The sequence below is a fragment of the Mangifera indica genome, chromosome 19, assembly GCF_011075055.1.
Source record: "Mangifera indica cultivar Alphonso chromosome 19, CATAS_Mindica_2.1, whole genome shotgun sequence".
NCBI classification, from domain to species: Eukaryota; Viridiplantae; Streptophyta; class Magnoliopsida; order Sapindales; family Anacardiaceae; genus Mangifera; species Mangifera indica.
Window position 1 is genome coordinate 9,694,637 of NC_058155.1, and position 68,823 is coordinate 9,763,459.

The 68,823-nt window shown below is 33.0% G+C and overlaps 11 protein-coding genes across 31 annotated transcripts in view; 5 read left to right on the forward strand and 6 right to left on the reverse strand.

Annotated features, from left to right (window-relative positions):
* The window catches only part of LOC123203277 (ubiquitin carboxyl-terminal hydrolase 17-like), a 7,312-nt gene extending 4,576 nt beyond the window's left edge, over positions 1 to 2,736 (forward strand). For both annotated transcript variants that reach the window (XM_044619587.1, XM_044619588.1), the window contains exons 8-11: positions 1,022 to 1,106; positions 1,188 to 1,400; positions 1,633 to 1,694; positions 1,786 to 2,736. In XM_044619587.1, coding sequence (XP_044475522.1) covers positions 1,022 to 1,106; positions 1,188 to 1,400; positions 1,633 to 1,694; positions 1,786 to 2,410 — 985 coding nt within the window. In that variant the 3' untranslated portion in view covers positions 2,411 to 2,736. The remainder of the gene's footprint in view (positions 1 to 1,021; positions 1,107 to 1,187; positions 1,401 to 1,632; positions 1,695 to 1,785) is intronic.
* A 5,360-nt stretch (positions 2,737 to 8,096) lies between these two features.
* On the reverse strand, positions 8,097 to 9,330 carry LOC123202695 (AT-hook motif nuclear-localized protein 17). Its single transcript, XM_044618727.1, has one exon. It carries the CDS (start codon positions 9,106 to 9,108, stop codon positions 8,212 to 8,214), a length of 897 nt encoding a protein of 298 aa, XP_044474662.1. The 5' UTR covers positions 9,109 to 9,330; the 3' UTR covers positions 8,097 to 8,211.
* Positions 9,331 to 16,506: 7,176 nt separating this feature from the next.
* On the reverse strand, positions 16,507 to 24,341 carry LOC123203162 (AP-4 complex subunit mu). Its single transcript, XM_044619362.1, has 13 exons — positions 24,186 to 24,341; positions 23,954 to 24,048; positions 23,656 to 23,859; positions 23,454 to 23,570; positions 23,231 to 23,359; positions 22,269 to 22,395; positions 22,052 to 22,155; positions 21,839 to 21,943; positions 21,563 to 21,657; positions 17,837 to 17,924; positions 17,634 to 17,694; positions 17,415 to 17,488; positions 16,507 to 16,782 (listed from the first exon to the last, which is right to left on the reverse strand). The coding sequence occupies exons 1-13, from the start codon at positions 24,241 to 24,243 to the stop codon at positions 16,684 to 16,686; spliced, it is 1,356 nt and encodes a 451-aa protein (XP_044475297.1). The 5' UTR covers positions 24,244 to 24,341; the 3' UTR covers positions 16,507 to 16,683.
* A 299-nt stretch (positions 24,342 to 24,640) lies between these two features.
* On the reverse strand, positions 24,641 to 28,198 carry LOC123203163 (beta carbonic anhydrase 6, mitochondrial-like). 10 transcript variants are annotated; one of them, XM_044619364.1, is made up of 12 exons: positions 28,111 to 28,198; positions 27,577 to 27,652; positions 27,358 to 27,500; positions 27,213 to 27,271; positions 26,890 to 27,081; positions 26,611 to 26,720; positions 26,385 to 26,428; positions 26,165 to 26,278; positions 26,004 to 26,057; positions 25,674 to 25,753; positions 25,500 to 25,605; positions 24,641 to 25,060 (listed from the first exon to the last, which is right to left on the reverse strand). In XM_044619364.1, exons 2-12 carry the CDS (start codon positions 27,593 to 27,595, stop codon positions 24,857 to 24,859), a joined length of 1,125 nt encoding a protein of 374 aa, XP_044475299.1. In that variant the 5' UTR covers positions 27,596 to 27,652; positions 28,111 to 28,198; the 3' UTR covers positions 24,641 to 24,856. The 10 variants fall into 10 exon arrangements, with proteins under 10 accessions (XP_044475299.1, XP_044475302.1, XP_044475298.1 ...); XM_044619367.1 differs by lacking the exon at positions 28,111 to 28,198 and having other exon boundaries at positions 27,593 to 28,084; XM_044619363.1 differs by lacking the exon at positions 28,111 to 28,198 and having other exon boundaries at positions 27,577 to 28,083.
* A 53-nt stretch (positions 28,199 to 28,251) lies between these two features.
* Positions 28,252 to 29,396, reverse strand: LOC123203164 (transcription factor bHLH106-like). Its single transcript, XM_044619373.1, has 2 exons — positions 28,938 to 29,396; positions 28,252 to 28,850 (listed from the first exon to the last, which is right to left on the reverse strand). Exons 1-2 carry the CDS (start codon positions 29,109 to 29,111, stop codon positions 28,344 to 28,346), a joined length of 681 nt encoding a protein of 226 aa, XP_044475308.1. The 5' UTR covers positions 29,112 to 29,396; the 3' UTR covers positions 28,252 to 28,343.
* A 2,423-nt stretch (positions 29,397 to 31,819) lies between these two features.
* LOC123202813 (histone H3-lysine(4) N-trimethyltransferase ATX1-like) lies at positions 31,820 to 34,913 on the reverse strand. 3 transcript variants are annotated; one of them, XM_044618960.1, is made up of 9 exons: positions 34,727 to 34,913; positions 34,515 to 34,641; positions 33,847 to 34,018; positions 33,647 to 33,738; positions 33,516 to 33,558; positions 33,347 to 33,403; positions 33,167 to 33,221; positions 32,264 to 32,370; positions 31,820 to 32,171 (listed from the first exon to the last, which is right to left on the reverse strand). In XM_044618960.1, the coding sequence occupies exons 3-9, from the start codon at positions 33,991 to 33,993 to the stop codon at positions 32,043 to 32,045; spliced, it is 630 nt and encodes a 209-aa protein (XP_044474895.1). In that variant the 5' UTR covers positions 33,994 to 34,018; positions 34,515 to 34,641; positions 34,727 to 34,913; the 3' UTR covers positions 31,820 to 32,042. The 3 variants fall into 3 exon arrangements, with proteins under 3 accessions (XP_044474895.1, XP_044474894.1, XP_044474896.1); XM_044618959.1 differs by lacking the exon at positions 34,515 to 34,641 and having other exon boundaries at positions 34,727 to 34,911; XM_044618961.1 differs by lacking the exons at positions 34,515 to 34,641; positions 34,727 to 34,913 and adding an exon at positions 34,340 to 34,446.
* A 2,127-nt stretch (positions 34,914 to 37,040) lies between these two features.
* Positions 37,041 to 37,522, forward strand: LOC123202786 (uncharacterized protein At5g64816-like). Its single transcript, XM_044618911.1, has one exon. The coding sequence runs from the start codon at positions 37,043 to 37,045 to the stop codon at positions 37,424 to 37,426; it is 384 nt and encodes a 127-aa protein (XP_044474846.1). The 5' UTR covers positions 37,041 to 37,042; the 3' UTR covers positions 37,427 to 37,522.
* A 3,458-nt stretch (positions 37,523 to 40,980) lies between these two features.
* On the forward strand, positions 40,981 to 42,003 carry LOC123203331 (uncharacterized protein At5g64816-like). Of its 2 annotated transcripts, none has more exons than XM_044619665.1 (2): positions 40,981 to 41,132; positions 41,521 to 42,003. In XM_044619665.1, exon 2 carries the CDS (start codon positions 41,523 to 41,525, stop codon positions 41,904 to 41,906), a length of 384 nt encoding a protein of 127 aa, XP_044475600.1. In that variant the 5' UTR covers positions 40,981 to 41,132; positions 41,521 to 41,522; the 3' UTR covers positions 41,907 to 42,003. The 2 variants fall into 2 exon arrangements, with proteins under 2 accessions (XP_044475600.1, XP_044475601.1); XM_044619666.1 differs by having other exon boundaries at positions 41,044 to 41,132; positions 41,479 to 42,003.
* A 3,069-nt stretch (positions 42,004 to 45,072) lies between these two features.
* Positions 45,073 to 46,386, reverse strand: LOC123203329 (dnaJ homolog subfamily C member 14). Its single transcript, XM_044619664.1, has one exon. It carries the CDS (start codon positions 46,325 to 46,327, stop codon positions 45,365 to 45,367), a length of 963 nt encoding a protein of 320 aa, XP_044475599.1. The 5' UTR covers positions 46,328 to 46,386; the 3' UTR covers positions 45,073 to 45,364.
* Positions 46,387 to 55,326: 8,940 nt separating this feature from the next.
* LOC123203017 (MADS-box protein SVP-like) lies at positions 55,327 to 61,532 on the forward strand. The gene is made up of 9 exons (XM_044619174.1): positions 55,327 to 55,523; positions 55,692 to 55,884; positions 59,545 to 59,623; positions 59,842 to 59,903; positions 60,010 to 60,109; positions 60,218 to 60,259; positions 60,768 to 60,809; positions 60,901 to 61,058; positions 61,232 to 61,532. Exons 2-9 carry the CDS (start codon positions 55,700 to 55,702, stop codon positions 61,248 to 61,250), a joined length of 687 nt encoding a protein of 228 aa, XP_044475109.1. The 5' UTR covers positions 55,327 to 55,523; positions 55,692 to 55,699; the 3' UTR covers positions 61,251 to 61,532.
* A 2,631-nt stretch (positions 61,533 to 64,163) lies between these two features.
* LOC123203123 (probable ubiquitin-like-specific protease 2B) overlaps positions 64,164 to 68,823 on the forward strand; it is an 8,495-nt gene continuing 3,835 nt past the window's right edge. For 2 of the 8 annotated variants that reach the window (XM_044619306.1, XR_006499200.1), the window contains exons 1-8: positions 64,164 to 64,456; positions 65,555 to 65,868; positions 65,959 to 66,049; positions 66,132 to 66,199; positions 66,730 to 66,921; positions 67,006 to 67,081; positions 67,512 to 67,620; positions 68,286 to 68,342. In XM_044619306.1, coding sequence (XP_044475241.1) covers positions 64,318 to 64,456; positions 65,555 to 65,868; positions 65,959 to 66,049; positions 66,132 to 66,199; positions 66,730 to 66,921; positions 67,006 to 67,081; positions 67,512 to 67,620; positions 68,286 to 68,342 — 1,046 coding nt within the window. In that variant the 5' untranslated portion in view covers positions 64,164 to 64,317. The remainder of the gene's footprint in view (positions 64,457 to 65,554; positions 65,869 to 65,958; positions 66,050 to 66,131; positions 66,200 to 66,729; positions 66,922 to 67,005; positions 67,082 to 67,511; positions 67,621 to 68,285; positions 68,343 to 68,823) is intronic. The other 6 variants (XM_044619309.1, XM_044619308.1, XM_044619307.1 and 3 more) reach the window with 6 other exon arrangements.

The window sequence follows — 68,823 nt, forward strand, 5'->3', positions numbered from 1 at the left end:
ATTTTGTGGAGAATATGATGGTTTACTTTTTAACTTGAAGGTTATAGGTTATAGTTGAGTTAGATTTTAATGAGTAAGCTTTTTGAGTGATGCCATGGAGAATGATAATTCTTTCAACAGTTCTGCAATTTGGTTGGACTTTAAAACCCTCCTATAAGAAAAAGTAGATTTCATATTTTTTCCTTCAGTGTCTGAATTTGCAAGAAAAATGGGTGTGTTGGAACTTTTGTCACTTGTAGTCATAAACTACCGAGCACAGATAATTTGGTTTTGACTTGCTGATTAAATTTGACTAATGCGAGCATTAATCTGCAAAGAGTTTATAATTTAGTTAAAGCCTACTAGATTGTCTTGCTCTGTCATGGTTTTTCAAAGTACTAGATTTTAAGATTTCTTTCAGATTAGTGGACTCGGATTTTTTATTTGATGCAGCTGTTATTCATGATGGTTGGAAATGAATATATTCTTTGGAACCAAAGGCTAGATATCCTATGAGTCTCGTTGTGATTTGCTTTCTTCTGTTGCTATATTATTTTTATAGGGTTTTGAGTATTTCCTTGTAATTCAGAATAAAAATTAAGTATTATCAAGTTGAAGATTGGTTAGGCACTTCTCCCTACAGTCTCCCATTTCTTATCCAGCTACCATCCTTTTTATTTGCTTCCCTTCCTTATTCTTTTTGTTAGATCTTGTTCTTAGCAAATTGGTTTTCTTTCATATACTTCACTCTGATATGAGAACTTTGCAATGAGATTTTAATTTTTTTCAAATTTAATTCTAACTGTTAAATCTTTGTAATTATGCCAATGCATTTCTTTTCCAGTAAGCCACTTTCTGTGTGCAGTTTTTGCGTTTGTTGTGCTTTAGGAGATGATTGCATGGGTGGTTTTGTTCTTTCACAAAATTCAGCGTGGTCTTTGGTTGCCATTTTCTTGCCAAGGAAACACTTTTCAACATTCTTGTATGTGATTGCTTTCAGATGTTTCATTTTGCTCAGTTTATTACTGATTTTTTTTATCAGATGCAAATCTTATCAAAAGGCCAAGAAGAAGTTGACTATACTAGAGGCTCCTAATATTCTTACAATTGCATTAAAGCGATTTCAGGTAATTTTTTAGTGAATGATGATACTTTACCCCGCTGTTTACCGATTCTCATTGATTTCTTGATCCTGCATCATCTTACAGTCTGGCAAATTTGGAAAGCTCAATAAATCTATTCAGTTCCCAGAAATACTGGACCTGGCACCATATATGAGTGGAACAAGCGATAAGTCACCTATATATAGGCTTTATGGAGTTGTGGTCCACTTGGATATTATGAATGCTGCGTTTTCTGGACACTATGTGTGCTACGTAAAAAGTATCAAAAACAAGTGGTTCAAAATTGACGATAACACGGTAAGTTAACTATTATTTATCATCTTATCCTTAGGCTACACTAGTAGTTGCATATGTCCTGACTTTTTGTGTTCTCCGCAAAGCCTGGCTTTGCTGGATCATCCTTCTTTAAAACATTGCTCTTTGCAAATCCTTTTCCCTCCCTTCTTTAATTGTTTGCTGTTGTGTACTACTAAAAGCATTGGATTTAATCCTTCCACAGAATTTAACTTTTGTATGCCTAATTGGATAGGTAACACCTGTGGAACGTGAAAAGGTGCTAACAGAGGGGGCATATATGCTCCTTTATGCAAGGTAACTGTTCTCAGAAATAATTTTGTTTGGACTAAGATTGAGATCGGAATTTCTGCAACTTTGTATGTTTATCTGACTAATTGTCAAACAGGTGCTCTCCCAGGGCTTCTAGATTGATAAGGAACAGAATAATTTCGTCTGATCTGAAAAGTAAAGTGATTCCTTCCTGGGTAACTGGAAAGAGTACTACGTCAAAGTTAAGATCCCCTTCCATGCATTCTAGTGCCGATCAGTCTTATCCCAGCTCAATTCCTCCTGATGGTTTTGCTAGCATTGAATCTTTTTATTCAAGATTCCACCAACTGCAAAAGATCTTACAAGAGGATTCAAGTGACAGTTCATCTCTTATTAGCAGCAACTCCGATGAAGGTTCCTGCAGCACTGATAACACTCGAGATTCTTCCAGCACAGATGACATTTCTGATTACATATTTGGTGATTCAGGATCTGGTTGGAACAGCCGTTGGAGGAATTGTTCTGATTCTGACAGCTCATCACTCTCCTCTTGGCATTCAGCCTTTTCCAACTCAGAACAAGCTGATAACACGGGATCAGGCATGGAAGGTGCTGCTGGTCATAGTACGAGTAACAGGCAGGTGGATTTGGTAGGTAGGGGAAATGCATCAATTTTGCATTATGACACGACTAATAAACAATGTAGAAAATTAGCTAGTAGCAGTTGTAGAGACCGACTCAGAGAGCTTAGGATGGATTAGCCCTTTAAATGATGTAAAATCTGTGGTAAATTTTAGAAAAACAACTAAGGGAAGTATAGATTAAGCCATTTTTATTTAAAGGGGAGTAAATAAGAAATGGGGAGAGGCTGTATGTAATGTACTATTGTAGCTGGCTTTGTTTAAAGAATCAGCTGTCACCATTTTGTCCATGCCTTTCCCTCTAATAATGTGATAGAGAAATCTTTACATAAAGAGTGTACAGTTGGAGAGGGAGCTCCCATGATGGAGACCCTAAAGGAGTGTAAATCTAGTAACTCTTGCTTATATTCACTAAGGAATGAATAAGACTGACTGTTGCTATTTTAGGTCTGGCCTGGCGTTTTCATCTCTGTACAAATAGGTTGGGTTTTTTTTTTTTTTAAACGGGAAAACTTATCTAAGCTAGATTGTTTGTTTGGGAGAATTAACTACACTAAAATATGTAAAATTCTGGATTTTATTCCGAGTTTAATTATTGGACTCAAATACCATTGTGGGTTGGTTTGTATGGTAAGCAGGCATTCCTGACCTGAACTTGGACAAGTCAAAGTTGAATTGATGGCCCCTTGTCTCTATTTTTACAAACCCCAGTGCCATCTTGTCTCTTAAATGAAGTTGGCCTTGCCAATTATGGTAACAAAATCAATGTCAAAACATAAGGCGTAGAATTTGAAGAAAGGCTGGTCCAACTGCCATCCGACCAAAGCAACACACAGGACAGCCGTCCCATACTTGTTTGGCTCCCACCTCAATTGCCTTTATTATGGTCTCCAACTGCATGCATAAATGTTGTTTGACTTTGCAGCTGCACCAGAACCCCTTAAAATGGCATTTGACAGGCCTCTCCACTCTAAACCAGTAGATTAATCGTTTCCGTACACGTGTACTTTTTAATCATTCCAACTTTTGACAAACACCTTCTCCCACGAATAATATTGCACCATCGCTTCTAAATTGCCTTTCTCAGCCACAGTTTGCGACTTTGACAGAAAGCATATCCAGGCTACCGTGTCTGAAGGAAACAAGATGAAGTAAAACAAAGGCAAGGACTCTATAACAGTAGTAGTTGGATTTTAAAAATATTATCGGATTTGTCTTATAAAATAATTTAACTTAAGACTGATTTTTTCGTAAAAACAAAGACTATGGCTGCGTTGTGAAGGTTGATGAGGGCACGTTGGGCTTCTTAGAGTCAAATTTGTTTGCGGTGCATGAATAATGAGAAGATGACAATGTGAATGATGGGGTGTAAACGTCAGGTAATTGGAAAAAAAAAAAAAAGCCCCCACCACAAAAACTCTTAATTTCTAAATGCACTTTAATCACATCACCACTTTGTTCCAATCAACTGATTATGTAGGCAATACAGATGTCTTGGATATGTGGGGGCAAAATGCAGGATTGAATTTGTTTTGTATATTGAACATTCTCCTCCATATTTGTTGTTGCATGAATTTAATTAATTAGTGAGTGATTTTTCAGGATATATAATTTGGTTCAAATACAGATTACAATTGATGTTTGTGAGGCAGAAAGAGAAGCATGGAAGGCAATAGCAGCAGCAGCAGGAGGGAACAAAACACTGTTTGTTTTGTCCTCCCTCTCACTCTGTAAATCCTTTGTCCTTGAACAATTTTAAAACTATTTTATGGTTTAACCAGATTTAAAAACCAATCAAATCACAATTAAAATTATAATTTTTTTTTAAATTTTTTTAATCCCAGACTAATCTGGTTTCAAATCTAAACTGCACAAAATCATAAATTTTAAATGATTTAGCTTGATTTTATAATTTGAACTGTTTTTCACTTATCTCTACTATCACTTAAAATTAAGAGCACTTTTTTACTTTTTGAATGCATAAATCACATTTTTTACACAAAATTTAACTTCATTAGAATAAGTAATTCTATAAGAGTAATTAGTAATTTTCACTATGTAAAAATTTTGAAAAATAAAAAAAAGAATAACTTATTTGTTGATCTCGCATTAACATTTTAAACATGATAGTTTGATATTTTAATAAGTTTGAAAACTTACAATTTAATTTCTTCACTTTAAGTTTAGAAACCCTAATCGTTATTTTTTTTAATAAAATCTCACCATTGCCACCGTATATTGCAACTATGTCAACAACCCACAACCCCCACGCTCTTTTCCAATTACCAAAATAAATTCCAACCATCAATAATCTAAAACAAATCTTGCTACTAGAATAAGTCCCATCACCAAAAATGTTGGCTCCAACGGAGATGATAACAAAAAGATCAAAACCATGAGCAAAAGAGACGACAACAATGACCAACGAGGGTTGTGGAGATCATTAGTTGGTATAGTGAAAGGGTGGATTAGGTGAAGCTGCATGTGAGACATAGTGAGCGTGAGAGAGATAGCGGTTTGTGGGGTTGAAAGTGTGGGATGATATGTTGAGACAAGGGATTGTCACTTAATAGCGACAAAAAATATAGTGGAGGCTGATTAAGTCACTCATGAATAATAAGGTGAAAGCAAAAGAGAAAAAAAAGAGTATTGACACAAATTTGATATTTTAAATAATATTTTAAAATTTTGTTAATTTTAGGTGATATGATAATTTTGAAAGGTGAAATAGTTAAAAATAACTCTGGAAATTTGAAATTTTAACATGATATAAAGATTCTTTTCAGGATTTTACTTAATCAGTATGATATATTGATTTGGTCAAAAAGTGTTTTAAAGCTAATAATTATTGGGAAAATGTTAATCACTCCACTTTTATTAACCAAAGTATGTCTGCCAAAGATATTTTCTTTAACACTAATCACTCTCATCCATTCTAAACCACATTAAACGAATGTGGTTATTGACAGTATCACTTTAAAAGGGCTTCTATCCTATTGGAAAATTTGGTATACGTATGTGTGTGAGTCAATTTCAGAAATCACACAGGATATTCTTCTGGTTACATGCAATATGTAGGAAACAGCTTTTTCTCTTATCAAAGTTGGAAAAAAGAAGAAAGAAAATCAATGAAAGCTTGTATAGAGGAAACAAATTTGATTTAGCTAGGAACGCAAGTCAAAAAAAGGGAAGACGGTGGGATTCTGCAAGAAATAAGCTATCATAAGATTGCTTTGTTGAAGAGATCATTTTATTTTTACAGATGCTCAATATTAAGGCATCGCCGACAGGATGAAGGCAAGAAGTCAACCGTTAACGGCGAAAAGTTGGGATATTCGATGAAGAAATATACATAAATGAATGGAGGACAAAGCTGTTGGTGAGTTATGATGATTGATGATGCATGTCGTGTGAGGCAAATGGTCAAGAAAAGGGGCGGCATGCCTTTGAAGAATATATATATATGCATGCATGCTTGCGCATGATACAATGGCAACTTGGCATGCAGAGATTTTCCATGCCTGAAGCTTGAATCCAAATTAACTTTGATTCAAGTGTCACAAGGAGAGTCATATTGAAGACTTGAAGTGCATAATTGCCGTCTTTAATGAAGGGTGGGGAGAGGAAGCAATGAGAAATGTACTCACCAGCAGCCCACCAACCATTTTTGACTTGAGAAATTGCACCGCGAACAACTCTGTTAAAAGGCTCCTCCGTGCATGCACTTCACCCTTAATTCCTCTTGCAATCATTTGATCTTTTGTCGCACTCACCAGAAATGCCAATCAATGATTGGCCCTTATTTGCCTGATCTTTGGAAATCAGATTTGCACTTAATTCATAGACAGGAAAATAAAAAGTGTTAAAATGGGAAAGTTGATGGAAAACATAGGCTTGATTGCCCCCCGAAGAGCAGTCTAAATAGTATTCATGAAAATTCCAAATATTAGGGAATAACAATTCAAATCCCACCAAAAGATATTTTAAAATTTAACCATTGTGGTAGAATAAGAAACGTCAAATATAAGAAAATAAAAATTTAAATTTAGTCAGACTTATCTAATTATAAGGCTTTTTAAGTGATTTTCTAAAGTGATATAAGAATTAGAACTCAAACTGTAAATAGATATAATTTTGCTTTTTAATTTAGGAATGATATTTGATATATATATTCACTTAATGTTTTTCTACTTAACGAAAACTATTATGAATAATGTTTTATACATAAACAATAACATGTCATCATATAACATCTACAAGTGTTGCGTTGATGGGAAAATATACGATTGATTTACAACAGTCTGAATTAACTTTAGTTTCTACACACACTTATGCATATATACACAACCAAACATGTTGGAATGCCTCGCCCTAAGCATGGTTTTGCTTGGCTTGTGTCACCTAACACACAAGCGCATATTACAATCATAAACTGTCGATAATATATCATCATGTAATTAGATATTTTATTTTTAATTCAAAATCACTAAATTATATAAAAATATATTATTATATATGCACAAATTTATGTTTCGTATTTATAAACATAATTTTATTGATGGATATTTATACGTATACAAATATTATATATATCATTATATGATTAAATATTATTTTATTTTAAATTTTAAATTATATAATGATATATATAAATATTTATATATATTTATATATTTAAAATAAATAAATATAATTTTATTATTGTACCATCACTTAATGCTTTTCTGCTTTGCCATAGACTCAAACTTTTTGTAGTTAAATTATTATTATGAAAATGCACGGATGGACGTGGTACATCCCCGATACGTCACCTTGACATTTTTGCTATTCTTGTTATAATATAATATGGTATATATCCTATTTATGTGTAGGCACTTAGGTTAATCATAAGCCGATATAAGATAGATTTTTTTCGTCTTATTTAGTAGAAAACAGATCAGAGAAAAGTTGATGGGCTGGCAGCTACTGCTAGCACACAGATTAACTACTTATTGTGGACCCAATAAGAGGAAGAAGATAGAACTTCAATCAATTTTTACACCAGAGATTTTCTAAGAGATTGGATGGTAAATTTCTGAAGTAACCATTCTCTGCGGTAGCGATTTTTTTTTTTTTAGGTACTTTGCAGGTGAAGAACAGCTCAAGAATCAAAATGATAGAAAGAAATGCAAAGTGCAGAGGAAGATGGACAGGACAGCTAGGAAAGGGGCTATCTTGCTATCAAAGTGTTTTCTTTTTTGCCAATTAAATAAGACGAAAGAGACAAACCAAAGTACAAATTGGATCAGAATCAGAGGCTAGAAATAGATACATAGAAAAATATAATAAAATAAAGTTGGGTTTTTGAGAGAGAGCTTTCCAAAACATATTGGATAAAGCAATTCCTTCTCAGCCTCTCTCTCTTATCTTCTCTGCAGCTCCACTTAAAAGCAACTGCAAGGAATAACCCTAGCCATGTTCTCCACTGCCATACGCTTAATCGCTTTACCCAATTCAAGAACCCAATACACAGAATTAAAGCTATGAACCATGATCGACATTATCTTAGCCCAGTGGTTCAGCTGCGGCCCCATCATTCACAAGTTTCAAACTTCATAGAAAAAGCCTGTTCAAAGCTAGCCACCCTATTAGTCATTACACTGTTCTTCGTAAATCTGAACAAAAATCTACCCAAATATCTATCGGTTAATAATCAAATCAGAGGTATTGATTTCGAGTTAAGACACCTTGTTATCTCTTTTCTTTCTCTAGCATACAAAAGTATATTGCAAGAAGTACACAAAGATGAACATTAACAAGACGAAAATTTAGAAGAACTAGTAATTAATCATCTTCATAAACAAAATACAATCAACTCCTAAATGGAAGTAAATCCGATGTCCGATTTATTCACAGGGTACAGATGGAAAATAAAATAAAACTCAATAAGGCGGTGGTGGTCTAGCAGTGGGTGCCCATATGACATCACCACCGGGTAAATGACAACCATAAATCGACATACCACATGACTCTCCCCCCGCCACTTGTCCACTTTCGGCTCCACCGCCACCGCTCGAACCAACTGGCGATTGCCCTTCACCACCACCACCACCAGAAATCGAAGTCTTCGGCTCATCCTGAAGAGGTAGCCGGTGGTATGATGGATTGTTAAACGTGGCCGCAACCACAAACACGGTACCAGCCGCTAACAGTGGGCCCACCACGGACCCTCCCACGACCTGTCCCTGCGGTCCTGCCAAAGAAATCGCGAATATGTTCGGTACCGGAGGACACCCAGCGTTTTGCGGCAAAAACGTCGCAGAGATTGAGAGAATGTCGAATCTTCCGTGAAACGTTATCGTGGCGCCAGGAGTAGGGGAGGGCTGGCGGAGTGTAACGTTAGCGACGTTTCCAGAACCGGTGAGGACACAGATTCCAACACTTTTGCGATGGCAGAAGTTTGAGATAGCTTCAACGACGTCGTTCCCACCCGGGACTTCGAGAATGTAAGGACTCATGACGGGTTCGGGTTCACGGGTGATAAAAACAGGGGGTTTGGGCTTGTTTTTGGAACCCGGTGGCCTACCTCTAGGGCGGCGACCAACTTCAATAGTAGCCCCATCACTGGGCTCAAGTTGCTTGAGCTTAGGGGTAGGTGTGGTGGTGGTGGCTGCAGAGTTATGGCTGTTGGTTTCTTCCTCAGAGGTTTGAGAATCACGTGAAAGTTGGAAGTGATGAGAGAAAGGAAGTTGATGCTGTTGCTGATGGTGTTGGTGTTGAAGCTTGGAGAACATATTGGGGGAGTTCGAGGTTTTGGGTTCCAAATATTCACCTTTCATGTTTTGGTTTTTGTATAATATTTGTTGTGTAAAAAACTTAAAAGATTTAAAATATGGGTTTTCTTATATTATCTTAGAAAGAACAAGATGAATGGGAAGAGATGGGTTCGATTTGATTTTGAGAGAGATACGGAGAAAGAGGAAGAACATGGAGAGTTGAGAGGAGATTTGTTTTATAATAAATAAGAGAGAGAGAGAGATAGAAGAAGAAGAAGAAGAAGAAGAAGAAGGGGGGTGGGTGAGCCTGGAAAGCAAGTAAAGACTAATGGCTGGCGCCGCTGGTTAGAGGCTTGAAGTGGGGTCCGTTGATGAGGGCAGATATGTCAATGTCAATGTCAATGTCAATGAATTAGGGCTACCTCACACCGCCTTTGCTTTCCTTTTTTGAATTTTCATTTTTAATTTTCAGGCATTTTGAAAGAGAAAGAGAGTGAGGGACAGATAGGAAGAGTGTCTTGGGCCATCTGTGTCTTCTTTCCCGATTGAGAAGATTGATAATGACTGGTTGATGTTTGCATTTTTGGTTCATGGGGGATGCTTTTTTGTATGTACTTCAAATTCTCTTCTCCTTGTAACCCCGTTCCTCAGCAAAACCGTTCCGTTGTAATATTAAAATTTAAAAAACAAAAATTAAGTTAAAGTTTTTATCACAAATTATAAAATCTTTACTTCATAATTCATTTAATACAATAATTATAGATTTAATTATTGTATTTTAGAATTTATCCATTTGTTCAAATCAAGCAAGATTTAGAGGTTTAAGAAAGATCAAAAAAGGAAGTCTCTTTTTCTTTGCTTTAAAGTTGCAAAGAAGCGAAATTCCGAGCAATGACAATAAAATTAATTATTGATCTTAAAATTTTACTTAACTATCGTAATTGGACTTACAAAATGTTCTTTTGTTGAAAAAAATAATAAAATAATATATATATTTATATATATATATAATATGTTGTTTAATTTATAATTTTAAATTAAAAATAAAATAATATTTAATAATATATTAATTAATTACTTTGTTATCATACGTGTGTACAGAGCTTTCAATTAATGCCAATCTATCTATCCATCCAGTACTTGTTTGAAATGATGGGATGGGAGTGAAATGGCCTTTGTATTCTTGTATAAATTCAAATTCTTATCTCATCTTGCTAGCTCACTTACTTTGACCAGCCAGAGCCCTACTTTTCCAGTGTCTTGCTACACACGGAGCATGCAAGTTTGGATTTTTTTTTTTACGGCCAAAAGACTTATTCCCACCCATGCTACAGTGAAAATCTAAAATTTTATTCTACAATTTTTAAAAATTAAAAAAAATCTATTTATAAATTAAAACCGTTTAAGATTAAAAATAAAATTATTATATAATAATAATATTTAAAAAAATAAAAATTTATATCATTTTATTCTCTTAATTTAAAAAATTAATAATTTCTCCTTTAAAATTAAGTTTCGAAAAGTGAAATTTCTCTTTACTTAAGGTTTCAAATTTTTTTGATGAATTTATGGTGAATGACGGTTAATCTCTCCCCCTTCGACGTTTTTCCTCCAACCAATGATGTTTGGATTCGACATAATCTAGATAAAATCTAAATGAAGGGTCTCTAATGACGGTTCAAACAAGGAGGAGGACAACTCCTCATTTAGACCGTTGTTATCGTTTAGATAAAATCGACTTCATCTAGATGACGAATGTCCAAATAAAAAGTTTTGACTCATTTTGTCTAGATTTCTTCTAAATTCGTCAGTCAGAGGAAAAATATTGAAGAGAGATATATCGTCACGAGGGAGAGAGATCAACTGTCCTTCGTCAAAAATTAATTGATGAAATTTGGAACCCTAGATAAAGGAAAAAATATTACTTTTTAAAACCTAATTTTAGAAAAAAAACTTATTAGTCATTCAAATTAAAGAGATTAAATAATATAAACTTTTTTTTTTAAATATTATTATTAAAAAATAGTTTTACTTTCGACCGTAACTGAAAATTTTAATATATTTTAATTTATACGTGAGTATTTCAATTTTTAAAAGTTAAAATGTGAGATTTCAAGATTTCCCCAAACTTTCAGTGGAAACAAATCTTTTGACCTTTTTCACTAGGATGACATCCATTTGAAGGACTATTACTTACATTTAGATTTGGGTTGAATCTAAGAAGTTTTAAGAGAAAGATATTGCCATTACTTTTTCCCAAATTTTAACTAACTTAAATTGTACAAAGTAGAAATCAAAGTGGACCCTCTACCATAAAAGAGACACACTCTAATTTTACTAGCAATAGTGTGTGAAATACCAATTAACTTTATATTTAATTTAAAATTATTTGATTTTATTATAAATAATTAATTTATTCTCTTTATTGAAATTACGAAAATACTTTGAACTAAAAAATGCCCCAAAATGCATAACCTTAAAATAATGAAAAAAAAAAAAAAACATAACTCAAACCTTCACAAGGACCAAAAGGTTGCAAAAAATAAGCTTCTTCCTCAAATAGCTCAGTCCTAAAGTCTAGATTGGGAAACATATTACCATATTTGTCTATTTTTGTATTGTATTGTGTATTATATATCTAATTTTTTTTAATCATGTATTATGTAGTAAGTTATATATAATATAATAGTAAAATATTAACAAATAATAAAGATAAATTAAATTAATTTTCCATTTTATTACTTATCATCTTAAAAAAGATCACTAATATCCTTTAAACTTTTAATTTTAATATTTTTTATCATGTTATTATTTCTTTGAGAATGCGTATCATACATATATATTATATTATATGATATATATATCATATTAATTTAATAACGTTTTATGATATATATGTTTTTTTTACATCGTATAGTAAGATACGTATAATAAATTGTATGATATTAAAAACTATGAATATTATAAATCTAGGTTGGCTTCAAGTTAGTAGGGATGACAATAGAGAGGGGTGGAAAGTGGATCTCAATCTCTATCCCCATTACAAAGATGATAGGGATTTTTCGTCCCTTCCCATGAAAAGAAATCTCCTCTTTACATCTTCTAAACACAACATAAATAGATTAAATAATAAAATTAACTAAAATTAAAATCAACTTACTATTTCAAATTACACAAATATCATATATGAATTATCTTTATATACACAATAAAAATTTAAATAAATTTAAAAAATATAAATAATCTAAAATTATAAGAATATATTAGTGTTTTAAATAAAATTATTAATATAAAGGAGTAAATATGGGGACGAGGGCAAGCAAGGCAAGACAAGGGGACATGTATATTTCTATTTCCGATTGTAAAGATAGTTTTCTTCTCTTTTCTTGTTTCTATTAAAAAATCTCCCCTCCATTAGATTAAAATTCTCATCTTTTCAAGTTGGTCTTATCAGACATCCTTTATTTATTACTTTGAAAAAGAAACGAAAAAACAAATTAAAGCCCAATCAGGAAAAAAAAAAAATACTGTGGGATAAGAAATAGAATCCAAGACATCTTGTTTAGAGGGAGAAAAGAGAAGAGGTGTGGCTAGCTTCTGGGTTATCCATTTTCAATCTTCTCTTCTGAAATCGAGAAGTTTGAAATGAAATTGACTTTGAAGTTTCTTGTGTTGGGTTTCTTGTAGCATTATATGTAATAAAGGGGGGTTCATTTGAGTTTGAAGAGAGATTTGGTTTAGAAGAAGGGAAGTGAAAGAAAGGAAGAAAGCCAAAAAAAAAAAGGGAAGAATGAAAAATTATTTTCATAATTTTAAAAAATAATGACAGTTTAGTAATTATTATTTATAAATAGTTATTTATAGTTAAATAAAAAAGAGGACAAATGATTTTTTCTTATTTACATTGCATCAAAATTTGGGTGGGACATGGTTATTCTTCAGCTTGCTTTGATGTCTCTCTACTTATGAAACTCATTAAGACGTTTGAACATGCAGTGCCGACTGATAATACCGTTTTCTATTCAACGTTGTAGGTGAAATATTGGTGTTCAAAGTTGCCGACTTTCCCTGTTTAGTGATATCAAAATGTCTTTAACAACGACAATAAATGACAACTAATTACTGAAAGCAACACCTTGACGGTAGGTAGCTAACGAAAAACCCATCTGAGTTAAACTGTTTTTTTGAGATAAAATCAATTAAATAAATCAATAATTTGATATAAAAATATCGTTAGAAGATAATTAAACTTATACTTTATAATATATGGAATTTGTCATTCAAGTTGCCGTCAAGGGCTCCACGGCAGTTAGTTGCCGGTGCTTGTATTTTGCAGTAGATGAATGTGTTTTTAAAAGGTCAAATTGTTGATAGAATTGGCCAAAAAGAAAGAAAAGTAGCCGAAACTTTCAAAGCACGCAAACAAAAGGAAGAAGCCATGTCTGTGAATGCTCGTGTGTTTACACTGTGTTTTGAAAGGGTGCTTTGGGACTTGCCAACACACAACCACGACAGTGCAGTTACGTTGATTGGATTTGAAGACAGCAACAGCAAGGATTGATTAGCAAGTTGAATGAAGCTGATTGCAAATATCAACTTCTTGGACCATCTAATTGTTTGCTTATATATATATATTTTTGGTCACTTGGGAATTTTACTGTATATGAAAACCCACCCTTTTATTAGAACAACATATTAGATCGTTCCATTAAAAACAAATAACCCATATGAAGCATGATTATATAGCCTTGTGGGGAAGAAAAGAGGAAGCCCTAAGAAGGAAGTGAGAGAGAAGCCAACCAGAGGCAGCGTTAAAAAAGGGAAAAGAAAGAAAGAAATTCTAAAGAAAAAAATGTAACCTTTCAAGATATAAACCTATAAAAAATTATTAGTTTTTTTAATTAAAGAAAAATTAATAATATTTTATTATTTTTAATATATTATTAAATAAATAATAATTTTATTCTAAAACTAATTAATTCTATTAGTTTTAATACTTAAAAAATACTAATTTGAAGATGCAACAAATGTTGGGTGGGAGTAAGTCTTTTTGGCCTATAAAATATTCATTAATATTGGTCTAAAAATGTATCAATGTAATTATAAATGCAGAAGTTTATGGTGAGACTTGAATGACAAGTAGAGAATAGAATAATCTGAGACAAGTCCAGAGGGCAGGCATGTTGTAGAAGTATACTTGCCACTTTGGGTACTCAAGACACAATTTGACGTTTGCAAACCAAAGCCGAAAGTGAAACCTTCTTCTTTAAATGGAAAATTCGGATCTTGGAAAGCTTTGAAGTTTAGTTGACAAGTCAAAAGATGAACCTTCAAAGCCACGTTAAATAAATTGTGGGGTTTATGACGAATCTTGTCATGGAAAGACAAAAAGAAAACACGGTTTAGCATTTTCCCTTAACAGCGCCATTATTTTATTTTATTCATTTTGGGAAGATGAACATGAACTCAAGCTTAGGTTCAAGTAAAAATGTGGTTTAACTGTTCAGCAAATTACAGAATTGGGCAAATTTCCTTATAAAGGTTAACGTTACATGTGGAGGAATGAAACGGCATCGTCTTAAATCATAATAGAGTGTACTTTAAATACTTCACCCAAAAAGCAAGTAAAACTCGTTCAATTTTAATGTGATTTGGGGGTTAATGTGAATCCTAACCAAGTTGAATAACGATCATGGCAGACAGACTCTTATGTGAAATCATGAACGGTTGAGATTGAAGCTAATTGGATAATGAATGACATAGGTCAAGATACTGTGAACGTGATAGTAACATAAAATTAAGCAATGGGGAGTTACTACTTGTAAGCTAATCTTCTCATCTAATTCCGTGGCCACTTCAATTGCTACAGGGAAAAGCGAGGGAATGAATTAACCTTGACTTTTGGAATCAATTTGGAACCTAATACGTCATTATACATACCTAAAACGGGTCATTGCCGTCCCTTCATCAGTGGAATGGATAGATGATAGTTCATGAGACCCACAGATTTTGGGATGAATAGTTTGTAGGAGTTTCACTCGTATACTTCAATTGATACTTGGACATGAATAATGGAGCTTTTCGGCTAGTTATATCCTATTGTCCTTATAACAACTGTCCGTATCCATTGGGCTGTTATGGTTTGGGTACCTAACCCATTTTGTACTAGTTATGTGTGTTTTCCTTAACATTTGAGATGTACAAATAAATGAAATGAACCTTATAGAAATTTGACCATGGTTTTTTCTTTTATAAACATTATAATATTTTATCAATTTTCTTCCTCGAGCACTCTCGTGGGAAGATACAAATACTACAAATGATTAACATGAGGACATAAAAAGATGGCTTCCAAATTTCAACAACAGAAGCTAAACGTGCCAAACGGAAAGAAAGAAAGAGCCCAATGATTTCTGGGAATTGTCATGTCAAGATCACTTAACCCATTTTGTACTACTTATGTATGTTTTCCTTATCATTTGAGATGAACAAATAAATTAAATAAACTTGATAAAGTTACAAACTCAAGTCCTCTTACTGGTTTTAATACTTTAATTGTTATTAATTTTAATATTTCGCTAATTTTATTAACTTTTAAAAATTGATTAGGTATTTTCTACAGTTTAGAGCGGTCTTGTGGAAAGATACAGGTACCACAAATGTTAACATAAGGATATAAAAATATGGCTTCAAAATTTCAACAACAGAAGCAAAACGTGCCAAAAGGAAAGAAAGACACAGTGCATGTTTCTAGTAAGTGTCATGTCAAGATCACTTAATTGGTTTCTCAGCGGAATCTTTGGCTACGTGTTTTACAGGAGACATCATAAACCCACCGATACCTTTTTCGGTCAAATAGTCGTTTAACTACTTAATGGTTATCTTCGCCACAACACTTCCTTGCAGCAGCAGCTACCTATTGACCCGACACTTGGACACCATTATGAAAGTCTTCTCTTTTTTTTTTTTTTTTTCATTATTTTTTTAGTTATTTACCCCAACAAATAAGATAAATATTTTTAACTTAAAAATAATGTCATCCTTAGAGAGCATTTGATTTAGAAAATATTATATTATTAAAATTAAAAGATTATTAGATATAAAATATTATTATGTTTGATAAAAATAAATAATTATTGTATTTAATTATTTTAAAATATTTTTTATATTATTTATTATATTAATTGAAGATAAGATTATTTTTATCTTAAAAAATTAATAAATAAGAATATAGTTATAATAAAATCAAGATTATCTTAATAATCTTTTAATACATAAGGTAAAAGTAATAATCAAATTATTTCTTATATTATCTATCACATCACTATTAATAATAAAAGATTATCAATCAAACAAAATAATGTAAGTAATAAAAAATAGATTATCAGAGTAATTTTTTTGCCCTGTGAACCAAATGCCCCTAGGTGGTTATTTGAAAATAAAAATCTATACTAGTCAACATAACAACCAACACAAGAATTAGTTCCATTTAGCCATGCGTGCATTTTTAAGGTAAATATCTAAACTAGAACCATACCAAGTACTCAACGAGAAGGTTTTTTTTTGGGTAAGTACTAAGAGAAGTTGGCAGCACATAAACAAGATAGAAAATGATTGGAAAGGATGAAAATTATACTGTCATATACGAGCAACATACGAATTGGCCTGAGTCACATATCTCACCCATCGATATGGATTGTATGTACTGGACTTCTTTGCTATCTGCAAGTACTTCACCTGCATCATATGATCATATAAAACTGGTTATCCTTGAAAGAATTAAGAGAAGATTAAGATGGTTTTGACTTCAGCACATAGAAATCTTAGCTATGTTATGCAATGAACTGTCATTCAGTCAATGACATATAATAGCATAAAGCCCTCTTCCCTCAAAAAGAGAAGAAGCTTCCTGTGGACTTGCTACAAGCCATATTTATAGATACTTGTATACAGGGGTGATAAAAAACATGATAGTTACTAAAGCCAGTAAAAATTGGCTGTTTCTGGTCTAAATGCTGCCATGAAATAAAAAACTTAGAACTAATGACCTCTACTATCTACTGTTTGAACACTATAAGCATCAAGGTTCAAACCTTAGCTGAGTGGGGCAATTTCTGCCAAGAAGCCAGTAAATCCATCATGACTCAGAAATGAATTGCTCAGAAAACAAAAACTACAGTAGAAAATCATAATTCTAAAGGATCCAAAAGAAATTGCTGTTTCCTATTATTATCTGAAGTAACTTGAGGTGAATGTCAAACATTAAGGTGATGCTCTAGTCTGATGAACTTCATCCATATTACAAATTTGAATTTGTTACCAAAGAGCAGAGTTGCAGAGACAACTAGACAGTTAACATGATGCCTTACCTGAAGCTTTGAAGCATTATACATTGGGATTGTGAACGTCATGCTGACTGGTCCACATTCTCTTGTGATATTTCCTGTGTCAAACAAAAAAAATAAAGAAAAGAAAAGTAAGTCCTCAAGGGTAAACTGAATAACACCTAAAACATGCTAGTGTGCAACTCATCACAGAAAAAACAAAATCACAATTCCAGTAAGTTGCTGAAAATCAATAGGTAGTACCATGTGATTCCTGTGAAAATGTCAGCTTTGCACGTAGCATGTGTTCAGATCCACCAACAATCTGTTTAAGCACCATGCCCATAATTAACTTGTGTATTTGAATAATGCATAATAGTTGCAATGAAAAGGTGCGACCCCTCAACATGGACTGATTAAAATTATCAAAAAACAAACTAATGCAAGAATTCATAAGAAATTATTGCCTTCTTTAAACCCCATTCAAGCCGCTTGTTAGCTTCCTTGAAATCTGTTCTCTGCCCAACTGCTCCAGGTTCTAATCCAAAACTCACTCTGCCGAAATATTGATTCAAAACAGTCAACACATAAGCTATTAAACATAAACAAACACAAAACCTAATTAATGCAGAAGTGGTGTAATCTATCTGTGTAAACTCATCAAATTGTAGACTATTCTGAGCCACTTATGATTTACAGAAAGATAAGTAACTTTCTATAAACCTCTTTTAATATAATAACACATTTTAGCTTTCTAGTATTTCATCCATCTAAGCAGAACCAATCTTTCTATCTATTAAACTGCAGCAGCAGATTACAGAACTCAATGAGACTTTAAGTCTTGCCAAATATTCTTACTGTGGAAAATAAATTATGCCAGAAGTAGGTCGGTACTTGTGTCGGACATGAACAGTGCCAGTCCGGCGTGAACAGTGCCAGTCTGGCATGAGGCAGCTGACGGTTCATTTTTCCAGGAATAATTTTTGCAATTATTGATGTAATGCAATGAAAAACAGAAACAATTTATCTCTTTCTCATATGGTATTGGATATAAACTTTAGAAAAACCATATCTCAAAAGCTAACTATTAAGATAAGAGAGTCTAAGATCATATAAACCTCACATTAGTTGCTTATACTTTTCTATATAGGATTTAAGTCTCATACCTTGTACTTGGGATCCTAACATACCACTACGCTTTGTAGTCCTAGCGCCTACACAAGCTGACTGTGCGCTAACTCTCTACTAGCCCGAAACGAATATTGTAACGCCAACGTCACAACCCACGTCATACAATTATAATTGCGAGACGTAATGATGACTCTGATACCAAATGATATAAACCTTAGAAGAACCACGTCTCAAAAGTTAGTTATTTAGATAAGAGAGCCCAAGGTCATATAAACGTCACACTAATTGTTCATACTTTCTAATATGAGATTCAAGTCTTATACATTGCACTTGAGATCCTAACAGTATTAGAGCTTAAGGAATTAGTCTAATGTGCCTTCATTGCCACTGTGTTTGTTTGCCCATTTTCCCCAACATACTTTCAAAAGGAAGGGATAATTCATGAGTCATCTTGTGTAAATACCCCATAACAAAATGGGGCTATTGAGAAGACCAAAAAGGGGACTTACATGATGCAACCGGAGTTATATTCCAAAACAATGTACCTAAATCTTATTGTGAAGAAGTTGTTCTAATAACCACACATCTCATAAAATGCTTACCTTCTAAAGTCTTAGGTTTCAAAAGTCCTATAAACATCCTTTCAAATTTTTATCCTAACCCTTGCACCACAGATCACATTATTCCTATAATATTTGGATGTGTCCTTTGTTCATGTTCATAGTCACAACAAGGGAAAACTCAATCCAAGAGTCACAAAGTGTATATTTGTGAGATATTCCTCAATACAAAAGAGATAGAAGGGCTTTCATCCTCCATCCAAAGAATTTTGTCTCGACAGATGTCACCTTCAATAAGAATGAATTTTATTTCACCACTCCTCTTCAGGGGAGAATCTAATGATTGAAGATAAGCATTATGTCTTAGATTAAGTCTTAGATCTCCCTTCTTCATTCAAACAAACTATGTTTCTTGTACTGAGTCACCTGTGTCCATGTCACTCAAGTCAAATGGTTGTGAATGCTCATGGTGGCAAGATTGTTGATAAGGTATACTCAAGGAGGAAAGCTTCAAATACTAAACCTATGCAAACCCAAGAATTTGATCCAACTCCTAAGAGAGAGGTAACAATTTCTAACTCTCCTTCAAAAATTGAGCTAGAACTTGATATTCTTATTGTCATTAGAAAAGAGACCAAAGAATGCACAAATCACTATGATTGGGACTTGTAGCAATTTTTTGTAAAAAATGTCTTTCTACATGGAGATCTTGAGAAAGAAATCTACATGGAGATTCCACTTGGATTTGAAAATAACCTAGTCACCAAACTAGTGTGTAAGCTCAAGAAAGTCTTATATGGGCTTAAGCAGTCTCCAAGGGCATGGTTTAGGAAGTTTACAAAGTTGATGATAAGTATGGGATACAAATAGTTAGAAAGATCATACATTATTTGTCAAGCACTCAAATTCAAGGGAAATTACATCCTTTTGGTATATGTAGATAACATCATTGTGATAGGAGATGATGACAACGAGAAACAATATCTGAAGCAATGCTTGACCAAGGAATTTGATATTAAAGAGTTTGGGAACTTGGAGTACCTTTGAGGAACTGAAGTTGCAAGCTCCAAAAACGGAATTTGCATCTCTCAACAGAAGTATGTAATGAATCTTCTTTAAAAAAGGGACGTTGGCATGTAAACCAAAAAGCACACCAATAGATCCCAATCACAAGCTGGGAGAGGCACAAGAGGTTACTAATGTAGATAGAGAGATATACCAACATCTATTATTTGTCTTATATCAGACCAAATATAACCTATGCTATTGGAGTGATTAGTCAATTCATGCACAGACTAAAGGAAATTCATCTACAAGATGTTAATCTAGTGTTGTAGTACCTTAAGGGAAAGCTTGGGAAAGGAATCTTATTCAAAAGAAATGCAAGAATAATGCTTGAAGCATATACAAACACAGACTATGCTAGATCAGTGACTGAAAGAAGGTTAACTTCTAGATATTACACCTTTCTTGACGGGAACCTTGTGAAATGGAGGAGTTAAAAATAGGATTTTAGTACCAAGATCTAGTGCTAAGGTAGGGCTTCAAGAGATGACTCAAGGTTCTTGTGAATTTTTGTGGTTGAAGATCATTTTAGAAGACTTGAAGATTAAATGGGATGGGACTCTATTATGACAACAAATCTGCAATTAGCATTGCACATAACCCAATATAGCAAAATCGAACAAAGCACATAGAATTGGATAGACATTTCATTAAGGAAAAGCTGGAAAGTTGTATGTATCTATAGAATGTCAACTTGCAAATATACTTACCAAAGGACTAAATACCAAAACATTTCAATCAATTGTATCCAAGTTAAAAATGGGTAATATCTATTCATCAGCTTGAGGTGTGAAAAATAAATGATGGCAGAAGTTGGTCGGCTACTTGTGTCAGGTAGTGGGAATCCAGTGTGAGGCAGTTGATGGTTCATTTTCCAGGAAGAATTTTGCACATATATGGACTTGTAACTATTGATGTAATGCAATGAAAAACTTAAAGAATTTATCTCTTTCTCATATAAGTTCTACAACAGACTGTAGCATAACTTATTGACACTTTACAATCTTACTAAATATTCTTACAAATAAGTTTCCACATGAAAGCAACAACCAAAGGAATCAAGGGTAAAGAAACAACACTCCAATGCCCCTTTTGGATGAAATTCAAGGCAGCTTTCTACTAATAATTGATCTAAACTAAGTGATCCTCACAAAGTATCTTGGGACAATTTTTACTATCAACGTCCAATAACTTGCATTAGAGAAAGGGACATAAAAAAAAAAATGGGATATATATTTAAGACCCGAAAGGGTTAAGTTGGCAACACAAAGTGGTGAACCAAGAACAATGAGAATGCTTAGGAAACATATTAGAGTTCATAGGAAATAAATTAAATACTTAATACAATTATATATCTAATCAATAATTCTAGGATATGCAACAAAATCTCATCGGTTAACTTCCTCAAAGAAGATGCAATGCATGGAATAACAATACCTGGTAGTGTATTTAGGAAGTGGCATTTCTACGACAATTGTGTTTGCTGTAATGCTGGACGGGAATTCTGCGCTTATTTTAATAATCACTTCAGCCTATACGATTACAAGGATACAGAATAAAGGAACAGGTTAGAAGCTAAATAATAGGAGTGCTAATCAGAACTATAACTTAATTTGTCCTGTAATTTCCAATGATAAGGCTCATTTAAATTGGTATCGTCATCACTTTTTTTTTTTTTTTCTGAAAATGCTGAGAATGATAGACAATAGTCACCTTAAGAGCTCCTGCTTCTTCAATCAACGTGTTAATACGAAAAGGTGGCTTGAACTCCTGGGTCATACGATAGTTCATGACCGGAAATTCACCATCTGGCGGAACCTGACAAAGACAAGCAGGATGAAGCACTAATATGAACAAAAGGATATAAACAAAGTATCTTCAAATTGCAAACAATTATCAAGATCACGAAATCTTAGTTTCACTCACCAGAGACAGTGTTCTGTCCAGATCAAAACTATCAAGGCGTACAGATTCATGAAAATTACAGTCATCAAGTATCACAGCTCCTGACCCAGATGAACTCCTATAATCTGTCAAGCAAGCACTACCTGGTGAGTTTAGGAAAGGCTTGAAGAGAGAGAAAACAAAATTAAATTACTGAGAGAAACTTGAAACATATGTATTAAAAAAGCTACAAAGGCACCATATATCGATCTCCCATCTTTTCCTATGCTCAGGTCATCATTGAGAGCTAATCGTATTTCTGGATTTCCAGAAAGATAGCTCTTCATTTGGATGGTGCCATCGATCTCAGAAGTCAGTATATATCCCTGTACAAACATCATTGAATTGATTAAGGGAAGTATTAGTCACAAAAAACAAAGTTAAAATGTAATCATATAAAGCAATTTGATATATATTTAAGCTAATCAAACATATGAACAAAAAATGTTTTGTTGTAAAAATGATAAACATTGTAAGAAATTAAACACAATGTGGATACACATTTAGGGTAGGCATCAAGCACGAGATGATATTACATCTTTTGCAAAATCCATTCAGATATTATGGATATCATAGGGTGTGGAAAGAAAATAGAATGTGATGACAAATGTCACATGTTAAAAAGAAAAAAAAACCGTTGTGGTATCATGGGTGAAATCCCAGAAATATCCTATGAAGCTCATTACCTATCATTAACAGATGAACCAACAGTGAGATTATAGCCTAATAAGCTAGTCAACAATACAAGGAAACCAAACAGAACTGAACAACAACCTCAAATAAAGCATATTAGCAAAGACATCAAATGACATCTTCTCCATAGTAATATCTCTGCATGTGAGCAAGGATAACTGAAAACAAAAGACCTTCTGTTCTTTTCCACTTTAGAGTGATGATCAGTACAGAGAGCATAGCAGGGAGGCATAAAGGTTTCCAAAGTGAAAAATCAATACAACAACAATAAGCTTTAGGATGAAGACTAACAGATTATTATGTTTCTGTTTTGCTCCTATAGTCTTTAGGAATGCTGATAAATATTCTTGATTAAATTTTTGTAAACAATTTAGCTGATTTGTCTAACTTACAAAAAATAATTATATGCTCATTTGGAGAAATAACACTAACATAAAAAATCATTACAAAATTGAGCACAGCACTCACACTTGAACTAAATGTCACGCTGATTTTTTCAATTATATCCACAAAAATTTCTTCTCTCTTCCTACCACCCGGCTCATTTGCCACAACAGATTTAGTGACAGCTGTTCCTGGCATTCTTTTGGTACTTTGCTGCATCAAAATCCAAATTCTCACAATTAAACAAACAGGATATGTGCAAGTTAACCAAGTACACAAAAGTGAGATTAATTTAATGATATCAAACCATAAAAATGGCAGCAGGCCCAAGAGGCTGTAGGCGTGCGGCATCCACTACAATTGGTTCATTAAACACATAGGATTTCAACACTTCAGTGGAAGTTGTCTGCACATAACCAAAATCCTGGTAGAAAGGGACCACAGTCAGTCAAGACACTATAAAAACTTATTAATATTCAAACAAGAACTTGGCAATCAAGAAAACTTACAATGACTTCGTCCAGCAATTCATATACAAGCACAAAGTTCTTCCGCAGTGAATCTTCATTGAGAACCCCCAGATAGTCTTTGATTACACGAGCAATCCTCTGCAGAAGCTCCAACACTAGAGATGGTGAAACATTAACTCTTGTTGTAGCGACAAACAACAATCCCACAACTTTCACATGAAAGTAGTTCACACCGTCCACGTTCTATCAATCAAACACAAAAATCAATAAAAAATAATTAACCACATTGATCCCAAATCAACGCACACTGATCATTTTTTACTATAATAATACCTACAAAGACAGGTGGCGCCTCCTCTTGTCCATCCTCTTTCCAAAACTTCACTTTACGAAAAAATATCTCCGCACTTCCTTTCTGCACGTCACCTCGATCTGAATTAAAATTGATAATTAATCAGATATCCAGACCTTGTTAATGTAATTTAGTTCAGATCAACGAGCTACAAGATGTCCTGAAAATTACGACGTAAATTGAAGACTAAGGGGAAAATTAGAGAGATGGAACTCACAGTCACGGAAGACGATGTTATCTCCTCGTTGAGACAGTACGAAGAACTGCGAGATCATTTTTGCTTTGCGAAATTGAACCAAGATCTGATCCCCTTTCCTCGCCTGATGTTTTTTTTCTAGTTGTTTTGCATAAATTTTAGAATTTTCTGAAAGACTATTGCAAGTTTACCTTTTGACCCCTCAAATTAGGTAAAATTTAACAGACACCCCTATCTTTTGAATTGTCAAACTTTGCTAATATGAAAGGTATGAAGCAATGTTTTGATTACCCAATTGATTATCTAGTGTTCCGAATTGAACTGAATTGGAGGGGGAATTTAGTATGAGCCAGAGGAAGATGATCAAATAGTGCATGGTGGCAAAGAGGAAGATGATCAATAGTGTGTGGTGGCGAAAATTGATAATATTATTTTATTTTTAATTTAAATTCAAATACTCAAAACAAAATAAATGTGGTCGTGCAGACAGGTGTTCCAAAGACATTTTCTGCAGCAATGAACAAGAACAAAATAAACAAGAGAATTCCCACAAAAGGCGATTCTGAAATAGGAAACTTCTTGGTTTAATTACTTGTTGAAATATTAATTAAATTAATTTACAGTCAGAATCACAGATGGTTGCACTGTGTCCTTAGTAATTGTTGCAGAACAATTTTTGTGAATGAAAAAGTTCAGCACCAGAATGATCGATCTTTGATGGTGTATTTGCCACCTTCTTCATCAATGCTGCTTTCCCTGTAATCAAGTGTCCATTTCTCAAATGTACAATTGAAAAGATCATAGTATCCTCCGTGAAGAGATAGTGACTCTTTTCTCACTCTGTCTTCTATCCATGGATATGTAAGCAAGTTCAGTAGTGAACGATTTATCGATTCCTGTCACAATTGATACTAGTTTATGTCAGCTTTTAGATTGACATCCTTAGGTAAATCTCACATCTACAAAATATAAAAAATAATATTGAGTTTATATCTATGATAAACTATATGTCTATTGATTGTGTATCTAAAATGAACAATATGAATTATTATAGCAATGATGATACCCCTCTTGAATGATGGCCTTGGAAATCTCTGAGGACTTCAAGTAGGGTGAATATGATACTATTGGGCAAAGTACGAGAAAAATGAAAATTGTAAAGCCGCTTTGGACACAAACAGTATCAAAGCCTCATCCAAGTAAGAAGAAATGTTTAGCCTGAGTTGAATGATGACAGGTTTTCGAAGAATTGAATCGTGTATAGTTCATTTGATTGAAAATTTTTCAAATGATAGTCCAGGAAGATGTAATGTGGGTATTCTAGAGCATGCGTACCTTCTCGCAGTACCTGCATTGTTGTTCGAAGCTAAGATGGGCTACATCAGCTTTTGTTTTCAATTTGGCAGCTTTTGCAGTAGCAACCCACTTCTCAGTTAAGTTACTGAAAACCAGAAATGCAATGAGTAAGTGGAGCAAACCCTAAACCCTAGACAAGGTAAGGTTCATAACCTTGAGTTGCCTTCTTGCATGGTCATGAGAGCTTGAATGCCTCCACAGTCGCTGTGGCCAATGATTAATATGTCCTCAACCTAGCAATTAACCATTTTGTGCAAGCCAAAAAAAAGGAAAAATTATCACTAAACATAATATGCTTCATGTATTCCCAGAATTTATAGAAATCTGGAATATGACTCACTGTACCCAACTCAAGGAAAACATTTAATACATAGTGCTTTGGTTAAAACATGGAAATCATAACATACATAATCCATGGCCTCAAAGAAAACAAAATTTTTGTCTACTGGAAACAGAAGTTCCAATATATCCTGCAAAGCTTACCTCAAGTGTATTTACAGCAAACTCTAGGGCTGCATTAGTTTCTGATGGTCCATTCTGTAAAGATTATGATATAACTTCTGCTATAAATGGTTGGTGGAAGATGCATATTTTTTAGCATTTGATACTTTGACAACGTTTTGAACAGAAGGAAGAAGCCATACGTGAATTGGGGGAACAAGATTAGCAACATTTCTGATCATAAAGGTTTCTCCAGGTTGGAATCCAAGGATGTTAGATGGGCATATCCTGGAGTCTACACAAGCAATCACCATAACCTGTTCTTGAACTAGTCAATTTACACAGTCAAAATTACTGCAAATTCGTGCTACAAAAAGCACCAAAACTGAAAGGAGAAAGCTAAGTTTGTCTATCAATGACAACCTCCGGTGATTGAGCTTGTGCAAGAGCTTGAAAATGCTCCAATTCTTTCCTGTCAAAAGCATAAAGTTATTAATACTGCATAGAAAGATAAGGAACTTGATTTCTCATCAATTTTTGTAAGTCGTGACTGATATGAACCTTTAGAGAATCACAACTGAAAAGTTAAATGAAATGAACCTTAAGAGAAATATCCAATGTTCAGATCATTTGGAATCAAAGTTATTACCATATCTCTCTATTGCAATCGTGTGATACGGGTGGTGATGCCGACATTGCAATGTTCGCCCAAAGACCAACAGAAAGGTAACGTACAACTGGTTCGCTTGAGTATTGGGACTGCAAAACTTGGTGATATGTTAGGATCAAAAGTGCGGAGTGTGAGACTTGGATCTCACATTAAAAAGTATGAGTTTATATATGGGATTTATATGGGTTAAGACTCTCCAATCTCAACTTTTGATATGTGATTCTCCCAAGATTCATATCAATGACATTTTCTACTCACAAATATTTGTGCTTCTTAAAGCTTAGAAACCTCTGTTTCATCTCTTCAAAAAAGTCTCGCCCATGATAAGTTTTGGCCACATTTTTCTCTTCATGACTCGTACATTCTTGAATGCATGCTTGCGCAGAGTTTGAACCCTCCAGTTTCAAAATTGGGTTTCTTCTATAATTGGCAGAGCAATTTTTAGATCCACTAAGCATATAGTCCATATAATCCAAACAAGAGAAAACACTTCATCATCTTTAACTCAATTCTAAGAAATTATGATTCATTACTTTATTAAACTGATTGATCATAATGGAAGAATAAATCTGTGAACTTACTTCAATGAAGATATGAATCCCAGTTGGTTGTAATTATCACAAACGTTTGCAAATCTCGTCTGAGAAATCCAACAAGAAAAGATAAAATGAGACATATTTGTACAAATTTACAACAATACATAATAAAATGACTGAAATCACTCACTGTGTTTAAACCAGAAAATTTTCTGGGAAAACCAGTAAAGGGGTTACTAAGAACAGAGAAGCTTGAGCATTGAAAAGAGTCTCCATATACTATGGAAGTTCTTTGAGCTGCCATAGACGAAATAGCAAAACGAGCTTTCGAACCTGAATCGAAATGAAAATAAAAAATTTGTGACCATTTGCTTTCAACTTAAACTGTCTGATTAGTTATGGAACTTACAGATTGACCACCACACCATTTCTCTTCCCGGCTTTGATCCTGAATCGTCTTCGAATTGACTTGAAATTGTTTCGCACTGTAAGTTAGTTAGTTAGTTGTGTAAGAAAATATAATCAATAACTTGGAGACACGAATGCTTATCCAATCAGCCAACGCCAATGTCTATCCAATGTTTGTGGGACGTCTTGCGAAGGAAAGCAATCTCCTTTTTTCGGGTGGGCTACAGGAAAACCCGATAACCATAACGATATTCTTTTACAAAAAGATTCATTCCAATTCATCACATGACAAATTTAACTTAAAGAACTGCAGTGGCATCGTTTTTGTAATTGAAATCCAACTCAAAACGGGATGTTACATTATTACTAATACTAGTAATCTGAAATATTAGGGGTGGGAAAATACAAAAAGGTTCGAGTTTCAATTTCGGTTTCCATTCGAGCTGAAAGCTCAAGTATTTCCAGGCATTTGACATAGTTATGGATAATGGAATCAAATAAATATTACAAGTTTTGGACAAAAATTAAAATATACCTCAAATCTATAAGATCAGTTTTGGGTAGAAACTGATTTTATAAGTTTCGGATTCGGATTCCTAATTTTAGAAATCGATGAATTTTGATTTTGGTTTCAATCCTAATTCTATAAATTTTTACCGGGCATGCAAACTTACTCCTCTTAAATGTATAACTTTCTATTCCATAAGTAGTAAACATTACGTCGATAAATTTTCATAAGAAATTAGTGACTAATATTATATATAAAATTCAGAGTACTACAAGGTGATCATCATCATTCTCGTTTGGTAAACCACCAACGCGGGGCCGTTTATTTCCCTCAAAGGCCTGGCCCATTCCATAAGTGGAGGAGGCCCGATTCTCCACAGCATCTTTCATAGCCCTTCTCAATAATCCCATCTCCTTATCTCCACCACCACCAAGCCACTTCATCACAACAACGCTCTTGGTCCTCCCACCAACAGTCATCATCTTAGCCCGGATTGGCCGGGCCCCAACTGATCCAATGGCCCGGGTTAGATCCCGGTTGAGACCGGCCCTGTCCTCGCAACATATACTTGCTTTTACGATTCTGCCTTCGTTGTGATAATAACTCAGGCTCAACTCATCTGACTCCCCCGGAAACGGCCAAGCCTCCCTCTCCGATGATCCGCTGCTGCTGCAGTAGTTCCCATCCTGTCTTGCCACGTCAGCTGCTTGCCTTCTCAGCTCCCTCACTTGCTGCACCACCTCGGCTAACAACGAAGCCTTGTCGGTCTGTTAAAAAAGAACCGAGTTTGGCCTTCAATGTATTGCAAAAACGACAGTGATAAACGAATTGAAAGAGAAGGAGAAGATTAATACTTTAATGGTGACGGGAAGGAGAGTACGGAGGGTGGAGAGATGGGCGTTTATACGCTGCCTGCGTCTCCTCTCGGCTTCCTTGTGACTCTTGCATGCTTCGGTTTGTTTCTTCTCTACTTTTAACGCTGAACTTACCAGTGAATCTTCACCAGGATAGCTCTGAAAAGGAAACATCTTCTTGTCGAGAAAATTTTAAACAGAAAAAACAAAAACAATAGAAAGCAGTTTTTTAAGGGAACCGTGGCACCATCGTTTTCAAAGCATCACCGAGTCCCCTTTACAAACTCGCGGGCGGCGTTATTTCAATAGCCATTTTTTCTTCCAAACCGAGCTCAAAAGTGCCACCACCAAGTTCTCATTAACCAGCGGCCTATTTTCTTCTTTGCATTCCTTCTTTAAAAACTATTTAAGTGAGAACCCATTTTCGCATTACATCCGCCACCATTATAATAACGTTCAATTTCGAGATAAGTTAAATTTTGATTTGACAAATGTATAATCTTTTTGGTCAAATGTGTGCTAAGAAATGGGACAGTCCGAGTGAAAAATTCAAAGGGCAGGACAAGGGAATATTGAATTAGCACGTGGAAGTGTTGGGTGGACCCCTACTCAAGGCTACAGTGATATACAGGGGTCTGATTTGAAGCAGAAGGGAAAATGATGGTGATCACTGATCAGCATCTGATGAGCTGACAATATTAGCGAATAAAAAATCCATTGCCGACTAGGGCTGGATTCGAGCCGAGCCGGCTCGGTTCGAGCCCGAAACCAGCCGGGCTCAGCTCGGTTCGATCGAGCTCGAACCGAGCCCGAGCTGGCTCGGGTTGACTCGGTATATTTTTTTAAAAATTTTTTTATACAAAACGACGTCTTTTTGATTTTTATATATATACAAAACGGTGTCGTTTTGATATAAAAAACGAGCCGAGCCGAGCCGTTATCGAGCCGAACTGAATTCGGCTCGAGTCGAGCTCGAGCCGAACTCAAGCCGGCCCTCAAAAAGCTGAGCCGAGCCCGAGTTAACTGCGAGCCGAGCTCGGCTCGGCTCGAATCCAGCCCTATTGCCGACAATGAGCATGAATATGACGATGAAATTTCCATTGAAACAATTGGCATGTGTATGGTGGAGAGAGATGGGAGGAAACTAAGTCTCACTTCTCCCTTCACCTGGGCCCTACTTATTGCTTGTCGTTTTACTCTTACCATTACTGTGTTTTCCTGTCACTGTAAGTAGATGGATATTGCTCAGATACATGACTCGCCATTTCAGGTACTCTTACAGGAGAATTTATCAAACAACCCAGTACTATAGATTTATATTAATGCCACTGTGTTAATCAACATGTATTCCTGGATGAAATTTTGATTGCCTTGAAGAGACAGAAGAGAAGACACTGACTATCTAAGCAGTAATGAAGTGGTCGCCCTAATTTTTTCTTCACCTAAACTTGCACTGTTCACACTTCCAAGTTGAGATTTCGAAGTTGTGGAGAGCCAGGGAGCAAAAGAGAAAGGACAAGTCGACAAAGGTTTCAGAAAGGAACAAAAATGGAGGTCCTTTGTAAGCATTGCTTCCCATCAGTAAAAAGTTGTAAGAAGCTGCTTCCAGTGCACCGTCATTTATGCACATTCAACACCTCTTTTAACACTTTTTCCAAGTGCCTGGTTCACCGTAGCTGGTGTGAATTCAATGTAATTACTAGTGGGAAGAACTGGGGATCCAGCTACAGTTTTAACTACAAAAAGACACAGTCCAATCCAAGTAGCTGTGTCAGTGGTAAACATGGGTAGCTACGATTTTCAGAAAGTTTTAAAAGAACTCTCCGCCGTTATGACCCCGTAAGACTGAGTTGGGTTGGTGAAGTATAATTACTCAATTGTCACCATGAATCTCATCGAATAATTAAACGACAAAATTATTAAAATGCCCTTATGAGCTGTGTGTTACACGTGGGCATTTGCTAGAATTTTATAGTTTTTTTAATAGACAGTTTTACAAATTAATAATTTAATATTGAATCCAAAGACGAAATTGCCCTTATAAACTATATTAATTATGCTTATGTAATGTCGAATTAAATAATTGAATAGTTATAGAGAGATTATTATAGGCGATCAGCAAGGTAATATAGAGTTAAATAGCTATTGGGCATACAATTTAAAATAACAGAATTTTGGTACTTAAGTTATTTTCTGGAGTTCGAAGAACTCTATTCTAACGGCGTATGATAAATAATAATAAAATTGTCGAATACTTCACTTAAAGATTAACGTCATTTATATTATATTAAAAATACCTTATTTTACCCTTTTTATATCTCCACTCAATCCTAACTTATATCACGTGTATATTCTGATATTAATTGGGCATATCATCTTATAGATAAAATGTTTCACCGTTGGTTGTTGCTTCCTACTAAGAGATTTTCTGATCTCTTGGCATAATAATAAACAAATAGTTATTTCTTGTTTAAGTACAAAAGTAGAATACAAAATACTTACAGACAATTTCTAAATTTATCTGGTTTTGATGATTGTTACAAAAATAAGAGTCTCAATTCAAAACCACAAACATCTACTATGATAATAATAGTGTCATTTCGATTGTTCATAATGATATTTTCTATAAATTTACTAAACACATTGAGATCATCATTATTTAGCCAATAGCACCATTGATCTCACTTCGGTTACTTCTATTGATAAAATAATTAACGTCTTTACTAAAATCCATCCTATAAAATGTTTTCATGACTTAAATTACATTCAAGTTAACAAACTTGTTACCCATTTCAGTTTTAATTAAATTATATATACATATTTTTTATACACAATTTACACATCCAAGTGAACAACTATGAAACAAAGTATACTTCCTGATATGGAGAAATCCAAGTGAATAACTATGAGACTATGCTTTACACAGTTTGTTACATCGCATTCTAGCGGAAAAGCTTTCCATCAGCTAAAATTGTATGGATATGAAAGTGCGTATGATTTCATACCTTAATACAGGTTGAAACTGCACAGCATTTTAATAGCCACAAGGGCTTTAAACTAGGTAATGCGACAACACGACAAGAAAACCTCCTGCAATCAAATTTATCACAAGCTCACAGATATTTGTCCATTTTTACCGAAAGGAGACCCGGAAGGTGCAATCAGACCGAGACTTTGCATCACTCTCAGTCTCCGTGCACTTAATTCATGAGATTTCCTCAATACATCTGTCCCCTGAATGCAATTATTATAACAGCTTAAATTTAGAGGGGAAGAAAGAAGCATACTTCTTGAAGATACTGGAAAAGAATAATCAGAATACTCACAGAGTTGGGGCTTTCAAGCTTTTGTTTCTTTAGCACCTCATCTTTCTGAGGGCTCCTGCCTTTTGTATCATACCCAGCACTAGAGCTATTTGGTTTCACTACATTTCCTGATCATTGGCAATATATGTATTAGTTGTTATAATTTCTCTGTCATTATATCTATTGGTGATGCAAACATTTGGGTCTCACTATAGTTTCCTGATGAAATGAACTATGGCTATAGCTATACAATTTATATATAGGGACACTGAGTCAACAAGATATGGAACTAATATACACAACACTAGATGGCATTTTTTAAAAGATTTTAATATTTGGATATAAATAGTAAAAAATTCCGGCAGAATTATATAGAGATAAAAATAGGATAATCAGGTGGTGTAAATGTGAAACACAACACTACTATCCCAGGTGCCCCCAAAATATATAAAGATTGACCTGAATTTCGCCAAAAAATAACAACTGAGAACCTTCTCCCACCCCAAGAAGAGAAAAGTAAGGGATATAGTAAACAAAGCATATATTCCACAAGATGATGTTGTCTAAATTTGGTTCTTCACCATGAAATCGGTGCCACACCAATCCTTAGAAAATGAACAACTATTTCACATCCCAAGTTCTCATACATGTTCAAAGCACTAGAAGAATGGAAAGTTGATACATTTCTTGCCCGCCTCAACGCTTCCTAACTGTTTTACAATGGGGGCTAAAGCCTAAGTCATGAGCCTTGTGATCCCAACAGATTTGAGACTTAAACTTAGGCAAAACAGAAGGGCCTATAATGATAAATTAGTTAGGAATTGGAATTTATGTCCAATTGATTCAGATCATTCCACATACAAAACAAGGAGGAAAAGAAAGAAAATAACAAGAAATCATGACTACACATGGAAAATTGGTAACCTGTAGATTTGGATTGTTTCTCTTTTGATCTGCCAGATTTCTTGCGAGAACATTCCTGAGCCAAATCCAGATGATAGAAGGAAGGGTAAATTTCAGTGTTGAGATTTTTTGCTACAAAAGTATTGCAACTTTGCAATATAATAACAATCTCCTTGAGGATATGTACAAAAAGATAGTCACCTGCTCCAAAGCTTTCTCAAATATTTCAAGATAAGAACCATTATTCTGTTCAAGCACCTGAGGGTTCAAAGCACAGTACCATAGGATAAGTGTGTTAAACATGAACATGTCCAGCCAAATGTAGAACAAAGGACTACCCCAAAATGATGGTCCGAATAATCAAACTTACCATCTTAAACTCCAAGTGGCTTTTAATAATATCTACATACAAACTGCAAGCAATATACAAGGCACATTATTTTTTACAAGCTAACTGGTCGAGAAAACACAAAACAGTTGATCAGATAAAAAAGTACTGACTATTCATAGGTTCCGTAAAGTCTGACAAGAGCAGCTCCCACTGCTTTATTATAAGGTTTATTGCTTTCACTAACAGTTTTCTCATCAACAACCTAGCAAAAAATTGAGCAGATAAAGAATTACAGGTAATTAGAATCATATACAATTTGCTGTTCTAAAACGATACCAGACAAAAACCAGCAGACAGAGTATTTATATACCTGTGCAGGCCACCATGATTTACCCTGGAGCTTCACCCAAATAATATCCCCTAGCTTGACCTCCCTTTCCAATTTCATGGCCGCAGCTTTCTTTCCACCTCCACCGTCATCATGACTTGGATCACCAACAACTTGTTTACCACTCATAACTTGTCTTTGTCTCCTAGATTATCTAGTTCCAAAAAGCAATAAGTTAAAGCATACTTCACCCATGACTATCTGCCCGCATCAAAATTAATCATTGAAAATCCAACCCCCAAAAGATTGTTTCATACTTCAAAACAACATTGACAATATTTCTGAGGAATTGAGCTCTCATTTCAGTGAATTACGCTACTTTATGTAGAAACCAAATCTACCACAAGATTATCACATAAATTTTGTACCTTTCATTTGATATAATTCTCTAGAAAAAAAAATGATAATCTGCCCTATCTCTTAAATCTATTGTTCTTCTATAGCAAAAAAATTACAGTTCAGATATGGTCATTACATGCTATAGACAAGAGATGAGACACGCTAAAAGCTCAATCGCCAACACTTGATGGGAACCTAACTGATACCTCCTCTCTTAATAGCCACAACTGGATTTGCATGTGCAAATGACATACATATAATCCTACTTTTAGTCACCAGAAACAGGAAGAACGAAGAAATTATAGTTCTACCGATCATGTCAGCAAAACAGCATAGTTTCTGAGCTTAGAGCTGGTTTTCGAAGATAAAAAATCGAGTTTCTTCTTTGCTTCCATAACATTTTCTCAACAACCAAGCAGTACAAACATTTCGAAAACCCTAAAATTGAATGAAGAAAAACCAAAATAAAAAATAAAAAAATAAATAAATAAATAAAAGAATGATCAGTATAGTGGGTTCTTACTATTTTGCAACGAAAGAGAGAGAGCAGAATGTGTGTCAAAGCAGAGAAGAAAATTGTTATGACCCCATAACCCAAATGCATTTAAAGAGCTTACAACAAAAGAGAGTGGGAGAAATTATTTTGGTGCCTCGAACCGAGAAATCCACCTGTCCAAGCTGCTGCTGCTGCTGCAGCATTTTGTTTTATTTTTATTTTTTAATTATTGTTGGGTTGCCGTGTCAGATGTTTTTTTTCTTTTCTTTATTTTAATGGTAGATTTTCTGTCTTTGTAAGGCTTTTCTAATTTTGTTTGTCGGTTCATTATAGTTACCGCTCATGCTATGCAAGTAATGGATGGCCAAAGGACTATTTCCCACCCAAGGATGGGTGTTTTTTCCAGTATCATTTTTTTAACTTAAAAAATTCTAAATACTTATTCATAAATAATTAAATTTAATAGAATTCTAACTATTTAAAATTTTATCTCTTTTTTCTCTAAAATTTAAAAATTAAAAGTTTTCTCACAATCTAAGTTTTAAAAAATGATAATTTCTCCCTAAAGTTTGGTTTTCAAATCTCTGACGTTAAATTCGACACCGTTGTTGGTCGTTTATCCCCCTTGAAGCTTTCCCTCCCTCCGATGATCTCTCTCCACCCATTTGGACATTCGATCGACGTCAAATAAAGCTCGAAGGACGATAGAAAACGAAAAACTTTATCTTCCCCAATGAAGCTCTTCGTCTTTCAAAAGAAGATCGATGTCAAATAGATGTCCAAATGGGTGAAGAGAAACCATTGGAGGGAGAGGAAACTTCAGGAGGGATAGACGGTGGGCAATGTTGCCGAATTTAGTGTCAGAGATCTGGAAACCAAACCTTAGAGAAAAACTGTCATTTTTTAAAACTTCAATTGGATGAAAACTTTTAATTTTCAAAGTTTAGGGGAGAAAAATGATATTATATTTTAGTTTATTTTTAATAGTATAGATAAAAACCGTTAAATTTAATAGCTCATAGGTGAGTATTTAGAATTTTCAAAATTAAAGGGGATACTTAGGAAAACAACAATCCTTAGGGGGGGGGGGGGGGGGGGGGGGGGGGGGGAAGGGAATGGAATGTAGTTCTTCTCGTCAAATTGTATTCGTATTTTATCAGTTTAAAGAAGATTTTAATCTTAACCTAATTTAAATTAAAATTATATCAAATTTTTTTAATTTTAACTTAATTTTTAAATATTTAAATTAATTTAATTTAATCAAAAATTATTTATAACCTTTACTTTTTAAAATATTTTTACTGTTTTAATATTAATAAAATATATTATATAACATTTTATCCTATTTATAAAAAGTATAAAAGTTATATATTAAGATATTTAAACCACATCAATAATTTAACTAATTGAATTATATTATTATTACTTAATAATAAAGTATAATAAAAATAATAAAAATAATTATATATAAATATATGGGTATATACAATTTATAAAGATTTTAACTATTGTTAATGTTATCTTTCAATACTTATATAATTTATTCATAACAAATTCTATTAAAGTAATATTTCTCTAAAATATTTAAGTTTATTTGAATCGTATCTGATTACTTTTGTGTGAACCGTAATATTAATAGTTTAATTTTGAATCATGTCAGGTTGACTCAAAATAAAATTTGTGTCCGAAAAACTTAATTCTAACATGATTTTTTCTTATAGAGTTAATAGGTTGTGTTCAAAATTATCATTTCTAATCAAGTGTAGGGTCAAAATAGTCAAACCATTAAATCTATAGCTAACGTGCGCCGCAGCACGCATTATCATACTCTACCTTGAGTTGAGCGGTAGACTGTAAAGTTACTCCGTCAAATAAATATAATTTTATTCCTCCGAAAACCCTTCTAACCCCCTACGTGTAAACCCTCGCCCTGTCTCAACATCGAGATTTGCAGGTTAGGGATTTTTGTCGCCTTTTCGTTTGTTTCTTCTTTGGTTATGGATTCTTGAAAAGAAAATAAATTTGATTCTTGTTATTAGAATCGCTATGATATTGGTAAATTATTGTGAATTCGTATTGATTTTGATGTGTAATGAACAAAGTTTATATACGCAGTTAATGGAAGTATCTTCACAGATTATTTTGGAAAATTAAATCATTTTTTTGTTTAGTATAAATTGGAAGGTTTAAGCGTCTCAGATTTCTGCAGAAACGAAATTGCAGTTCTTCAATTTCATTGATTATTATTTCTACTTGGAAGTCGAATTAGAAAGCTCACTAGCACATCACAGTCTTTCAGTGCTTTTATGTGGGCAATCCTCTAAGCTTGTGCTTTCTACAGGCATGGTGGATCCATGGTGGTCTCTGTTGGGTGCAGCAATACCAGCTGTAATTATTGGGCAGGCTATGAGGATGAAGAAAAGGAGAGCTGAAGAGCAGAGGCTGAACAGGGCAAGAGGGCGAGAGAAGAGCTCTGATGATATTTTTGTTTGTGAGAGAGTGTGCACTTCAAAGAGGCTGCTAAAGAAGGTTGGTGCACTGTCAAAAGACCCAACAATTGATACTTGTGTAACTGTTTGTGGTATTTCTGAGCTTGATGCTTGTGCTGATGCGTGTGCAAGAACTGTATGTGTTAATCAACACCAAGTCCCCAATTGGAATGACATCTGTCTTAAGAAGTGCCAAAGTGAGTGCCTTAGGTTATCAAATTCCTCTGTTATTTCATAATAAGTTGCTTATTATTATCTGACTTGGATTCGTAAACGGTTCTTGTAATATGCAATGTTCTAGTGAATTGATGATTGACCAATTTTTACTAGTTCATATTATTCTCTCTATTTAAATTGCTTCCATTCTGATTCATAACATCTTTTTCTTCATATTCAAAGTCTTTTTATGATGATCAAAGTAATTATTTTTATCTCCTTATTGGTTTCCTCTTTTGTGTCCTGGTGCTAATTAATTGTTGGAATATAATTGATGCCTTTTATTTAATGTCAGATGTAGGAATCAACATCTTACCACTAACCCACTAGCATAAAAAGCTTCAAATTGCAGGAAGTTTGAATGTGGGGATTGTTCTACTATATCCCACTCTATTTTCACTTCCAATCAAGAGGATGTTCTTAGGATTGGTTTCTTTTTCAGTGAACTGAACCAGACAGATGTTGCTTGGTATTGGATGAGAATTTAGTAGTTCTTGAACGTCTTACATATGCTATAACAATAATTACTCATCTTGGGCACACACTTATTTGAAGTTTATTTGCAGTGTTACATATGTACCATAATAATAACTCATCGTAGGCACACACTTATTTAAGATTATTTGCAGTCTCTCTATGTTTTAGTCATGAACATACATTGGTGAGTGGTTGATGTGGATGAAGCCGCTCTTCAGATAAACTGGAGCTTGTGGATGAGTTGGATCCGAATGGATGAAACAGGATGATGAGTAGATCTGAATTTTGATAGCTTTGGTATGTGCTTGAGAGTGGTGGATGACCTGGAAGGTTAGAAAATGGCCAGACCAAAGGGGTGCTGAAGTAGGATGTAGGCACATGCGAGTGTAATTTTGATGTAGTTTCTGGTGCAAACTGCAAAGATATTTTCCGTTACAATTGAATTTGTTGGTTAATTCGATTCGCTGCAGGGCCAATGAGTGCCATATCATTGTAATTTGTAATCAGCTTAATCAATCTTTGCATGAGGGCATGTACATCCATGTTGAAGTATTTAGCAGGACTTTGTCAAGAGCAGATTTTATTTTGAAGCATGATTCTTAGGGCACCAGCCTGATTACTGCACATCATGGCTACGGATTTGTCCTATAGATCAGCCAATTTAAGTCCTCCAAAGCTCATCTAGACTTGAGGAGTTGGGCCAATCCTTCGTCTTGATGCTGTTGGTTTGTGTTACAAAGAAGATCCACGGAGCACTGAAATTGAAGTCCTTGATGCTTCAGGGTACTCTCTATTTGAACTACTCTAGTTTCTAGATTTAATAGTTTCCTGAAAGGAGGGCGGGGCTTAAAAACAATAAGCAATTACAACTCTTATAATCTCTTTGTAAATAATGATAAGAGTTTTTCCGTTTGGGGCTCTGGGGCCGGAAGCAAATTGAGATATGATTGCAGTATTGATCTTGCAGTGAATTTTCATAGCATGGCTAATGGCCAAGCAAAACCAAACGCCAGCATTGAAACAATGATATCTTCATAAGTTTTAAATTAAATTCTCACGATTTTTCTTGCTTCAAAATTTTTCTCACCAGCACATGCACATACTTCTCTCTGCCAATGTTTTTTGTTTACAGAGGATCCATAAGATAAGATCCATATGTAAAACTTCTAGAGCACCTTGAGATGGATGTGTGCAGCGGTGGTTCGTCTTGAGACTTTGTTTGCTTGTTTTGTTGGCATAATCCACAAACTTTTCATTTTGTTTGTTCTAACTTCAGCAGACCTTTTACAACACCCTTTTTAGGTACTTTTATGACGTCTCTACATGATATGTGCCCTAGTCATTCAAATTATATACACCTATTTTAAGTATACAAGATAAATACACAGGTGATATATCACTATGTGATTAGATAATTTTAAATTAAAGATAAAATAACATCGAGTCACACGATGATATGTTATTTATATTTCCCTTTTATATACTCAAAATATGTATATATAGTATTGCTTGTGACATAATTTATAATGTCACAATTTAGTTAAATTTAATTTAGCATTGAGCAATACTATACATACTTATTTTGGGTATATAAATATATACACATTTACACATGTCATCACTTGATTGGGTGTTGTTTGATTCTTAATTCAAAATTACTCAATCACATAATAACACATATAAGTATATATATATATATTTGTGTATCCAAAATGATTACACAGTTTTTCCATTTTTATCACAAGGTTTTTTCAAATTGCAATGTATGATCATTGTCACATGTATGGCTTATGCTAATCATATTAGTTTTCAGTCCATTTACAAACAAAATATCATGCGAACAAGGCAATTCAAAAATGTTAATTGATCGTTTACCAAATATTTTCCCTTTTTTCCAACTTTCATCATATGTAACATGTCCATTATCACAAGGTTAACCATAAACGTAGAGTGATTTATTTATGGGCATTTGTCTAGACTATGATTCATCGCGTTCACTTACAAAACAAACCTTCAATGCCTTTTGGAATGATCTCCATGAAGGGATCTAATTGTTAAAATGCATCAAATGATACCGAGATAGTGCAACACTCTCCATATGAAACGACACTATCATTAAACATTGTTCCCAAGGTGTGTCACGAAAGTTGAAAAATTACTTAACTTTGAATATCCAACCAACTGGATTTGTGCCATCAAAATAAGACATCTCAAGCCGAAAAGGCCCAGAAACCAAGGAATCCATTGCACCCAAGGGAGTTATACCTAAAGGAGCAACATCGCCTGTTGCAGAGACCAGTCAAGACGGTCATTCGGTCATTCAATAAATTCGTTAGGGAGCCAAGTGTAGCAACTTGAGTAGTCTATGTTACGGAAAACGTTGTAATCTAATCAGCTAAGGTGTGAAGACAAGTTCCAATTGTCATGTTAAAAAAATGAAAGATGGAGAGCACCAATGTGAGACTTGTGTTAATAACCCAAAAAATATGTTAAGACTTGTGTTTTGTTTAAACGAGGATCAAGACCTTCATAAAAGAAAGATGCAAAAGGATGAAATGGGCAGAACAAAGAACTTTGTTTTATCCATTTCTTTCATGATGACAACTGAAGAGTGAAAAAGGTCATATATAGCCTTTAGACTCTTTAAGATAGAAGGACTCTAATCTAATTTAGTTAAACAAAGACAGTAATCATAAACTAGACTAATTCAAATATATGATCTTAATTTGACTATCACTACTGAATATAATCCTCTTTTAAACTTCTAACAGTTTATCACTAGTAAATTGTCATCATTTGTAAAAGTTGGGAACAGATTATTGCTGATCTTTGAACAAAAAGTCAAACTATATTTTTTTAGTTTAGTTTGATATAGTTTGAAATCTAAAATAATTTGATTTGATTTAAAAAAATTTTAATACATTTTTTTTAGTTTAATTTGAAAAATCTTTCAAAGTGCATCAAACTGTACCGTGTATACTCCTAACTAACCTTATTTTTTCGTATCATATTATATAAAGTTAACAGGTTGGGTTAAAAATGGTTATTTCTAATCAAGTGTAGGGTCAAAATAGTCAAACCATTAAATCTACAGCTAACGTGCGCCGCGGTACGCATTATCACACTCTAACTTGAGTTGAGCAGTAGACAGTAAAATTACTCCGTCAAATAAATATAACTTTATTCGTCGCAAAACCCTTCTAACCCCCTACATGTAAACCCTCGCCCTGTCTCAACATCGAGATTTGCAGGTTAGGGATTTTTATCGCCTTTTCGTTTGTTTCTTCTTTGGTTATGGACTCTTGAAAAGAGAATAAATTTGATTCTTGTTATTAGAATCGACTATGATATTGGTAAATTATTGTGAATTCTTATTGATTTTGATGTGTAATGAACAAAGTTTATATACGCAGTTAATGGAAGTATCTTCGCAGATTATTTTGGAAAATTAAATCATTTTTTTGTTTAGTATAAATTGGAAGGTTTAAGCGTCTCAGATTTCTGCAGAAACGAAGTTCCAATTCTTCAATTTCATTGATTATTATTTCTACTTGGAAGTCGAATTAGAAAGCTTACTAGCACATCACGGTCTTTCAGTGCTTTTATGTGGGCAATCCTCTAAGCTTGTGCTTTCTGCAGACATGGTGGATCCATGGTGGTCTCTGTTGGGTGCAGCAATACCAGCTGTAATTATTGGGCAGGCTATGAGGATGAAGAAAAGGAGAGCTGAAGAGCAGAGGCAGAACAGGGCAAGAGGGCGAGAGAAGAGCTCTGATGATATTTTTGTTTGTGAGAGAGTGTGCACTTCAAAGAGAATGCTAAAGAAGGTTGGTGCACTGTCAAAAGACCCAACAACTGATACTTGTGTAACTGTTTGTGGTATTTCTGAGCTTGATGCTTGTGCTGATGCGTGTGCAAGAACTGTATGTGTTAATCAACACCAAGTCCCCAATTGGAATGACATCTGTCTTAAGAAGTGCCAAAGTGAGTGCCTTCGTTTATCAAATTCCTCTGTTATTTCATAATAAGTTGCTTATTATTATCTGACTTGGATTCATAAACGGTTTCTTGTAATATGCAATGTTCTAGGGAATTGATGATTGGCCAATTTTCACTAGTTCATATTATTCTCTCTAGTTAAATTGCTTCCATTCTGATCCATAACATCTTTTTCTTTATATTCAGAGTCTTTTTATGATGATCAAAGTAATTATTTTATCTCCTTATTGGTTTCCTCTTTTGTGTCCTGGTGCTAATTAATTGTTGGAATATAAGTGATGCCTTTTATTTAATGTCAGATATAGGAATCAACATCTTACCACTAACCCACTAGCCTAAAAAGCTTCAAATTGCAGGAAGTTTGAATGTGGGGAATGATATTACTACAAAGGTCCCCATTTTGTAGAGGGATAATGTCGACGGAGTATTTCATTGGCTAATATTGTAAAATTAAAAGTAAAAATCAAAGAGGTATAACATGATTAAAATAAGGCCAGTTTTGATTCTTTAATTATACTATTTTTTATTACTTTTTGAAAAATGATATCATAATTACAATATTTTTATGGGTATTTAAGTTATTTTAGTTGAGAATTTAAAAAAAAAAATGTTATGTGAATACATTTTTATATACAATTTAAATATACAGATGATGTGTTATTAAATGATTAAATATTAATTAATTTAAATTTAAATAATTATTTACATATATAAATTATATACAAAAATATATATAGGTATAATTTTATTTAAAAAATTTCTCTAACAACGTATTTTTAATTGTATATTCTTTTAGAAAAAAAAAACCTTAATAATAGAGAGTTTTTTCCTATTTGTTATAATTATAAAAGAAATTTATTTTTTGATTATACATAAAAATAATTATTAAAATAATATTATTTATATAAATAATATATATAATTTTATACATATATAATAATATATTATTATAATATTTGATAATTTTAAATTAAATAAAAAATAATATTTAATTATATAATTATCCCACGATATCCCACTCTATTTTCACTTCTAATCAAGAGGATGTTCTTAGGATTGGTTTCTTTTTCAATGAACTGAACCGGACAGATGTTGCTTGGCATTGGATGAGAATTTAGTAGTTCTTGAACGTCTTACATATGCTATAACAATAATTACTCATCTTAGGCACACACTTATTTTAAGATTATTTGCAGTCTCTCTACGTTTTAGTCATGAACATACATTGGTGAGTGGGTGATGTGGATGAAGCCACTTTTCGGATAAACTAGAGCTTGTGGATGAGTTGGATGCTAATGGATGAAACAGGATGATGAGTAGATCTGAATTTTGGTAGCTTTGGTACTTGCCTGAGAGTGGTGGATGACCAGGAAGGTTAGAAAAAGGCCAGACCAAAGGGGTGCTGAATTTGATTTGCTGCAGAGCCAACGAGTGCCATATCATCCTAATTTGTAATCAGCTTAATCAGTCTTTGCATGAGGGCATGTACATCTATGTTGAAGTATTTAGCAGGACTGTCAAGAGCAGATTTTATTTTGAAGCATGATTCTTAGGGCACCAGCCTGATTACTGCACATCATGGCTACGGATTTGTCCTATAGATCAGCCAATTTAAGTCCTCCAAGGCTCATCTAGACTTGAGGAGTTTGGCCAATCCTTTGTCTTGATGCTGTTTGTTTGTGTCACAAAGAAGATCCATGGAGCACTGAAATTGAAGTCCTTGATGCTTCAGAGTACTCTCTATTTGAACTACTCTAGTTTCTAGATTTAATAGTCTCCTGAAAGGAGGGCGGGGCTTAAAAACAATAAGCAATTATAACTCTTATAATCTCTTAGTAAATAATGGTAAGAGTTATTCCGTTTGGGGCTCTGGGGCCTGAAGCAAATTGAGATATATGACTTATGCTAATCATATTAGTTTTCAGTCCATTTACAAACAAAACATCATGCGGAACGAGGCAATCCAAAAATATGTTAATTGATCATTACATTGTTCTGAAGGTGTGTCACAAAAGTTGAAAAATTACTTAGCTTTGAATATCCAACCAGCTGGATTTGTGCCATTAAAACAAGGCAACTCAAGCCGAAAAGACCTGGAAACCAAGGAATCTATTGCACCTAAGGGAGTCGTGTTGCCAAAACCACCTAAAGGTGTGACGTTGCTTGTTGCAGAGACTAGTCAAGACGGCCATTTGGTCAGTCAACAAATTGGTCAGGGAGCCAAGTGTAGCAACTTGAGTAGTCTGTTGCGGAAAACTTTGTAATCTAATCAGCTAAGGTGTGAAGACAAGTTCCAATTGTCATGCTAAAAAAATGAACGATGGAGAGCACCAATGTTAGACTTGTGTTAATAACCCAAAAAATATGTTAGACTTGTGTTATGTTTAAACGAGGATCAAGATCTTCATATAAGAAAGATGCAAGAGGATGAAATGGGCAGAGCAAAAAACTTAGTTTTATCCATTTTTTGATGATGACAACTAAAGAGTGAAAAAAGGTCATATATAGCCTTCTAGACTCTTTAAGATAGAAGGACTCTAATCTAAATCTAATTTATTTAAACAAAGACAGTAATCATAAACTAGACTAATTCAAATATATGATCTGAAGTTGACTATCACTACTGTATATAATCTTCTTTCAAACTCCTAACAGTTTATCACCAGTAAATTGTCACCATCTGCAAAAGTTGGGAACAGATTATTGCTGATCCTTGAACAAAAAGCCAACATGACCAAAGGCCTTCACCAAATAATAGGGAATAGACTATCAAATCACAAATAAATCAACATTTTTTTTTTCTTTTGATCTCGTGTCCAAAAATTAGCAAGCATGAATCACACTACAGAAATTCACAGTCCAAATAACTCAACATGACATACTCAAAACCACACTACAGAAATCTCCACATTCATCAGAATTTTACAATTTAGAAAATTTAAGTTCCCCTAAAATTAACTTATGGAAAAGCTCGAACCAGTGTCCAAACACATTTTCAATGAGGATAATAGCAAGTGCAAAAGCTAGTAGAATTTTACAATTTAGAAAATTTAAGTTCCCCTAAAATTAACATATGGAAAAGCTCGAACCAGTGTCCAAACACATTTTCAATGAGGATAATAGCAAGTGCAAAAGCTAGTTGGGGTATCAAAATTCAACTGACTGTGCTTCAAGTGACTTCCACAGAGTACATTCAATCAAAACTTCAAGGAGAAACACTGAAATAAATAGTTAAAAACTTGGGTAAAATGGCATAGCTGCGTATCATCAAGTTTACACCTACTTACAAGAAACCTAATTGCAAGACAAAAAAAAAAGGGAACAACAACAATCAGTACCTAGAAATTTAACAAATCTTAAGCTGCTGAGCGTTCATTCTCCACTCCTATGCCTATCATCACATTTACCAAAGCTGCTCGCTGAACATTGCATGCTTACGATCCTTATAAACATCATATAGCCCGGGCTAGCCACCTGGTTAAAGCTAAAATGGATTCTTCTTTGGCCTTCCTCTCTTCCTAGGCACCGCCTCTTGATTATTAATGTCGCCATTCCTACCTTGAGCCTCAGCACCAACACCACCCTCCTTGGGCCCCACTTCCACACCACCACTGCCACCACCAGGAAACAACGGAGGCATCCAATTAGGAAACCCTGAAGTAGATGGAGGCGTCGCCACGCCATTTCCATGATTCCCAGCCGAATACCCCATCGGAAAGAACCCCCAGCAACAATAATAAGCCTCCTTCCCCGGAACCAACGGCGGCAATTTCGGAATTAAGATAGCATGAAACCCTCTTCGACAATTCTGACACCTTAAACAACAATTCTCATAAACCTTAGGATACTCGTATAATATATAACAGTACGGACACGTTGTCCAGAAAGTTGATAATTTTGATCGCTGCTCCTCATGCCGATTATGATTATAATTATCGTCTCTTGGATTATTTTTCTTTGTACTATTCGGCGGCCGGCCTCTTCTCACGGGCAATTTGCCTGGTTGCGTGGAATCAGAATTCGTCAAATCGATATTCGTAAAAAGACTTAACTCGTGATCGTACGGCGATTTCTTCCGCGCGTCAGATAAAACAGCCCAGGCATCGGCGACGAGCCTGAAAGCTCGATCTGCAAAAGGGTACTTGTTTTTGTCAGGGTGAAGGAGGAACGCGAATCTACGGAACTGTTTCTTGATGAGATCCTGATCGTCGGATCGACGGTCGATTTGCAAGATGGAGTACCAATCGTGGTGGTTGTTTATGCGTTTATCTGCAGCGATGAGGACGTCAGCTACGGCTATAATCTGATCAGAGCCGTCCAACAGCGGCTCAGTTTCTTGGGCGAGGATAGCGAACTCTTTTGAGCCGTTGAAATCGCCTTGGGTTAAGAGCTTTTCCGCCACTCCCAACAGCCGCTCCGCTTCAGCTCTGTTGGAGTTTTGCTCCATCGCCGTTTGATTTAGCTTTCTGGGTTGGTAGATTTGAAGAAGATGAAAAAGACACTGGGAGGGTATTTTCAAGGTTAAATTAGAAAGTTTTGTTTCTATAACAGTGAAAGGGTGTTTTAGTCTTTACACATTTTAATATTTAAATCAGCCATATTTGTTAAATTAATAAATGTAAACCTCTTTTCGTAATTTCCATCTGCCATCAAAACTTGTGAAAGCAAAACGTGAGTCATCGAAATCAAGTCAAGTCATTGGGCCGGCCGCGCCGCTCGAATGTCGAGGGCAATGCTATTGTGAAATGGGCCCTCCATAACATGACCCGGCCCATTTAGGGCCCATACTGATTGGATTGAGGGCCTTGATGTTCAGGCTGTGTGAACTTCGGATTAGGCTCTTCTTTTTGGGTATGTAATTTAGCTTATCAATCATAGGCCAGCAACTTGATAGGTTATGGACCTAACTTATCATATTTTGGGCCCTCCTCTTCAAAATTTACAAGCTACCACTTGCCCTTGTCTCCAAACAATCAATATCCCTCTTGTTCTTTCTTTTTCTTTTTTTTTTTAATTTCAATTTATAAAGTCTTGAAAATGTTTTTGTGTGTGTATATACATATATATTCTTTTAAAACATATTATAATTTTTGTCATTAACTCTTAAAAATAGAATAAAATTTTATATTGTATAAATTAAGATGATAACTTATAATTAAATAATGAGATTGTTTACTTTTTCTCTCGTCTAATCAAAAACTACTATATAATATATCAATTTACATATAAATTTATATAATTTCTTTTATATATAGTATTATACTTAAAAATAATATTATGCGTTAGTTATCCGAAATTTTCCAACCAAAATAATATGTAATCTGTTATTTCTGAAAAATATCTTGAATAGTAAAGACAGTATATATCAAACATATAATGTGGGTTCAAATCTAACTAAAGATATATTAAAGTCAAACTTTTAATATGTAGATCTAATTATTAAATTGAATATAAAATTTCACTTATTTGGATTGATCAATTCAATCTAAAAAAAGTATTGCTATATACGATAAATCAATTTTGTAGTGTATAATAGAGACATAGCATTATTTTACCCTAATACCAAACATTGGATTTTTTTTAGGAGCCAAAGGACTATTTCTCCTCCAAAGTATGTTGATTTCTCAAAGTTTCCTCATTAATTTTGAAAATCTCATTTATCCACTCATGACCGTTTAAATCTGTTAATTTTAAGGACAAAATCATCATTTTATATTTAATATTAAAAATAAACTTAAATATGATTCTATTTCCCCCCCACCCCTAAATTTAAAAAATCAATTTTTCACCCTAAAACCAAGTTTGAAAAAATCACATTGGCCCCCTAGGATTTAGTTTCGAAATCCCTTCACTTTCTCTGACGTCATAGTCGACCATCTCTCCCTCTCGATGGTTTTCCTTCCTCCAATGACCTGTCTCAACTCCACCTGTGATCTCATCTTCGTCATCTGAGAAGATGATTTCTCTCCCCAGACAATGTCTGTCAATGTTAGAGGGGTTGATGTGGAGTCAAGGTAGGCCGTCAAAATAACAGAAACTGTCAGGAGTGAGAGATGGTTGGCGATGACATTGGAGAAAGTGACAGGACCTTTAAACTAAACCCTATGAGGAAAATGTGATTTTTTTAAACTTGATTTAGAGGATAAAATGTTAGTTTTTAAACTTTTAAGAGAAAAAATAAGATTACATTTTTAAATGTTAGGATTCTATTAAATTTAACAAATCATAAGTAGGTAAATAATATTTTCAAACTTAACGAGAGAAACTTGGGAATTAGCATTCTTTGAGTGGGAAATAGTGCTTCAGTCTCTTTTAGGTAACGTTACTTCAATGGCATCATAATTGACTTTTTGAAATGATAGATATATATTTTTTTAATGTACTTGTGACTTCGATTATAATCTAGAATATATACGTGTACATAAAAATTATCGTCGGAAATATTAAATTGACAAGGGAGCACAATACGCGTGCACATTGGTGGTGACATCTGGCCCCTAAATAATGGAGATGTTCATCTCGATTACTGTAAGAATCACCACAAAAGTTCACAATTATCCGGTTGACAATTTACCTAATCCATATATATTTGAGGCGACCAACAAGTTTCAGGTGGACACCTCACCCGATTAGATAAATGTTTATATTTTAACCCCAGTCAAATTTCTATTTCTAGAACGGGCAAAGTACTATTTTCACCTTAATTTTAGTTAAGCTTTAAACATATCCACTTAAATTAAAAAATCTAAATACTAATTTATAAACTAACTTTTGTTATAATTTTTTATTAGAGTTTAAAATAAAATCATCATTTTATCATTAAATCCTGAAATCTTAAGTATTTCTTCATTTCTTCCCTTATTTTAAAAAACTTACAATTTTTCCCCTAAATTGAAATTTAAAAAATAATATTTTTCCTATAGTTTTTCCTTCCATCTCTAGAGACCGGGTCCCTTTCTCACCATCGGCCAACATTCCCACCATCTTATTCTCCAACCATCGATGTTCATCAAACCAATTTCGTTAGATGAAAATGAATCATCTTCGTTTGATTGATGAATCGATATCAAAAGATTTTTTTGATTTTGATCTATCGGTCGAACGAAGATGATTCTTTTCCGTTCAACAAAATCAGTCTAGTAGGAACGTTGGTAGAGGGAGAAGAAGATGGTGGGAATGACAACTGATCCCCAGAGATGGAAGAACCTATCCTTTGGGGGGGGGGGGGGGGAGATAGTTTTTTAAAGTTCAATAATAAGAGAAATTATTAGTTTTCTAAATTAGGATGAAAAATTATATAAATTTTTAGGATTTTAGAATTTAGGCTAAAATAATGACTTTATCATTATTTTTAATAAAATTTTTTAATAAAAATTAATTTATAAGTAGGGTTTTAAACTTTTTATCTATTTCGGATACTTAGATTAAGATAAATTTTGGGTAGAAAATAACCCTTAGGCCCTCTAACATTTTATTTAGTGAATTTAGCACAAGTTTTCTAGGGCATTGGACTCTCTTTTTGGAGGGAGCACGCATATTTAATAATAATAAAAATAATGATTTTATGGTATGGTGCTGCAGATGCCACTTCATTGATTTATTTATTTATGGGGCTCGGAAAAAGGGAAATAAATAACTGTTTCAGGTTGTGATGAGGGTGAGAGAACATTGTCAAAAGAAGTTGATACGTAGAGGACCACAGGACAAAGAAATTGGAATTCTATGAAAATTGAGTTTTAACTGGGGAGGGCCATGGACTGTATAGGGTCTCAAGTATAACACGTAAGATTTAAATTTTACCATAGAAAATATGAGTTTTTATCGTAAAATTTATATATATAAAACTCGTGTCTCACGTTAAAAGAGTAAAAAATATACGTTTTTGATATAAAATTTATATGTATAAAACCTGAATCTCACGTTAAAAAGTATAAGTTTTTGATATAAAGTTTATATGTATAAGAGTTGAATTTCACGTTAGAAAGTATGAGTTTCAGATATATGAATTTGGGTTTTGTTATTTCAATATTAATATTTAAAGTATATTTCTTTCAAGATTCAAATCAAGACTCTAATTATAAATATTGTGATCACTCACTCACCAATGTGCATCATGGTATTTAAATCGTATATTGAAAACCGAATTTTTTTATCATTTTTTATTAAATAATATAATAAAATCATAAAAAATTTAATTTACGTATCATTATTTTAAAAAATATCAAAAATATATCTAAAAATTTAAAATTTTTTATAAACATTTTATTACATATTTTTTTTTTTAAAAAGTATTTTAATTCATATCGATAATATATATTATATTGTATGATACATCTATTATATTATCTTAATTTGATTCCCTTTATAAGATATATCATATTTTATATATATCGTATTATATTATATAATACTTATCATATATAACGAGAAATCGATACCCGGAATGTCCAACTGTATGGAAGTAAAAGTTTGAAAACTCTTCATTCGTAGTGTACTTGTGGGAGATGAAAAGAAAGAGCAACCTTTTTCTCAGACGGATGAGATTCTTAGTTTCTTACCTCCATTAGTTTCCTTTCCAGGAATCTACAGTGTATCACAATGAAATGAAATCTCCTCCGCAAAAATGAATGTTATTCTCTTCTAGCTGCTGAAGAAAATTATTACTAAAGGATTCCATATCAGTGGTCTTCATCTGCATGAATAGGGTTTTCACAGACCCAACTAAACTGGTCCCCGTCTGAAACTTCGAAGACTCGGTATACTTTTTAGGTCAATGATATTTTTTATTATATTTTATTTTAACGTTTATGCTAAAGCGATTTTTCTGGGGCCACAAAAAATTCAATTAAATAATGAAAAAAAATTATCTGTGGAGGGATTTTCTGGAGACCCTCGCCAAGTCTTATAATAGTTTCCTTTTGCTCTCTTAATTTCTGCAAAAGTTGTTATTCTTTATATGATTTGGTTGTCACTAATTCATATCCAACTGGTCCCGATTTATTATAAATCTCAACTCACACCCTTTAACTTTCATTTCCAACTTTGTGTCTCTAATTTAAATAACTAGTTGAAAGAGACAGAAATATTGAGAGAGACATTATCCGAGGAAAAAAAAGGTCAACAAAGAAAAGTTACCTACGATGACACTAAAAATATCGTCAAAAATTGAAAACTAAATCTTGAAAAAGAAAATATTGTTTTTTAAAATTTTATATTTAAAAAATATTAAAATTTAAAATTTAAAAGAGAAAATTAGATATAATTTTAATTTATTTAAAATTAAATAAAAAATATGATTTTTTCTTTAAAATTAATAGAATTAACTATTTATAAACAGATAAATAAATTTTTAAAATTAACAAATAAAAATTTAAAAAGAAAAAACGCATCGTTTGGGTGGGAATAAATCCTTTGGCTTTTAAAAATGGAAAAGTCTGCCTTTAAAATTTCTGGAACTTTGAGTGGGAATAAGTCTTTTGCCTATTATACATTTTGCTTATGCGGAACAGCCGAAGGAAGAACACCACAAATATCTACCATATCTCTTTATGTCGTAAAAAAATATGGATATTCCAACTGATGTGACGAGATTTGTTTTCACGTAAACGATACCATGTTAAAGGCCATGGGATGGCTCTATTTTAAGTGCAGTCTATCACATCAGTTCATTCATTAATGTCAATTTCTACACTTTTGTAGTTTCCAAGTTTATTTTTAGGCCAAACGACTATTTCCCATCCAAGGTATGTTGTAATTGCAAGTTTTTACCCTTTAATTATGAAAACATCAAATATCTACCTATGATCAGTTAAAAATAACAGTGATAAGGGTAAAATAGTTATTTTTTCTATAATATTAAAAAATAAACTAAAATATAATCTATTTTACCCCCCTAAACTTTGAAAACTAAAATTTTTCCTCAGCTTAAGTTTTAAAAAATGACAGTTTTACCCTAGGGTTTGGTTTTGAAATCTCCGGTGACATCTCCGACTCTATTACGGACGACCTCTCCCTCTCGAGCCATCCTCTTCTTCTGGAGATCTCTTTCCTCCCATTTGAAGGTCCAATCGACATCGAAGACACCTTGAGAGACGAAGAATTTCGTTGGGGATTTCAAAACCAAACCCTAAGGTGAAACTGTTATTTTTTAAAACTTAAACTGAGAAAAAATTTTAGTTTTTAAAGTTTAGGGAGGCAAAAAGAGATAAAAGTTTCAGACGTTAAAGTTTGATTAAATTTAACCGACTATGGATGGGTATTTGGTATTTCTATAGTTAAAAGGTGAAAACTTGAGAAAACATCAAACTTTGAGTGGGAAATAGTCGTTTGACCTTATTTTTATTTAATAAGGTCGAATACTGTCCCCCAACCAAACTTTGATGAAACAACTTTCCACCCCCTTGAATTTGAAAAGTTTATTTTATGACCTGCTTATTGAATTTATGAGTAAAGTCCCATAAAATTTGTATGAAGTTGATAAAATGACGGACGAATCCTCTATCTTTATTAACATTAAATAAGATTTGCCCCCAAAAGTTTGTAAATTTTGTATCCACCCATATACACAACTTTTTGACAGTGTCACTTTTTGTCACACTAACTCAATCTAGATATATCATATATCTCACTTAAATTTGTTATTTTTAACCTATATTTACCCTTAAAGAGTTTCATTTTGGTTAAATTTTGTCGATTCTAACCCATGGGTTCCCCAATTTAATTTGCATTGATCTTGCTCATCTCTAACCATGAATATTTTTCCAAGCATGCATAATTTACCTTATTTTTATTTTAATTATCTTTGATATATGTTGGCTTTCTCTGAGATAATATATTTATACTACTAAAAGCGTAAATGATAATAATTATATTATATATTGAATAAAGTAATAAAAATATCATGTGACCATTAAAATTAATATTTAATTTTGATGAATAAATGAAAAAATGATAATTTTAAACTTAGAGAATGATAAATATTGCTTCATTATCAAAGTTCGGTGGTAAATATTTCTAATGCATTAAAAACGATATGATTAAATTAAAACTCAAAAATTTCAAATTCATTACACTTTCTTTATCAGAGTAGAAGAACAATGGATAAACAAAAAAAATTAAAATGGTTGAATGATATTTCTATTATACTTTGTCGAAACAATATTTTTCATTTTTTTAAGTTTGAAAAATTCATTAACCAATTTATTATTTACTTTTATTATAAAAACTCGTTAGATTTTATAATAGATTTAGTAAAAAGATGATAATACTATTTAATTAATCGATGAATTGGAAGTTTAATTTTTTATAGTTTTATGTATATTGTTAATACACAAGTTTTAAAACGAAGCAAGTTCTAAGTTAAAAGGAGTCTTTTTCGTTTTTTTTTTTTTTGGTTTGAAGTCGTGTATAAACTAAAATGATCAATATTGATAATCATGAGGTTTTTTTTTTATATTTTGAATATGTTATACCTTATTATAAACCATAGCGAAAATAAAAAATGAGAAGAGTCTCAAATGGTATTAGGATATTTTTTAAATAAAATAATTTATCTTATAAATAGAGATACTCAATGGCTATTGAACTTTTTTTCTCCTAACCCATCACCATGGAATATGTTGCCAATGACCAGAGTTTTTCTTATTAGAATTAAAGGGTCTATTTTGGATCACCAAAAGAACTAAATCTAGGGGGATTTCTTATTAAAATTAAAGGGTCTCGTTTGGATCACCAAAAGAACTAAATCTAGGGGTATCCGAAGCTTTGGATTACATGAACAAACACCATCGGTTGGTAAGTTGAGAAGGTGGATTGGACAAAATTATGTACAACAAAAAGATGAGAGATAATGGGTGTTGGAGAGAGAGTGGACTGTCAAAATAAAAGGATATTGTGGTGGTAAGGATGTGTAGATTTTGCCGACGGTGGCAAGGGAAGAGCCCTACAATGGAAAGAAGTTAGCGATGGAGCATGCGGCTGTGCGATTATGGAAATAGGGAAAATTGAGAAATGGTTTTGGAAAGAATAAAAAAATTTTGAGGATAAATAACCTTGTATTTTTTTACATAATAATTTTTTAATAAAAAATGGATGATAAATATCCAAAATTAAAATTAAAAAATTGTGGTTTCTTCTGATTGGGTCATTTGACCATTAAAAAAAAATCCTCAAGTTTTCATTTCTTGTATTTTTTTAACATAATAATTTTTTTAAATAATAACCCTGCATGCTATATTCTCAAGTTTTCATTATTTAACTTTGAATATTTCATTTATCTACCTATGAGCTATTAAGTCTGTTAATTTTATAAGTAAAATTATCATTTTATATATAATATTAAAAATAAATTAAAATTTTATATTTTTTCCTTTCCTAAATTTAAAAAACTAACATTTTCTCTCATAAACCAAATTTTAAAAAATCACATTCTCCCCCAGGGTTTAGTTCCAATATCCAATCATTCTCTTTAGTGTTATCATTGATCGTCTCTCCCTCCAAACAGTTTTTCTTCCTTTGACGATTTGCCTCAATGAAACTCAAACCCCTTTGACGTTGTGTTACATCGTCTGGAAAGACTTCCTAAACGAGAAAGATGAGATTGATTCTGAAAAGATAATTCATCTTTTTAGACAATATCAGAGGGGTTCAAGTGTCATTGAGGCAAATCATCGAGGAATGTGAACTGTTGAGAGGGAGAGACGGCTGACGGTGACATCAGAGAAAGTGGTCAGATATTGAAACTAAACCCTAGGAGAGGAAAAGTTATTTTTTAAAATTTGGCTTAAAGGAGAAAATGTTTATTTTTAAAATTTAGGAAAAAAATGAGATAAACTTTTAAGTGGTTAGAATTTTATTAACTTTGATTATTCATATATAGACAAATAAGATTTTAAAGTTAAAAGTGAAAAACTTAACAATGTAATATACTTTGGATGGGAATAAGTTATTTGACCTTTTTTTTAATATAAGTCTTATTTAAACCGAATCATCATTTTTAAAATCTAATTAGTCATATTGAATAAAACAAATTAGATAAATAAAAAATTTAAATTTAAATTCATATTTCTTTATATTATTCATGGTTCTTTCATTTCTACTTACACAAACAAAACATTTGAGTGGAACTAAAAATGAACAGAAATACATTTATCCCAAATAGATAGAGAGGTATACGTTCAAACCATTATTGCTATGAGCTGGGTGGCAGCATGGCCATGTATGTACGGAGAGCCATCCGCCAAAAAAAAAAAAAAAAAAGAGACCTTATTTTGATAAATAATTCAAGTTCGCGTTGATCCATGTCTCTGTCACTCTTTGAATATTAACCTACTGTTATCTTGATTACGTAGTAAAGTATAAAAATATAAAATAATAATAATAATAATAATTTTAAAGAAGATACTGTTTGGCTATAAAAGGGAAGGCAACCTTTCCTTTCTTGAACACACATCTAAGTTTCTCTCTCTCTCTCTCTCTCTCTCTTTAAATCACTTTCCCCTAATTGGTGGCTTTTAATGGCTGTGAGATCAGTTCAGACCTAACATTCCCCTCCCATAAGCTGAATAAGAAACAAACCAACACACAAGAATATCTCTAAGCTGTCAGATTTCTGTAATTGTTCGCATGTTCATGAGTTATGATTGGTGGGTTTTCTTGTTTTTCACATTTTTCTGGTTTTCTTAGCCTGGATCTGAACCGGGTCTTTAACTAGGGTTCCTGCTAGGATTTCACTTCATTTTTACCCCTTTTGGTTCCATTTTATGTGTATTGTTTCTTCCTTTCTTATAAGATAGGTTGATGATTTCTTACAGAGTGAAGAATGGCGAGAGAGAAGATCAAGATCAAGAAGATTGATAACGTGACGGCCAGGCAAGTCACCTTCTCTAAGAGGAGAAGAGGTGTCTTCAAGAAAGCTGAAGAGCTTTCTGTTCTCTGTGATGCCGAGGTTGCTCTCATCATTTTCTCAGCCACTGGCAAGCTCTTTGAGTACTGCAGCTCCTCCAGGTATTTTCCAATTTCTCTATATCAAATTTCCGTACGATATATCCGTAACTTTTCTTCTTCAGCTCCGCCTATTATTTCGGGTCTTTGTCTTCCCGTGTCTTCGTTTATGTGTTTTCAAGCAGCAAGAAAATAATTTTATAGAAGGCAACAAAGCAATTTCTTTGCTGAAATTCCATGGCTGCTTTCAACAAAACGTTGCACTTCTTTGATACCACTCTTAAGAGTTATTAAGAGCGAAAACCCTCACGGCCGCTTACAAAATCTTTGTCATCTCCTCCATTGAATTGCATTTTAGATTTTCTGGTCAACAGCAGTCTCCCATAAGACCCAGAACTTTGCTTTCTATAGTTGCCTGTTACACCGGCGGATCCTCGATCCTATTATGACTTGTGGGTGAATCTTCTCGATTTATATACCAATAACATAAAAAAAAAGTCTCAAAATTTTTATAATATTCTTAATTTATTGACATTTTATTTTATCATAAAATAACAAAATAAGTACCAATATTGTAACTTCATCTCTATATTTGAGCTCACCTACGTGCGCATCGGTTTAATTATTTAACCGGTGTCAAGGGGGAAATTATAAATATACTGTACTGTATTTGAATAAGTCTTTGTAATCTAGGATACTGTTATGGTGATTAAGAAAATAACAGAAACCTCACCTGTGTAAGTATAAACAGCTTGTGGAGGGACACGATCAATGAGGATTCATGACGTGAGCTAAAGGGTTAAATGTAACCGCTCTGTGTGTGTGTGTGTGTATATATTTACTTTAATAAATATGTAATTATATGTTTGATAATAAGGTTTGAACTAAAATATATTAATAATACCATTGATAATTGATATGTTAGGCAGAGTAGTTATTATATATGGAGTAAGAGGTTTTGCAATAGGTGTTCACCAACTTTAAGTTAAAAGGACTCAAAGGTTAGTAAAAGTGGTAGAGTTGCAAGATTCTCTAGGTTCGAACTGCATTGATCCCTTGGTTAGTAGAAGTGGTAGAGTTGCAAAATTCTCTAGGTTCGAACTGCATTGATCCCTTGACTCGTGAAACCCTGAATTATCCTCAGGGTTTCAAGAGAAATTTGATTTAAATTTATAAGTTTTGAGGAAAGAGATTATATATGTGTGAGATAATGAAAATGTTTATTTTTTAAATGAGAATTGATATTATCATTTCATGATTTAAAAATCTGCTAGTTTTTTATAAGAAATTAAATTAATTATCATAATTAGGTTAAATAATGAAATGAAAGATATGAAGTAAATCATTCTTATTAAAAACTGAACTATATGTTACAAGTTTTATTTTAATGGATTTTACTCCCGAGGGAGTGAGAAGGAGAGAGTAGAGAGTGGAAAAGGGCAAAATAAATATATCTTTCAGTGCATTGAGAAGTTTAAGTATTCAGACTTATGATTAATGTTCTTGATTGTTTCATAAGATATTCTAAAAGATCAGCAGAAATCCATAAATTCTATCAAATTTTAAGCCTTTTAAGTTTTTGAAAACATTGATATCATCCTTGTCTTTCAAGGGCTCCTTTGAAAAGTCCTTCTGTATTGTTGGTTTTCCATATAGCAGAAAGCCATTAAACTCTTTTGGTTATAATGGCCAGCTGACTTGAATAAAGAGTGTTATCATTTTAATAAACATGATTAAGTTGGCCAATATAACCGAGCAATAAGGAGTATTTATTGGTTTCAACTTCAAAGGAATCAAGCAAGAGCTCAAAATCAAGTTAGATGTTAGTTTAGTAATTAAGGTGACCTTCTAAACCAAGCTCCATGTTAGTACATCTAAGGTGAAAGAGTCTAGCTAATGAACACCTAATGACACTTGTTTGCACAAGGGTTGGAAAATGTTGGTTGAGTTTTTGGTCGTTTATATTATTTATAAATATTTTAGCTAGGCTTGAACTTGAGTTGATCACTCATGAATATGTTTGAGTTTAATTTGTTCCAGGTTAGACTCAAAAGTTGTGTTTGGACATAAGCTTATTAATAAATTAAGAACAATGTTATATATACATATTTTTGTATACATAATTAGATATATGAATGATGTGTCATTATATGATTGGGGGTAACTTTATTTTTAATTCGAAATCTCTCAATCACTTGTGGCCTATCGTTTATTTACTTAATTATATATTCAAAAGCGTATATATATAGTTTTATTGATAAATTAAAATCGTCTTGAATGTAAATTTGAGTCAAAGTTCTAATAATTATATTTGTTGAAGACTAATAGCAACAACTATGTACAAATTGTTGGTTCAAATTTATGCTGACCTTCCCATAGTCATTAACGAGTCTTACGTGCATGAATGTGGTCGATTCTCAACAAGTTGAATTTAACTTTATTGGCTTATTTTGTGTATAAGTCTGAAGATTTGGCAAAGAATTTTAAACAAGTGTATAGATATAAACAAAGAATTTTAATGCATGTGGCCTTGGAGGGTGAAATATTGCAAACTTTCTGGTAGATTGAGTATGGAATAAACTCTGATATTACTTTTAAGAATAGGGTTTCATGGCCTCAAACTAGATTCAATGGGAAAGGCCTATTTGTAAAGAAGAATCAAGTATATTGACACTAAGTAGTTGGAAAAGGTGCTGCCATGCATGACCAAGAACATCTATAGTTTTGAAAATTAGTAAGTATCAATCACGTTCATAATAAAGATTGATGCGAGGGAAATTAATCTGGAGTAACATCAATAGCCTTTTGATATCTAGGATACAAAATTATACATCCTCCTAAGAGCTCTATTTCCATTACATGCCAATTGGTTATTTTTAGTTGTACATTTTTTGAATTATTGTGTTGTACAACATTCTTCATTATTTTTTTCCTCTATGATATTTGCTCGAGCATATCGACTTGGTAATTGCATGCCAGTCATATTGGATGCGGCACCTTTATGTTGTTTAATGTGGAAATACATTAATTCTAAATTTTATATCATGAATTAGAGGATAGTACTTATAAATTACTAATATAAACACACGCACACACACATATTGAAATTCCTTTGAGTGTAGATTAACTCTAAGACATAAGTTATCTTATGAAGTTGTCGCCATGTCTTTAAGTTTTCACGGTTAATTCTCTTGATTGAAATGCATGTCTTAAATTATAAGTTGATTTGACGTGAGTTGTAGTAGATAGAAATATGAATAATATAACCAGGGGTTAGTAAAATTGGTGAAACCCTAAAACTTTTAGGGAGAAGACCTTAGATTTGAGTCTTTGCTCCCCTTTATGTGTGACTTCAACACATTTGAATAACAGAAGCTCTTCTCTTCATCAACTCACGTTGGCTTTGTGGAAATTCTTCTTTTTCCTATGTAGGCCAAGCCGGTTAGATTTTGCTCAGCTTTACAGTTTGTTCAGAATTCACTATAACTAAGCAACTTTGTGTTATAAAGTTTTGAATAGACATTTATAATTTTTATAGATCAAATATATGAACAGGGTTTGATACCTTCCCAGCTGATCGGATCTTTATTCCCCTTGCCATATATGTCAAGTCACAGTTTAGTTTCAGAAAATTCATTGTGTTTTTAACACATCTTATACATAGCAAACTCTGCTATGAGTTTCAGCCTGTCTAACATATTTATACACACATTTTGATTGTAGCATGAAGGACACGATTTCAAGGTATAATCTGCATTCTCATAACATTGGAAAACTTGACCAACCATCGCTTGATCTGCAGGTAATTTATTTGATCAGTTTTTTAGATCATTATAATTTAAATCAAGCATATTTTTATCTGGTCGACTATTCAAAAACTGCAATGGAAAAGATCTGCAATTCACTTTCATTGGCTAACTTGGCATCACATGTATAAAGCTTCTTCTTCCCAGTAAAATGTCAAGCTTTCATAGCAGAACTTCACTTCTGACTGGCAATTCCATTCTTTTATATATATAGCTGGAAAACAGCAACCACATCAGATTGAGCAAGGAAGTTGCTGAAAAGAGCCGCCAACTCAGGTGTGTGTGTGTGTGTGTGTGTATTAATGTAGTCATACTGTTTTTTTTTATTTCTTTGGTAAGTTAGCTAAAATTATGTTGTTATGAATATTACCTTTTATAATAGACAAATGAGAGGAGAAGATCTTCGAGGATTGAATATAGAGGATTTACAGCAACTTGAAAAATTACTTGAATCAGGACTCGGCCGGGTTCTTGAAACAAAGGTATGTGTTGCTTTAATTTTATTGCAAACTATGTGTGTGTGTGTCTATATATATATATATGTACTATAATTCATGCAGGTTTTTACATGAGTTTTACTTTTGTGTCAGAGGGAGAAGATTATGAATGAAATTTCTTCGCTTGAGAGGAAGGTTAGACAAAAATTTAATTTAATTTAATTTAAACAACTAATCTGTGCCTTTTGTTCATGTCGTTGCTTGTCGTTATTGCATCTTTTGTTAAAAGTATAATGATGGTAACAATAAAATTTTGGCGACTATTTTATCCTTATTAAAGTAATAAATTTAGACGAAAAATAAACTTTAAACGACTATTTTATCTTTATTAAAATAATAAATTTATGTTTTAACGAAAATTTAAATAATTAATCGTTAAAACCATAAAAATAATATTTATAAAGATCGGATATTTATCCATTCTTTATTTTTCTTTCACTAATATCAGTTTTTTTTTTTTTTTGTAATACTAAAAGGATGACAAACAAGTTTCTTCTTAAGGATATATTAAATAAGATCATTGCAAAGTTTCAGAGGATGTATTCATTGAAATACATTATGTTTTTATTTACTTTATAAGATTTTTAGATACCATCTATAAGTCAAGATTTTGATATATGAGTTTTCGACTTGGTACTGCCAGGGAGCGCGGCTGATGGAGGAGAATAGACTACTAAAACAGAAGGTTGAAGAATTCATTTTGGTGGGCTATTATAATTGTTTTTATTGATTTCATTTCATCTGAAAATGGCTAGGATATTTCGTATTTGGAACAGGTGGCCACCTTGTATAACGGAAAAAGGCTTGCCCTAGCTGATTCAGAAATCGCAATCCAGGAAGAAGGGATGTCATCAGAATCTGCAACTAACGTTTGCAGCTTTAGCGGTGGCCCTCCTGTGGAGGATGACATTTCTGATACTTCTCTCAGATTAGGGTAAGCTTAATTATCATCATAGGCCATGCACATGTAGATATATCTCATCTCCCTATTCAACAGTCTTAAGCTTTCTGAATCTTGATACAACAATTAATGCTTTATTATGCATGGGTACTTCTGGATGTACATATTTTTTCTTAATCAGTTTTACTTTTTCAACCACCTTGCAGGCTTCCGTTCTCCAGCTGAATTGGTGAAGACGAAGCGGATTCTCGCAATGAATAAAACCAGACCTGTTTTCATTTTAAGAAGTTGTAGTGTTCTATACGGGAGATGTGTTTGCCTATGACAGGTCCAGGAGAATTAATCCTTTTCTTTTAATTAATATCTACGATTGGCCTACTCAAGAAGACTGGAGAAAGGTACTTTAACCGTGTTGTAAAACTTCAATAAAGAAGTTGTGTTAAAAGGTTACTTTGTTTACACCATAATTTTCAGTTCATGGGCATATCGAAGTTTTCCTTTTTTCAATGATGGAACCTGTTCGACTTTGCCGGATTACACCATTATTTTCTTCATGGGCATATCATCATATTCTTCCTTCTTCTTTTTTTTAAAAAATCCTTTTAACTGGCAGGGAATTCTATTCCACTTTGCCGAATTGGTAGGTAAGTCTCAGGGTGCAGTATTAGACTCAATTATTGTTTCGGGTAATTTTAGGTTTTTATAATTTGGTTTCAATTTAATCAATTCAGGTTTTTGACCTGGGAGAGATATTATATTAATGGAACTCTAATATTTTATGAGAGGGTTTTCGCACTATCACTCAAACTAACCTCCTGTGGGAATCGCAGTTTTCTTACTTGGTGTGCAGGAAGTCAGATTGTCTTTGACTAGCACTTTGCTTATGTATGGATATGCTTGCATGGCAAAGCTTCGATGCGTAGAACTAATGCAGCAAAGTTGTTTTTATCTTTTATTTTAGGCCAAAGGACTATTTATAAATATTTAATTATGATAAATAAAAATCATAAATATCTATTTAAGTTTAAGTTTATTAGGATATATTCATGAATTTTTTGATAGGGGTTAAAAAATAAAATTTTTATTTTATTATTAATATTAAAATAATTAAAATTACATCATTTTTTTTTATTTGAAAAAATTAATAAATTTTTTTATAATTAAGTTTTGAAATTTTTATTTTTTCTTTTAAGAATATCAAACTTGAAATCCGACTTCTTTTTTTAGTGAATGATGTTCTTATACTGGAAAAAGATATTGCCTTTTAGACTTTTAGAGGATGGCCTTTGAGCTAAAAGTACCATCTAAGAACTATCTTTGAACCAAGAGTGTTGTTAAAGGATGATGTTTTACCGTTTGATTTAGGTGAAGAATGTCGTCTAGACTATCTAGGTCTAGATAATGTTTATTGTCCAACAAAGTTTGGGTTCTCTAGTGATTGATGGTCATTAGTGGTGGTTAGAGGGTATGAAGAAAAAATCTAAGAATTTCAAAAGAAAAAATTATCTTTTAAAATTGAGATCTAAAATGAAAATATTAATTTTTAAAATTTAAGAAGAAAAATAAAATAAAATAATATATTTTTAATATTATTATTAAAAAATATTTTTTTTTATTTAAAAATATTTTTAATAAAAATTTAAAGATGAGTAAGTGTTTGGGGTTTTTGTTTTTTAAGATTAAATTAAAGTTGGGATGATAAATCGTCTTTGGGCTCTTTTTTTAAGAGACAAAACTCCATAATGGGTTTCAGAGACTTGTAAGAGTACACTTATCGGTCAACCTATCGACATACAGGCCCATGCCGACTTAAATACTAGGGCTTGGTAGATGACGTTGACCGTCTTAGGGCTGACTATCTTTGACCAAAATCTTTAAGGGGGCGTTTGGTTTGAGTTTTTTAAGATTACTTTGGTAATATATCTTTTATTCATTTGTTTGGTTTGTCAGTAATAAAATATTATAATAATCTTCTATTATTAATGTTGACGTGATATGTAATATAGGTGGTAATCTGATTATCACCTTCACCTTAGCTATTTAAAGATTACTAAGGTAATTTTGATTTTATTATAGTTATATTATTATTTATTAATTTTTTGAGGTAAAAATAAATTTATTTTTAATTAATATGATAAATAATATAAAAAATATTTAAAAATAATTATATTCAAGGACATTTAAGTAAAATAATTTACTAGTAATCTTTTATTACCTTTAACCAAACACAATAATTATTTATATCTATCAAATTTTATCAAACATAATAATCATTTAAACCCAATAATATTCTAAGTAATCTATCTTCAAGATAATCTTTCTATTTTGGTAATAAAATATTACTTAAATCAAACACCCCGTAAACGGTGGTTACCATGAGACCTTACCATATGTATCATACACTTGGCAAATGGTGGTTACCATGAGACCTTACCATCTAGTAAAATTAGTTGAATATCAAAATTTTAAAGAGTGTATTTGGGTATAAATTTTTTTTATTTGATTGATTATATATATATATATATATATATAATGTTATTTTTTTTGATATTTCAGTTATAAATATTTCTAATTTTTATTACAAGGTTGTTCTTTTAATTACATGGAAAAGATTTAAAATAAAAAATTTAAACTATACGTTAAGTCGGCGGAAAAAATATATTTTTGAGTTAAAAATAAATATTTTTTTATCAATTAATAATCATTTTCAAACTCAAAAAGAAAGAATGCAAAATCAAACTGAATATGATTGAGAAAGTGAAGTAAAACGAAGATTTGGAGTCGAAATTGTCCAAAAAACCAAGAAGAATGTGAGAGGTAAGAGGGATAGATGGGTGAAGTTATGAAAATAAGGTAGTCCCCCTATTTTATGGTAAGGGTAATTTTGGTAAAATACTTTTTATTGGTTACAATCGTAAAATAAAAAACGTTAAAAATGTATAATATGATTAAAATAAGTCTACTGTAACTAATTTCTCTTTTTATTTAATTAATTAATACTAATAATTTGTAATATTTTTATTAAACTCATGTAATTTAGAAGAACATCGAGGGAGGTATTCGCTCTTTTTCAAATTATTAGTCCTTCACTTAAAAAAAACATTTGGGAGTTTTTTTTTTTAAATCCAATAGTACCCGAAACGAACAATTTCGTTCAAGTTGGTCCTTTATCGAATTGAGAGCTCCTTCTTTTCTTTTTTCTTTTTCCTCAAAATCCGTTACTAATTACCTTCGATCGTCAAAACCCACTGAACGGGTTTTGACACGCTCAGTTACTCAATCCTTCCGCCAGATGGAAAACGGGCGCCAAGCCTTTGACTTCAAAGCAGAGGACGAGTTGACTGAATATGTAGCTGGTAACTTCCTTTCGAAGTATAAGAACCCTAACGATGATAATTTTGGGGTTCTGAAGCATGATTTACTTGAATGCGGTGAGTTTCTTTTTTGGCTCTATGATTGGTATGTGCGAAAGCTGAATGTTTTTTATTTTTTATTTTATTAACGTTTTCCCTTTCTCAGAAACCCCGGAAAATACGGGATTTTGATGTTTGAGCTTTTACTTTTTTTTTTAGAAATAAATAATTTCATTTTATTTACTAAAGTTAGTTTTAGTTTCACGAATGAGATTATACGTGATTTCTAATGGGTTTGGCTAATTTATTTCGAGCCATGATCATGTAAAGCTTTGTTTTTTTGTAACAATTCAATGTTATTTCCGGTAACTGTACTTTTTTTTAAAAAATTTGTGTTACATGTTTAAGTTTGAGTTTCTAATTTGGAAATTGTTACTGCACACTTGTTAAGAAGTACACAGGAGAAACCCAATGTGTGTTGGAGTTTTGTTTACTGAGGTTTACAAGAGTACTATAAAAACTAAGAAGAATTATAAATATCTGTGTCACCTAATTTTATGCGAATCAGTCGACTAAGTCTTGATTTAGCTTTGACAAACTATATTTCCTAGGCAAGTTATATCTGATGTCTTGTCTACTAATTTATAAACTTATGTTTATGTTAGTGCCTTATGCTAAGTTTCAATTATCATTCATGGTTGTCTTTCCTGAAAAAGGATATAAAGCGTTCAAATTCTAAGATTTGTGTATTCAAGGCCAAGATGGCCTATTCTATGAAAATTTCGATAACAATTTTGGAGGGTTTAATCAAGTGGTCAGGTATGCAGTTTTCTCCCATGAGCTGGTGGTTTACTCCTCAGGTTAATTACCTATCAAGAAAACAATCCCAATTCTTCACTTCAGTTCATTGCACTGATTTTGAAGAAATTTTTGGTTAAGAAAGAAAAATAGAAGCAGACAAAGAAAAAGGTGAAAAGAATAAAAGATGGTTTCTTGCCATGTCAATTAAACTGTTCATCTTTTGTGCATTTTTGTTTTAGGTTTTGATTAGCAGTTTTGATCTTTTTTTTGTTCCTGTTTTGATATTATGGTTTAGAATACCTATAAAAAGGATGATACAATAACATTCAAATGCCATCACTATGCTAATAAAGTAATAATTGAGTTAATTTCAAGTTGCCTCAGGGACCAACATTCAGAAACAAGGAATTGGCAGTGTGCTTTGTGTAAATTCTGGTGCAGTTGACTGTGATCCTGGTTGTGACAATCAGAAAAATACATATGCATCCATGGATGCAGATAGAGAGGATAGTGTTGTTAGAGCTACTCAAGTGAATTCTACAAGTTCTGAACAAATCCCTTGTTTGAGAAAGGATAATTGTGGGACTGAAAATTTCTTTTGTGAGCCGGACTCTAGAGATTTGTGCCATCAGGAGCCTTTACCTGGGAAAAACCATTTCGATTGCAGCTATTCAGATTTTCCATCAAATGTATTTTGGTTTTCATATTTCTCCACATATATGTTCTGACTATAGACAATAATAACATGGTTATGCTTATATTAGTTCTAATTTCTTCAGAATGAACCAGTAGCTGTGAATTCTGATGTTGATGGAAGTATGGATGAGGGTTCTCCTTTGAGTCCTATTTCTGATACTATGGAAGACTATGGTATAATATAATGTCTAATTTGGATTTTTTTTATTATCATTTACCATAAATTATGTTGTGATCCTTTATGTTCTAAAACCAGTTTGCTGCATAATTTCAGCGTCTTTGAAAGGTCATGTATCAGATCATTGCTTTGACAATATGGAAATGGTAATGCTCGTTTCTTCTTGATAAACTATTCAAGTGTTTAATGCATTATTCGTAAAACAGACATTATTTGGTCTGTTGACTGTGGATATCCGTTTAGTGCGCTTGATATTTTCAGCATCTTAGATGTTTTGTTGTTGTCATTTTTAACTGCTGGGGATAGGCAGTGTTATGTGTGTATCGGTAACTGCTTATGTTGTGCCGCATTCATTTCACTCTCATTGCTACCTTGAAAGAAGCTATTGTCAGTTCAATTTTGACTAAATTTTTTTTGTTTCCTTTATGGTTAGTTCTATATTTGTTTTGGCTTAGTCCATGATAGAAAGTTTCACACATACAAGAAATAAACATGTATTCTGTAGTAAGTGGAGATGCCTGTTGCTGTCAACCCATGAGAAGTTTATTAAATTGAACTGTTGGCACAAATTTTTTATTAATGATATCACATTTTCAGTACAGTCGAGTCTAAGCATTGTCAGAATTTAGAAGTGCCTTTGAAACCTGATTGTATATTCTTTCTCTGCAATTTGCAGGATGACATAGACATGACAGTGGTTATATGTCCTGATTATGTTGTGTATCGGGATGATCTTTGTTCGGGGTCACTAATAACTTTCTCTTGCTCTGGTATTACAATCAAGGATTCAACTACATGGGGTAGTCAAGGAAATTTTAGTTGGGGAATTGATGATATTGTAGATATTGAATGTCATTGGTTTCAAAAGGTGAGATTATTCATTCAAGTGTTAGTTGGTTTTTGCATATGCTTTTCATAAGGATTTACAGTTTCTTGTTTGGACATTATGTAGGTTGCATCTGTTGCGGTTAAGCTTCACCTACTATCAAAGAATTCAATCCAAGATGATGATTCAAAGCATGCTTCAGGTCTGTGTACTTGGGAAAATTTAGTGCTCATGTTTTTGTGAAGTAGCACTGCATTGTGCTTGAATTTTTTTTGTCTCTTGATGTAGGATATAATGACATTTTATTCTGAAGATTATCAAAATGCTTCTTATATTCTTGTGACTGTGTTGATCTCCCTGAAATCTTTGATCTTGTTCTACATTGCCTCAAGTTTGATTTGTTACTATCCATATAGGGATTCTATTTTTTCCTTTTATCGTTTAATAAAAGCAATATATTTATATACATATATTGCATTTTTGGCTATGATTTGATCAGAAGTAGAAAACGCGCTGCATCTTTTAATTGCATCTCTGTATGAGTCTGAGGCTATACTTTTACAATCGTCTTGAAGTTCAAACACTTGAATAGTTCTGCTTTCTTATTATTTTTCCTTTCTGAATTGATTCAGGCATTGAGGAAATGAGGTTTGCAGTTATTGAGCCAAACTGGTCTGAGAAACAGGAAAAAATCACCTCATTAAACGATAAATACAAGGCTATATGGAATGTTGTGCTTGAGTAAGTTTAATTATTTTTTATAATAATTTTGTTTATTATTATTATTATTATTGAATGTGTTCCTTGTTATGGGAAGATGAGCAATATACGTTTCAAGTTACCTGCTTTGTAAGTGGTTTCTAAAGCTATTTAGTTATGTCACTTCTTTGTGTTTTAACATTATCCTTCTATTCTTTGTGGCAATGTATGCCATAATTTGTTGACTTCACCGTGTAAATCTGTCTGGGTATATGATGGTGGTTGATGTATACTAAAGTCCTTTTACCTTCTGTTTTGATAATAAGATGACCATGATTCTATAAAGGTTAGTAACCTGGCTGATAAACTTTGAAAATTTTTGTAAATAAATCAAGATTGTGCTTATAACCAAATGTCTGGCTTGTTGCAGGATTTCAAATTTTATTGTGCTTTAACCAATACTTTTAGTGTTTGGCCCATTGGAGGTTGCTATTTAAGATATGTGTGCATCATGACATAAACATTTTACAGTGAATGTTTGTGTGCTGTTTGACAATTTTTTACATTTCACATATTGTCTTGCAGCAAAACCAGGAACTGATTGTGCATTGAAGTTCTTTAGGTGTTATCTCATAATTTTCCTTTTAATCTCATTTAACTTTTCTTGTGCTTATTCTATTGACACATTTTGCTTCATTTACTTATAGTGGTCTCATGGAAATGAATGGAAATGATGTGTTTGAACGGAGGCAATATTTTCCCAAGTGAGTGAAAGCTAACTGTTTTCTCTTATCCTATTTTAATTGCATGTGTAGATATAAGTTTTATTTGTTGGACTGGCCTTTTTGCCATATTGTTAGATAATTCTTTTATCCAGCTATCTCTCATTTGCCTCTTTGATACCATGTCATCATTTTTCTTATTACATTCTCTTTTTCTTTCCATGAGTCAAATACAATGATATTTGTCACATTATGATGCTCCATCCTTATATTAGATTTTTTTTCTTGTAGTTTAACTGATAAATGGGAATAGCTTTATCATCTAATGTAAATATGTTTTTGCTTGTGGGATGAGTGAATGAGGGCTTGTTTCTGGAGAAAAGCCAGAACTATTAAAAACTTATGAATTATTCTTATAAAAGACATCTTACAGTTTTTGATGAGCCTTCGATCTTCCTTACGATATATTGAATAAAACTTGTACTTGTGAAGTAAATGAAACTCGGTGATCAACATTCATATT

What these genes read in the sequence shown, in the direction of transcription:
- LOC123202695 (XM_044618727.1), bottom strand. Translation starts at nt 9,108, where the DNA reads ATGAAAGGTGAATATTTGGAACCCAAAACCTCGAACTCCCCCAATATG.
- LOC123203162 (XM_044619362.1), bottom strand. Translation starts at nt 24,243, where the DNA reads ATGATCTCGCAGTTCTTCGTACTGTCTCAACGAGGAGATAACATCGTC. An exon ending in AGGAGGCGCCACCTGTCTTT is followed by an intron (nt 23,860 to 23,953) that starts GTAGGTATTATT and finishes TTTGATTGATAG; the next exon opens with AACGTGGACGGTGTGAACTA. An exon ending in AAGAAGCAGGAGCTCTTAAG is followed by an intron (nt 21,658 to 21,838) that starts GTGACTATTGTC and finishes GTAATCGTATAG; the next exon opens with GCTGAAGTGATTATTAAAAT.
- LOC123203163 (XM_044619364.1), bottom strand. An exon ending in TTTAAGAAGCACAAATATTT is followed by an intron (nt 26,721 to 26,889) that starts GTGAGTAGAAAA and finishes CAAGTTTTGCAG; the next exon opens with TCCCAATACTCAAGCGAACC. An exon ending in TTGCTGTAAATACACTTGAG is followed by an intron (nt 25,754 to 26,003) that starts GTAAGCTTTGCA and finishes GTTAATTGCTAG; the next exon opens with GTTGAGGACATATTAATCAT.
- LOC123203164 (XM_044619373.1), bottom strand. Translation starts at nt 29,111, where the DNA reads ATGTTTCCTTTTCAGAGCTATCCTGGTGAAGATTCACTGGTAAGTTCA. An exon ending in TCCTTCCCGTCACCATTAAA is followed by an intron (nt 28,851 to 28,937) that starts GTATTAATCTTC and finishes CTTTTTTAACAG; the next exon opens with ACCGACAAGGCTTCGTTGTT.
- LOC123202813 (XM_044618960.1), bottom strand. Translation starts at nt 33,993, where the DNA reads ATGAGTGGTAAACAAGTTGTTGGTGATCCAAGTCATGATGACGGTGGA. An exon ending in CTTTACGGAACCTATGAATA is followed by an intron (nt 33,559 to 33,646) that starts GTCAGTACTTTT and finishes TATTGCTTGCAG; the next exon opens with TTTGTATGTAGATATTATTA. An exon ending in GCCACTTGGAGTTTAAGATG is followed by an intron (nt 33,404 to 33,515) that starts GTAAGTTTGATT and finishes TTGAACCCTCAG; the next exon opens with GTGCTTGAACAGAATAATGG.
- LOC123202786 (XM_044618911.1), top strand. Translation starts at nt 37,043, where the DNA reads ATGGTGGATCCATGGTGGTCTCTGTTGGGTGCAGCAATACCAGCTGTA.
- LOC123203331 (XM_044619665.1), top strand. Translation starts at nt 41,523, where the DNA reads ATGGTGGATCCATGGTGGTCTCTGTTGGGTGCAGCAATACCAGCTGTA.
- LOC123203329 (XM_044619664.1), bottom strand. Translation starts at nt 46,327, where the DNA reads ATGGAGCAAAACTCCAACAGAGCTGAAGCGGAGCGGCTGTTGGGAGTG.
- LOC123203017 (XM_044619174.1), top strand. Translation starts at nt 55,700, where the DNA reads ATGGCGAGAGAGAAGATCAAGATCAAGAAGATTGATAACGTGACGGCC. An exon ending in GAAAAGAGCCGCCAACTCAG is followed by an intron (nt 59,904 to 60,009) that starts GTGTGTGTGTGT and finishes CTTTTATAATAG; the next exon opens with ACAAATGAGAGGAGAAGATC. An exon ending in TTTCTTCGCTTGAGAGGAAG is followed by an intron (nt 60,260 to 60,767) that starts GTTAGACAAAAA and finishes TGGTACTGCCAG; the next exon opens with GGAGCGCGGCTGATGGAGGA.